At 40.6% G+C, this 72,089-nt stretch overlaps 2 protein-coding genes across 4 annotated transcripts in view; both read left to right on the top strand.

Annotated features, from left to right (window-relative positions):
- LOC100565004 (cytochrome P450 2J6) overlaps positions 1-22,823 on the top strand; it is a 27,734-nt gene extending 4,911 nt beyond the window's left edge. The window contains exons 3-9 of the mRNA XM_003225487.4: positions 2,163-2,312; positions 6,513-6,673; positions 7,800-7,976; positions 11,658-11,799; positions 12,977-13,164; positions 13,551-13,692; positions 16,102-22,823. Of these exons, the coding sequence (XP_003225535.2) occupies positions 2,163-2,312; positions 6,513-6,673; positions 7,800-7,976; positions 11,658-11,799; positions 12,977-13,164; positions 13,551-13,692; positions 16,102-16,280 (1,139 nt within the window). The 3' untranslated portion in view covers positions 16,281-22,823. The remainder of the gene's footprint in view (positions 1-2,162; positions 2,313-6,512; positions 6,674-7,799; positions 7,977-11,657; positions 11,800-12,976; positions 13,165-13,550; positions 13,693-16,101) is intronic.
- Positions 22,824-28,523: 5,700 nt separating this feature from the next.
- LOC100563292 (cytochrome P450 2J2) lies at positions 28,524-71,548 on the top strand. 3 transcript variants are annotated; one of them, XM_003225478.4, is made up of 11 exons: positions 28,524-28,650; positions 28,841-28,998; positions 53,295-53,396; positions 55,580-55,742; positions 59,895-60,050; positions 61,999-62,159; positions 63,458-63,631; positions 65,197-65,338; positions 68,617-68,804; positions 71,055-71,196; positions 71,328-71,548. In XM_003225478.4, exons 2-11 carry the CDS (start codon positions 28,945-28,947, stop codon positions 71,516-71,518), a joined length of 1,473 nt encoding a protein of 490 aa, XP_003225526.3. In that variant the 5' UTR covers positions 28,524-28,650; positions 28,841-28,944; the 3' UTR covers positions 71,519-71,548. The 3 variants fall into 3 exon arrangements, with proteins under 3 accessions (XP_003225526.3, XP_062832954.1, XP_016851793.2); XM_062976884.1 differs by lacking the exon at positions 28,524-28,650 and having other exon boundaries at positions 28,708-28,998; XM_016996304.2 differs by lacking the exons at positions 28,524-28,650; positions 28,841-28,998 and having other exon boundaries at positions 50,059-53,396.
- The last annotated feature ends 541 nt before the right edge of the window (positions 71,549-72,089 follow it).

Genomic DNA, 72,089 nt, shown 5'->3' with positions numbered 1-72,089 from the left:
TAGAAAGTCCATGTAACCCCAACACTTTGTTCCAAGCAGCAAGCCTTCCACGAATTTTGCAAGTCTGTGGCTCCAGTTTAAGAAATTCCAGAGGAAAAGATGTGTTCCTTTAACCATTATGCAACAAAATAGCATATGTACCAAGTTAGGAGGGAGCCCTCGGTGGCGCAGTGGCTTGAACTGCTGAGCTGCTGAACTTGCAGATCGAAAAGTCAGCAGTTCGAATTCAGGGAGTGGGGTGAGCTCCTGCTCTTAGCCCCAGCTTCTGCCAACTTAGCAGTTCAAAAACATGCAAATGTGAGTAGATCAATAGGTACCGCTCCGGCAGGAAGGTAACAGCGCTCCATGCAGTCATACCGGCCACATTACCTTGGAGGTGTCTATAGACAACGCCAGCTCTTCGTCTTAGAAATTGGGATGAGCACCAACCCCCAGAGTCAGACACGACTAGACTTAATACCAGGGGAAAATCTTTACCTTTTACTACCGAGTTAGGTCGGGTTTCCGAATCCACACAGACATAGCCCTGGGGTATATTCATACTACAAAGTTATTTGATACTTTAATTTACATGGCATCATTCTATGGGATTTGTAGCTTTGTGAATGGCCTGGAATCAGAGGCGGTCCAACCATAAGGCGAAATAGGCATTTGCCTGTGGCGCCATCGTCCCGGGGGCACCATCGTCCTGGGAGGAGGGCACCACTCTCCACCTCCTTCTCTTTCGGCCCTTCCGGCCAGCGCAGACCCACCTTCGCACCACGCAAGCCCACCTTTGGGGCCTTCAGAGATTGTGAGGTCTGTAGGAACTTGGAAGCTAGGTATGTGGGGTTTATATATCTGTAGAAGGTCCAGGGTGGGAGAAAGAACTTTTTTTTGAAGCAGGTGTGAATGTTGTAATTAATCACCTTGATTAGCATTTAATGGCCCTGTGGCTTCAAGGCCTGGCTTCTTCTTGCCTGGGAGAATCTTTTTTTGGGAGGAGTTAGCTGTCCCTGATTGTTTACTGTCTGGATTTCTTCTGTTTTCAGAGTGTTGTTCTTTATTTATTGTCCTGATTTTAGAGTTTTTTTTTAAATACTGAGGGCTATCTGGGTTATCTAAGTCCACACTGCCCTATATCCCTGTTCAATGTTTAGTGCTAAATTTGCAAATATAGTAATTCCTACATAACATTACCATGTATTGAACTGCTTTTTCTATTGATTTGTTGTAAAGCATGATGTTTTGGTGCTTAATTTTTAAAATAATAATGTAATTTGATGTTTTATAGGCTTTTCCTTTATACTTCCTTATTATCCAACATTTTCGCTTATCCAACGCTTTTATTTTTCAGTGATTGGTTTGGGGGGGCGCCAAAATTCTGTTCGCCTACACTTTAAAAATACCTAGGGCCGGCTCTGCCTGGAATGCTCCACCAGAGAGTCTTAATGCTTCATAATCGATAGCCTCAGTACTTGGTTTTCAGCCATGTTAGGCTTAGCAATTGCTGATGTAAATGGGACCAGCCTTAAAACTTCACCAGTTCTACATTTCTTGGCATTTGGATTAATATCAAACCACAGGAATTACCAGTTGGTTTACTGGTGATTACATTTTCTTTTTTTCCCCTTTCTCTACACCTCTACCTTTCATGTAACATAAAGTAAGATTGCAAGCGAGATAACAGGGAGAATGTCGAAACAGAAGCAAAGAGAGTGAGGAAAGCTGGTTGACTTTCACACAAACAAAAGTAAAGAAAGGTCACAGTCACATGTTGATGCATGTTCTACTTTTACCAAAGGTGTACTGTAAACTGAATCAGCAAAATACTCTGTTTACAAAGCCTATAAGTAGCTCCGTTTTGCAAAGTCTTTTGACAACTGTGCAGCTTCACTGTTCACTTCATTTTCCATCTCACTGGAAGTGTTGTGTTTTTCTAAAGTCTTTAGCCTTCTTAGACCAAGTGCTGGTGCATCCCCAAACTACAAATCCCAGGATTCTGTAGTATTATGTCCTTTGTTACCTGACTGTATGTCTTATGAAAAAAGGAGGGTCCCAGAAAGGAGGAAAAAGATATTTCTTGCTCACTCAATTAGTCTCTAAGTGCTACAAGATCCTTTTGCAGGGTGTAAATTGAACAAAACACCTAAATAAAATGGATTATTGTTCCACAACAACAGGAATTCTGTTTGCAACTGGCCACATCTGGAAGCAGCAGAGACGCTTTAGCTTGATGGTTCTGCGGAACTTAGGCATGGGAAGGAAAGGCCTGGAGTACCGAATACAGCAGGAGGCCTGGCATCTCATTGACTTCTTCAGCAATGAAAAAGGTCAGAGACATTATATTTCTACTACAGACGCCATTGTAGTGGTCAGATTATAAACCGATTAGTGGCAGAGTTTGGAAAAGCAGTTTTAACCATCAATACACCAGATCCCCAAAGCAAGAGTCAGATTGACTACAGGTTGAGTATCCCTTACCTGAAACTTCAAAATCCAAAATATTCCAGATTCCAAAATTATCCACATGGGTGGCTGAGATAGTGACACCTTTGCTTTTTGATAGTTCTATCTATATATATAAAAGAGTGATGGCATCAGGGCAGCATACAAAACAACAAAACTACAGGCCCCCCAACCTCAAAATTTCACAACACAACCCATCATCCATGGCTCTAGGTTGATACAACAAAAAGAAAAGAAAAATAAAATCCTAATTAGAGGGAGAGCAATAATTGTTTTTATCCAATTGCTGCCAGTTAGAAGGCTAACCTCTGCCCACTTGGTCTCCTAGCAGCCAAATCAGCCCATGGGACAGGCAGAGTTAGGCTTCACTTAGGCCTCTTCCAAAGATTATCTAATTTGCACTGGATTATAGACTCTACTTCCCTCCAACAGACAAAAAAAACCAATCAGAAATATTGTATATTCACAAGCTTTACAAAATAATATCCCCTGAAGGTATACGGGAAGGTAACAGCGCTCCATGCAGTCATGCCGGCCACATGACCTTGGAGGAGTCTATGGACAACGCTGGCTCTTTGGCATAGAAATGGAGATGAGCACCAACCCCCAGAGTCAGACATGACTGGACTTAATGTCAGGGGAAAACCTTTACCCTTGACCTTAATTACCACCAATTCCTCAATACTTTATTTCCCATACCACTAAACTTCGCCACAGCAACGCGTGGCCGGGCACAGCTAGTGTATCTATATTTGTTTCATGCACATAATTAACATCATTGTGTAAACCTTCAGTGTATAAGGTGTACAGACAGTCACCAGATTACAGACAAGATAGATTTTGTTTTTAAGTTGAATTTGTATATGTAAGTTGAAACAGTTCTCTTTTGTTTTGGTCTTGGATAGCATTGGGAAAGATTATCATCCTTGTGGTGTTTAATGTATTGTTGAAGGCTTTCCTGGCTGGAATCACTGGAGTGTTGGATGGTTTCCAGGCTATATGACCATGTTCTAGCAGCATTTTCTCCTGATGTCTCATCTGTAGTTGGCATCTTCAAAGAAACCACACAACACTCCATGTGGTCTTTATTTTGCTGTCTGTGTCCCTGTTCAGAAGATTTCACCTCACATTCTGTCCCTGTGACAATTGGATTTTGAAAATTTTGGCTTGTTATGGACACAAGGATTGGTGAGAAGGCTTCATTGTAGACATGTTTCCCCATGATAATAACTTTTTCATGGATGGATTTCTCTTCCAAGGGCTAGATTTCTCTCACTTCTACAGTCCATTCCTCATTTGTAACTATGAGTTGTTTGTAAGTCAGATATTTGTGATTTGGGACTGCCAGTACTTGGATGGGAAACCACCAACTAGTACTAGCCACCTCATCACACAAAGGGTTTTTGGCCCCTTACTACTCTTTGGCCACGGATCCTGCTGATCGCCATCACATGATGTGGCCCTGCAAGATGCTTCCTCACCAACTATGTTAGGCAAATCAAGATTTTGGCAGCTCCAATTGAGCTATTTGGGCCCTTTCCACCACTTGATGGCAACGCAAAGGCATGTATTGCCACAGTTGCCCCTGTCTGATGGTGCCAACACATCTTGCCCCAATGTCGCCATGTAATGGAGCTGTTGCACCTCAGCGAGGGTCCATCTTGCTCTCAACACACACCACTGATATAAACAGACTTGATATAAACAGTTTATTGATAAAAAGGTAGCAAAACATATGGCAAAAAACAATAAGGAAATGCAAAAATCTCAAGAGAATTCAGTGTCTCAAAGCAGCAAGCAAATCCTTAAATGGCAAGGCTTAAAACAGAAACATGATCTTCAAAGCAGGGTCCAAAGTACATGATTCAAACAGGAACATGAATGCAGGAAGATTTTCCCCAAAATACGTAGGCAATACTGGAACTAAGACTGCATAGGCAAAACTGGAACAAAGACTCATGGCTTGAAAACAGGAGATCTTGCCCTGAAAGCAAAGTTGCTTGATCTGAAATGTGTTCCCACATTTCACCTTACTTATCCATTCTTACAAGACATGAAGGCATTCCTTTGACCTTGGGTTCCCAGCCTTTTGGCAGCAATCCTCAGCAAACGCCTAGGAGCCTTAGTTCTCAGACTCAACCTTGTTTCTCTGTCTAATTGGACTTGCTCATTATCACTTTCACAACCATCTGACTGTTGTTGACTTTCCCTGCCCTCCTCCTGTTCTGAGAGCTGAGAAAGGTCACTCTGATCTGAAGCTTCTGTTATCTCATCTCGGCCTGCTAGCTCATCTTGGCTGTCTGCATCTTGTCTGCCTGCCTGTGGCCTTCTCTGAATCTCTGGCTGCTCAGACTGTCAAACATTCCCAGTTTCAGACTGTGCAAACCCAAATCCCCCTTCATCATCAGACTGAACCACAACAGGATGAAGCACAGAGGGTGTGCAGGTTGCTGTGAGGCACCACGAGTGCTTTCTGTTTTGCCAGTGAAATTCTGATGAAATAGAACAAAACCGGGCAGGGGGATCAATATGATGAGGTTCTTACTGTTCTAGGCTGTTTCATAAGAAGGAACTGGCAAAGTTATTGCTGAGTATTCTTTCACTAAGATAACCCCATAAAGTCCATGGGAACACCATTTATCAGCAAATGATGTGATGGCCAGATACATCCACAGTGCAAGATGGAAAGTAAGACATGGGGCAGTGGTGTGACAGGATTATCCTTTATAACACTTAACATTGAATTCCAGCGATCCACTGAATGTATTGCAGAAATTATTAGATCAGAGTGTCAGATGTAAGTGCTGATTTCAATCCATAGTTTATCTTTGTCAATACAAAGAAAAAAATCAATAAGGTGTAACCTGCCCAAGCAATTCCTCCACCCTATTAGTAAGATCATCGGGCATTTAATAATACTTGGCAATAATACTTGCCACTATCTGCTTGGAATGAAGCTTCCACAGTTCTTTGATGTTTTAATCCCCATTGTTTGGTTATTGCTTGGGAATGGACAAAGCAGCCAACAGTGCCAATGGGTTGAAGATGAAAACATGATCATGTGCGTTTATCGGCCATCTCCTCTATTTGTAATCAGCTGGCAAGAGAGTCCATGATATATTGAAAACATTGACTACAAAAATACATTGGATAATCCAGAACCTTGGATAAGCGAGTCTTGGATAAGTGAGACTCTACTGTATTAACTTATTTTATTTACCATATTTATATTCCACTTTTCTTACCCCAGGGGGGACTCAAAGCAATTTACAACATAATACAGTAATGGCAAAAATTCAATGCCAAACATACATATAAGACCAAATAATAAAATTAGGCAAGAAACAATTAAATATAAGATAAAACAACATTTAGACATGACATAGAATTAAAACTGCCTAATATAAATATTTTTGATCACATGATCAAAAATTGTGAAATATATATTAATTTTGTGTTCTGATTTGGGTCCCATCTCCAAGATATATCATGCACAGATAAGTAGATATGATTATCCCAAAAATCGGGAGTGGGATGGTGGAAGAATGCATCAGGAATGCTTAGCCTGTATTATGTCCTTCTTAACAGTCCTTGATATCTATTCTCTATTTCTGTGAAATCAAAGTTCTGAAGAAATCTTGCTGAGAAACTTTATGGTAGGTTTATTTTGGAGTCACCATAAGTCAGAAATGACTTGATGACACCACTAGAAACATCATGTTCATATTTAAACTCTGTCCATTGTGATGCTTTCTTTGTAGAAGTGAAGCTTCTCTTGAAGGCAGACATCAACAACATGGGTGGGGAGGGGAATAAAAGTCAAAAGAATAAAAGATAGCCATAAAAGTGTCTCCAGTAATTGCACTATTGTTAGCTTTTCACACATGTTACAACTAGATCACTTTTGTGGTAAGTATCCTTCTCGAAATTGCAAGGTTTTTCCTCTTGCCAATCAAACCTTATTTAAAAATTGGATCAGTCTCTGAATCCATTCTCTAGTTTGATGCTATTAAAATGCATGTGTCTCAGTGTTCGAGATGACAGATTTTAACATTATTTTTCAGGAAAGCCCATGAGCCCATCGTTCCCCATCTTCTACTCAGTCTCCAACGTGATCAGTGCTGTGGTATTTGGACATCGCTTCTCCTATGATGATGAAAAATTCAAGGAGATGATCATGGGAGTTGACTTTATGTTTCATTTTATGCCCAGTCCTTTTCGTATTGTAAGTTATTTTCTTGACAACACACACATGAACACAACCAAATGACCACAAATATCTTGGTTTATTGTGGAGTCAAAGTCAACTCGATGGCAGTTAACAACAACAATCATGTGTATCTGCCTCGGTCAAATTACAATGACACTGTTTTCATCTTGCATGTGCTACAAGCATGCATGGTTGTTTTAGTTGCTGCTGGGTTTTTAAAGGCACTGATTTTATAAAATATTCTGGCATTTTAGCTACAATATTATGGTATGGTCTGGTATGATACGGGAGGAGAGCCATGGGGTGTATGTGTCTGTAAAACTATGATTTATACCACACAAGGTGACACCAATCCTAGCGATGTCAATGGACAAAACCCAAATGAGTCTTTATTTACTTATTATTATTTATTTACAGTATTTATATCCCACCCTTCTTACCCCGGAGGGGACTCAGGGCGGATCACATTGTACACATATAAGGCAAACATTCAATACCATATAAACATAGAACAGAGACAGAGACAGACACAGAGGCAATTTAAACCTTCTCCAGCTTCCTGAGGGTATGCTTGATTCTGGCCACAGGGGGAGCAGCTGCTTCATCATCCACTGCAACGGCACTTCCTCATTCCAACAGCGGCTGGGTGATTTTTTATGGTGTCATAAATTAGCCTCCCCACATATAAGTGGTACCTAAATTTCCTACTTGATAGATGCAACTATCTTTCGGGTTGCTTATGTCAGCAACGAGCAGGGGCTATATTTTATTTTTAATTGTCGGGTGCTCACTCCAACATGGGCTGGCCTCAGACTCATGACCTCTTGGTCAGAGTGATTTATTGCAACTGGCTGCTAACCAGCCTGCACCACAGCTTGGTGGACCTCTTTAAAAAGGCTGGACAGCTACCTGATGGGAACACTTTAGCTGCAGATCTTCTATTGAGAAGAAGTTGGACTCAATGGCCCACAAAACTCCTCCAAACCCTATGATTTTATCACTACATGACTCATTTGGTCCTCAGGAAAAACAGCATTTGTTCACTGTACCAGACACTGTAGCTATAGTTTTATACTCTCCAATTAATTGCAGTTATCATGACAATGACCAATAAATGCATATAATCATTGTTTCTTTCCAGGCCTATGATCTTTTCCCAAGCCTGATGCGCCTCCTTCCAGGATCCCACAAGAAGGCTATCTTTTGCGTGGAAGTGGGGCACAAGTTCATAAGAGAAGAGATAAGGAGCCACGAGAAGACTAGAGATCCCATTGACCCACAGGATTTCATTGACTACTATTTGGAACAGATAGAAAAAGTAGGTGACAGCTTTAAGTGGAGTTGCAGATGGGTTAGAAGGAGCCAGTAAATTGGAAGAAACCACTTAATTCTGACAGATGTATGACCATGTATCTACAGCAGTGGTTCTCAACCTGTGGGTCTCCAGGTGTTTTGGCCTACAACTCCCAGATATCCCAGTCAGTCTACCAGCTGTTAGGCTTTCTGGGAGATGAAGACCAAAACATCTAGGGACCCATAGATTGAGAACTACTGATCTACAGGGTTGGATGGATCCATAAGAACCATGAGTAGGAGAGCAGGAGAGAAGTGTGGTTTAGTGGCTTGAGCATTGGACTAGGATAATGGGGGATGAAGGTTGAAATCTTAGCTTGGCCTTGGAAATCTGCTGGGTGATCTTGGACAAGTCACACACTATCAACCTCAGAGGAAGGCAAATGCAACCCACCCCCTTGAACAAATCTTGCCAAGAAAACCTTGTGATAAGTTTTCTGAAGGCTTGCCATGAGTCAGAAATGACTTGACGGTACACAACAAATGTTCTGGAAATGCCTGCACAGGACTCATGGAGTGTTACTGTAAACAACATCTATACTCTCCGTTCAAGATCAACTTCAGGCAAATAATGGCCTAACAAATGATAGTACAGGGGCTCTAAAGTTACCCCCTCCCCATTCACAGGGGATAGAGGCCTAGGACCTGCATGAAATCAGATAAAAGAACCACACAAATATGTATCTATATCTCCTATGGGTAACCCTTTTCCCAGTCCATGGGGAACCTAGTAGGCTTGAGCGATCCATGAAAAAATTGATTCTAAACTCGTTTCAAAAGTAGGGGGCGCTAGCGTTTCGTTTCTGATGTCATTTCCGAATTTTGCCCTCAAAATTTTTCGAAATTTAACGAAAATTCGTTAGTTTCAAAAGTAATTCATTAATGGCGGATGCGCATGCGCACTAGCAAAAAAAATAGCACAAGGGGAGATTTTACAGGACTGTCCCGCCCTCATTTTTTGAGAGATCTCCTTCAAACTTGGTACAGTGGTAGAACACATTTAACACTGATAGCTCACCAAAATTCAGAACGTTCCCCTTATCCTCTGATTTTTGGCGAATTTTCATAGCTTTTATAATAAACCATTTTTTAATAATTGCAGAAATCTGTTCCTGGTTTGAAAGTCTTATTTCCTGTTTCATTGGGTTGTCTTTACTGTGAAAGTCATTGTTCTACTTCAGAAACTTTGTTTTTGTGGCTGAAACTTTGTTAAATTGGTGGAACAAACCATAATATGTTCCATCCATGTCACTTGCACAAAGTTCAGGCAGTGTCATAGATTTTGCCATGTTTCTATGACAGAACCAATTAGGAAATGACATTTATCACCCAGGAACAGAAATCATAGTACACCATCAAATCATTCCTGACAGATGGCCATCAGCCTCTGAATAAGGAAATCAGTTCCTGGTTTGAAAGTGCTATTTCCTGAGAGTCATCTCTGGTTGTTTGAGAGTTTGTATTAATGCTATGACAGTCGACTCTCATTTAACCGGCACCCATGGAGAGCGGTCAATGTCGGATAACCGAGAGTCGTCTCTGGTTGCTTGAGAGTATGTATTAATGCTATGACAGTCGACTCTCATTTAACCGGCACCCGAGGGGAGTGGTTGATGCTATGACAGTTGACTCTCATTTAACCGGCACCCGAGGGGAGTGGTTGATGCTGAATAATGCAGAGTCATCTCTGGTTGCTTGAGAGTATGTATTAATGCTATGACAGTCGACTCTCATTTAACCGGCACCCGAGGGGAGTGGTTGATGCTATGACAGTTGACTTTCTTTTAACCGGCACCCGAAGGGAGTGGTTGATGCTGAATAACGCAGAGTAATCTCTGGTTGCTTGAGAGTATGTATTAATGCTATGACAGTCGACTCTCATTTAACCGGCACCCGAGGGGAGTGGTTGATGCTATGACAGTTGACTCTCATTTAACCGGCACCCGAGGGGAGTGGTTGATGCTGAATAACGCAGAGTCATCTCTGGTTGCTTGAGAGTATGTATTAATGCTATGACAGTTGACTCTCATTTAACCGGCACCCGAGGGGAGTGGTTGATGCTATAACAGTTGACTCTCATTTAACCGGCACCCGAGGGGAGTGGTTGATGCTGAATAACGCAGAGTCATCTCTGGTTGCTTGAGAGTATGTATTAATGCTATGACAGTCGACTCTCATTTAACCGGCACCCGAGGGGAGTGGTTGATGCTATGACAGTTGACTCTCATTTAACCGGCACCCGAGGGGAGTGGTTGATGCTGAATAACGCAGAGTCATCTCTGGTTGCTTGAGAGTATGTATTAATGCTATGACAGTCGACTCTCATTTAACCGGCACCCGAGGGGAGTGGTTGATGCTATGACAGTTGACTTTCATTTAACCGGCACCCAAGGGGAGTGGTTGATGCTGAATAACGCAGAGTCATCTCTGGTTGCTTGAGAGTATGTATTAATGCTATGATAGTCGACTCTCATTTAACCGGCACCCGAGGGGAGTGGTCGATGTCGGATAACTGAGAGTCATCTCTGGTTGTTTGAGAGTTTGTATTAATGCTATGACAGTTAATGCTATGACAATGTTTGACCCATCCACTGATTTTTGGGGATTTTTGAAGCAACGTTTTTTAAAAATGTTAGCAGATCGATGGCCACGCCTCCCTGTCCTTCTTCCTTCTACTTTGATTGGCTTGCTAAGGCTTCTGGGAAATGGAGTTTTTGGCTCATAATGGCGACTTGCTTCATTTCCACTTAAAAGAATGGTCAAAATTCAGAGGCTTCGTTCTCCTGCATTTTGAAAGCTATTATGAAAGCAACATTTTTTAAAAATGCTAGCAGATCGATGGCCATGCCTCTCCCTCCCTCTCTCTTCTGCTCTGATTGGCTGAGAGGCATGCCAACATGGCTTCTCCTCTCAGAGGGGCTACAGCTACATCCGAAGACATCAGAAACAAACGAAAAAAGGTACTTTTTTGATTCAAATTCGTAATATTTGTAAGGCAGTGAGCAGATGTTTCAAATGTCAATTCAAAAGTACTTGCGAAACGAATTTTTAACGAATTTAACGAACTAACGAAAAATTTGCTCAAGCCTAGAACCTAGTTCTCAAGACAGTTCATGTAAGGTGTATTTGAACTATAAATGAATTTTTTTCTGACCTGGGTTTCATCTCCAAGTCCTCATTATGTACATAATACAAATATGCATATGCAATCTAAAGAAAAATAACCCTGAACTAGGGAACATTTGGCTTCAACCATTTCATATAACTTGCAGACCGAAAGTTCACAGGTTCAAATCTCGGGAGCGGATTGAGCACCCGCTGTTAGCTCCAGCTTCTGCCAACCTAGCAGTTCGAAAACATGCCAAATGTGAGTAGATTAATAGGTACCGCTCCGGCTGGAAGGTAACGGTGCTCCATGCAGTCATGCCGGCCACATGACCTTGGAGGTGTCTACGGACATCGCCGGCTCTTCGGCTTAGAAATGGAGATGAGCACCAACCCCCAGAGTCAGACATGACTGGACTTAACGTCAGGGGAAACCTTTACCTTTACCTTTTTATTTCATATAAAGGTCAGTTTTATTTTGTGACCATGCAAAAGAGCTGTAATCACTTTAACTCTAATGTCATGCTTTCATTTTCGACAGACCAAAGATGACCCCATCAGTACGTTTGATGATGAAAACCTGGTCCACGTAACGACCGACTTCTTTGCAGCAGGGACAGAAACAACATCTGTAACTCTTCTCTGGGCCTTGCTTTACATGGTAGCTTACCCTGATATCCAAGGTGAGTCAGCCTCGTGATTCAAGGGCCATTCTATGGAGAAGGAAAAGTGCCACCGCTGCTCCAGAAAGAAGGTTGACCCTGGCCAAACTCCAATGTCATCTTCCTGCCTAGGCATTTGAAAAGGCTAGAAACTGCACCATGATGGAGGAAGCAGGGAGAGTCTGTGTTTCTTTTAGGTTCTGGACTAAGTTTTCATCTTTCACTGCTTTTCTCAAAGAAGGAGATGATTTAAAAAAAAAAAGAGTTAATGTACTCTACTTACAATGACCTGTGGATAAGTTGAATCAGTTTTGTTGGCTCAATTTTTATCTATAATTTCTAGACTTCTACATGGGTATATACAGTACATTAAAAAAAATCAAATGTCCAGTTTTAGTATGAAAGCAAATTAGGTTTTATGAAGTACTAGCTGTACCCGGCCACGCGTTGCTTTGGCTTATGGGAATCCTTTGTTGGCCAGGTGGAATAGCAGTGAATAGCATTGCAGTCTCAAAGCCTGGTCGTTTTCTTCTTATGGGAATCCTTGTTTGGTGAGCTGGAATACCGTTCTGACTGGCAGCTGGGGGGAAAAATGGCTCTCCCTCATCCTCTAATTTGGACTATATTTTTCTAGGTTTTTCTTTTTTGTTTGAAAGACATAGATTGGATGACTATGTCTTTTGTGGCCACGTTTGGTGTGATTTGGTTCAGTGATTTTGTTGTTTACTCAGTCCTACAAACGTACAATATAATTTTATATTTGGAGATAATGCAAGATGTTTAGGAAGATATTATTTAATGGCTTTTCAAAAGTGGACTTGATTGTCTTGGAGGGCAGTTGACGCTCCTTCTTCGGAGATCTTTAAACAGAAGTTGGATGTACATCTTTCAAAGGTTGCGCTTTAGTTGCGCATTCCATCATGGCAGAGAATTGGATATTGTACTCCTTGTGGGTCTCTCAGATTCTGAGATCCTGTTATTGTAGATCTCCATTACTATGTGTGCATTGACCAGAACATGAACCAACTGACATCTTATCAAGTTACTTTCTTTGTAGACAGGAAGTCCTATATTTTATTTAAACATGGCTGAAACATTAATTTATCAGCAAAGCCATTTAGGATATTCTGGGCAATATAATGCTTTCTTTTTCTTCTTAAGATCACCACTGAAGTGGTTTTGTGTCTATTTGCTTTAGAGAAAATCCACAAGGAACTTCAGGATGTCTTACCACCTTTTCACAAGATCTGCTATGAGGATCGGAAGAGGTTGCCTTATACTAATGCAGTTATTCATGAGGTCCAGAGAATAGCTAATGTTCTACTGGTTGGATCCTTCAGAGAATGTCAAAAAGATATCACCTTGCAAGGCTTTCACATCAAGAAGGTATACACACAGTCTTCCTTTTACCATATATTGAATCCATCCATCAAATTTATGATCCCAATTCTCTTAAGGATGGAATCAAAGCGTTACAAAATACCAAAGATACAATAAATACACATATAGATCAAAACTTTTCAAACTTTAAGGCCCCATCTACACTACCATATAAAATTCGGGTTATCTGCTTTGAACTAGATTATATGCAATGCAGACTCATATAATCCAGTTCATATCAGTTAATAGAGATTATCTGCTTTGATAATTTGGATTATATGGTAGTGTACACCCAGCCTCAGACTTTATGGCTTGAGGGTGGCAAACAGGATAGAAGTAGATCAACTTTGCATGTATGCATATGGATGTGTTTGTATGTATTCTCTTTCCAGGGTTCCATCATCATTCCAGATGTCGCTTCTGTTTTGTATGATCCTGAACATTGGGAGACCCCACGTCAATTTAATCCAAATCACTTCCTGGATAAAGATGGGAATTTCTTTTGCAAAGAAGCCTTCATGCCATTTGGAGTTGGTAAGTGAAATCTGTATTCATACCAAGAACAAGAATGGCACCCAAAGATGTAGCTGAATGGAACATACAAGCCTGGGACATATCAACAATTTAAAAATAGAGACTTCATCACATCAGGCTGCCCAATTGCAACTGTAGCATGAAGATTACAAGTGCTAGAGTGCTCTCCCATAGTGGCTTTGAGTTAATTTCATTATTATAACATGAAATGAACTCAGTGGGGGGAAAGGGTCAATAGTCCAAATAACGCTGCTACAGAACTCATGTTGCTATAGTTCCTCCTGGTGCAACATCCCGGGAAATCAAATGGCTTCCATAGGTGTGATTCCCCTTTCTCCCTCTGCACAGTTGTGCAATTACAACAAAAATTGCTTTTAAAGAACATATGCACTGGACAGAGCCATATGTGGAAAAGAAGCCAGAGTCAGGGATGTTGTGCTGAGGTGGAACATTAGTAAACAAAGAGGCACCACAGTGCTATTTCAAATGGACTGTGAAAGAACATGTCAGGGTGCTGGGGAGAGGGGGATAAATCGATCGTCCACCACCCTGACTGTTTAGATGAGTCAGTTCTCTCTGTCTGCTCATCCAAAGGACCACTTGATGCAACAGCAAAAGTGGCACCAACAAAACGACAGTTCAGTCGTTGTTTTACTGCTGATCCCAGCAGGTCTAATTACTTTATTTACAAGTTATATACAATTACTCAAAGCCATAACTCTCTGGACACATGGCGTCTTCTCCGCTAGCCAAGGTTGTTATCAGTACAAGCAGGCACCTCCTGCATTCCTCAGTTCATGATGAAAGTTCCAGTCAGGCAGTTCAAACGGAAGCCCTGAACCATTGGTCCTGTGGGCAATCAATCAAGCTGGCTTGTGATTAACCCATGTGCTACTGGAATGCTCTGCCGGAAACACACAGTTGCAAAAACCCAACAGCATAACTTGATCTAAAATTTCTCTCTAACAACAGAACACACTAACAGAACATTTCAGTATCAATATGTTTCTGTTTGCTTTAAGAATGTGATGGCTGCAATTAAAAAAATTCATGTGATAAAGTCCTAAATATTGCTGGCCCACTAAAGGGAGTCAGAAGGTACCAAGCCCAAGACCTATTCACAGGCTCTTCTACATCTGAAAGCAAATGTAGAAGAGTTGTGTGAGACATTTCAGTGTCTTCTCTAAATCTCCAGATCCCCCACCCCAACTCCCGTAAAATGCACATAGCATGACCAATTATGTACATTGTAGTTGAAAACATCAACTTGCCCTTTCATTTCCCCTGATTCAGTGGATAATGCAAACCATGGATGACTTCAAAGTGGTATCTAATAGGCGTGTGTACGACTCAAAAACTGCTTCATTTGTCTTAACTGAAATTGCATAACACCTGTTTTGATTCCAAAGTGTTTTGGAAAAAATCATAAGGGTCAGTGTTGAAACTATTATGAAGTTCCAAAAAGGTTGTTAGTTTTTTGTTAAGTTATTCACCCATTTGTGCCAATGGGGACACTAACAGGGCTCCTTCCTCCCTCTGTTTTAGGGTGATGAAATTTGCTACCATTGTAGCACACATTTACCATGCTAAGCACCCAAGTTTCAGAACGTTTCTCTCATCAATTGATTTTTAGGATATTTTTTGAATTTTTTGTGAACAACATTTTTAAAATAAAATTACAAGAGCTATCCCATCCAATTTATCTATAAACCAGGGCATCATTTCCCCCAAGGTTTGGAAAGATTTGAACATCTACTGATTTTTATGGAATTTTTAAAGTTTTATTTTTTTTTCTCTCTCCTAACTCCACAAAACACAGGCGGGAAAATCAAAATAATATAGGACTTCAATTGAGGGATTTTCCTTCCAATTTTCTATCCAGCACAGATTTGCTACTCACTAGCAGTCCTCTTTGCAGATTCAATATATTACTTGGAACATTTTCTCCTACTAAGTCGCATACTTCTGATACAAACAGAAAACATCAGACATACAAAGAGCATTCAAAGCACATATGACTCTCTGCACAGCCCTAATATCTAATGTTAGAAATTTGCTTATGTGCAGATTGTTCCAATTGCATATTCTTTGTATGCATTTCTACCAAAAATCTGCAGGAGGAGTGTAGAGATTGGTGAACAAGTGTATTCCAGACATTATGGACTTTGCATATAGAAATAGCATGGACATCTTTTCAAATGACCTCTCAGTTTGCCTGCTTGTGCACAGAGGAACATTGGTGTGAATTTAATTCTCCATTAACCTTAATGGTGTTATATTTTGCATTCAACATGGAGGGCAATGTGCCCTGTTTATGTGCAACCCAGGAATAGGTAAACAGGTAAAGGACTAATCATGCAAACATATAAAGAACCTCAGAGCTCAACTTTGCTTTTCCTCTCCTCGCAGGCCATCGTATTTGTTTGGGGGAGCGTTTGGCAAAGACTGAACTCTTCATTTTCTTCACCAGCCTCATGCAGACATTTAAATTCCAATTTCCAGAAGGAGCAAAAGTTAACATAGAACCTAAGGTTGGAGGCCTAGCCATGGTTCCACAACCCTACAACATTTGTGCAATTCCTTATTAGATGTACATGAAAAAAACTTGCTGAAGACGGCATGAAGATGAACGTACTGCAGAAGTTGGCTATAATGTAGATTTTGTTAACCTGATTTCAAATTTTCTGCTTTCATTCAACCCGGGTCTGTTCCTTTTTTAGATTATATTGTAGTGTTTTTGCTGTTAAAAAAGACAAAGAAAAGATGCAACACCCTCGTCTTTCTTATTTTAATAGCATTCCAATAGTGAGGGTATGTGTTAAACCCAGCAAGGTCAAAATTCTTAGTGCTTAACAGTGGCATGGTGAGCACTGGTAGAATACCAGGGGAAATTGCAGTTGAGGCTTTCTTGGCAATCTTCATTTGTTCTTATATTTCTTACTAGCTGTGCCCGGCCACGCGTTGCTGTGGCGAAGTATGGTGGTATGGTTTTCTTTTTGTTGTATCAACCTAGAGGCATGGATGATGGGTTGTGTTGTCAAATTTCGAGGTTGGGGGGCCTGTAGTTTTGTTGTTTTGTGAGTCGCCGTGATGCCATCACTCATTTATATATATAGATTGTCAGAAAGTTCTACCTAATGTTTAGGTGGAATCTCTTTTCCTGCAATTTGAATCCATTGTGTCCTAGGACTTCATCACATGCAATAAAATCAGAGTTTCAACACATTTCAGAAACAGCTACCAACAGAGCCCATCTCATGAAGCAAGCCTGTACAGTGGGTTCCAGGTATTTAACTGTTTCTAAAGTCTGTTTTTTCCTACGCTTCCTAAGTCAATTGGCAATCAACGTGTAAAAACGCCCAGTTTACCATATGATGGGAATTCCCCCTTGCCTGCCTGTCAACATAACGAAGATATGATCATGGAGGGAGGAGCCGAGATGGGCAGAATTGATTCTTCCCCCCATTACCATTTTGAACCAAGGAAGAAGGAATGGTGATTTACAATCTCTTTTTAAATGTAAAATAAATAGAATTACCTTTTGAATTGAGAGCTATCTGTACTGAGAAATTGTAACATCCAAATTGTCTCTGAAAGACAATCAGACTTGGTCATGAGGGATCACCAATAGGCAAATAGTTACTGATATGAAGGAAAAGGCTAAGGAACAGTGTATTATTTAAAGGGAGAGTATATAACTTGTTCAGGGTCACACAGAAGATTTCATGGACAAGAAGGGATTTAAACTCTGGTCTCCCTCAGTGCAATAAAACTCTCAAAGCAGTATCCTGTGCTAATTCTCAGTTTCCTGGTGCTCACAGACCTGCCAGGGTATCCCAGCACAGACTCAGATTACCCGTGACACGCTTGGTGTTGTCCATACCTACGCAGAAGCCAATTAACACAACACAATTAAAATATTGTGGTTCCACTTTAACTACAATGGCAACATCTTATGGAATCTTAGGACTGACCATTTAGGGAGGGGCATTTCAACTTTCGGCTGGGAGTCTTAGTGCTTCACTAGCCTGTAAACCTTGGGCAAGTTACAGTCTTTAATTCCCATTTATACTGCCATTGTAGATGCATATAAGGCAGTTAAAGTGCATTTTATGAATCTACACTGATCATATAATGCAGGCCCAAACTGCATTATATGGCAATGTAGATGGAGGTCTCAGACTTAGAAGAAGACAATGGCGAAACAGACACATTCCCCAACAAATTTTGCTAAGAAAACCCTTTTAAATTGAAACAAGTTGAAGGCAAACAGCAACAAGTAGGTCCTCACTGTTGTTAACCAATACTGTCCTCCTTTTCCATTGATGAAAATGAAACATGTACATCTTCAGGGAGAAATGTTAGAGAAATTAGTTCTTTACTCCATGCAACTCCATAGCATGTGAATCCTTGCCTCCTGTCCTCTAGAAAATGCCTTTAGAAATAGTAAAAAGCAACTGTAGAATCTTCTAAACAGCTCAAGTCACAGACCATCATGAGAAAAGAAGACTTGGATCCAACAAGTCCTCTTCTTCCTTGCCACAGAAAATCAGAGTGACATGTTGGTGCTGAGTGGGATACTACTCACCTGTTTGACTCACCCAGTCGTTCCACAGGGCAAGTGTTTATTGAATCATTGATAATATCAATAACATTTGCACAATGGCATTTCTTCAGATGTGTGCCAATTCATGCACAAAACAGAAGAGTTTGCACAACCGCTTTTCTTCAGATGTGTGCCAATACATGGGCAAAACAAAAGAGTTTTGATAGCACATATCGATCTGGCACCAGCTATTGCTTCAGTACCTTAATCATATATTACACATATCACATAGAATCTGAAGCTAAACTTAGCTGTTCTGGATATTATGATCTTCTTGGTGAGAAATAAGAAAAACAAATGCATGTCTTTTCTTTATAGGTATGAACACTCCTCCACTACCACATTTCAAATGAATTTATTTTATTTCTATCAGGTTTTATTCATTCTCCATCTTTCAGAACCATTGAATAAAACTCAAAATACAGAGGGGTGGATTTTAGTATTTATTGATATATCTTTATACTTCAGGAAATTGTCTATTTCCTTCATAACTGCCCTTTCAAGCCCACATCTTCTGCTTTCTTGATTGCAATTTGCATCCTGATTTGGACACTGATTTGGATTATTTGACTAAATGATTGCCTCCCCACTCTGTACTCATTCTATGGTGAATGTTCTATATATCATACAGCCTGTTGCATTCCCAAGGTAAAATAGCAAAGCAGTTTAAAGATAGATAGATAGATAGATAAATAGATAGATAGATATTCAGCAAAACAGTATAAAAATCAAAAGTCCAAAGATCAGGAATAGTCCTCAGAATACAAAGTACATTCTATGCATAAAACAGGAATGCAAAAGCAGGATAAATCCAAAACATGGAATACCAGAACAGTTTTTAGAAACTTGAAACATAAAACATGAACACAAGGAAACCTGGAACTAGAAATCCCTTAGAAGACTTGACTTGACAGAAGTTCTATACTCTAGCATCAACGTTGCCTAGACTGACAAAATAACCTGCTGGTTTCTCTAATATAGACAGAAAATCATGCTGTTTCTCCTGAAAAACTGATAAGGACTTTTTGGCTAATAAGCGACTTGACCTTTGCACTCTCTCTTGAGAAGCTCTATGTTAATGGAACATAAATTTCCTATCTATCTGCTGCTCATTAGTCTGTCCACCCAGGCTTTCATTTTCATCCCCTGAGCTCAATTCTGTCTCTGACCTTGCATCTCTAGGGAACTGTTTTCCTGGAATGTGGCCTCCCTCAGACAGAGAGATCTCATTCTCAGGGCTTAAAATCTCTTGATTCTCCTGCTGGTCTGTAGGCCCAGAATCCCCAATGTCGTCATCAGACTGCCTAACAGGCCCAAAGAGATCAGGCACAGCCTACATATTAAGTATAATAATCAGTCTCAAATATTCTTCAAATTTGGTGAATATGGAGGGCTACAGTCAGCTTTATGGATTTCCTTATTTGTGGACTTGTCTAACATGTTCTACCTAGGAATCTGTAGTCCTCCACCTTGACTTTATGGTCATCTTCAGCTAGACGTTACCCATAGAGTTGCACTAGAGGATCTAGAAATTCTTAGAGAGCCTACTTCTCTAGGCAATTGTAGATCTTCTAACACAATCCTATGGTCAATTTCTGGCAGACGTTGACCACATAATTTTACAGGAGGACCAAGAGATTCCTAGAGAGATATTCTCTAAGGTTGAAAGATTGGGTTTTTTATTTGTGCTTTTCCAACCTTCATGGAGTTCCTGTACCCCTAAGCCCAGCTAATGTGGGAGTCCCATTTATTATCACATTCCATACTACCAAATGGATAGAAACTTGTGTCTGCACAGATACACAACCACACATAACATTTAGCAATTGTTATACAACATCTCACTGCCTCACTGACATCCCCAGGATGCAATGTTGGGCGTAGTTTTATGATTCATTGCTCTGACTTCCAATTAGATTGAATTTATCAGGGCTCCCCAATCATGACGCTTTGGGTGAGGATTGGATGGTGAAACAATATGTTTCAATAGTCTTCTGGTATTTGATACTGTTTGAGATTGAATTGTTCAAGATCACCTGAATGATCTTGAATCTTTGGATTCAAATTTTGGCCTTTTAGCATCAAAGTCCAATGCTGAAAACAACTATCATAGTGCCTCTCTTTTAAGTTCTATATGTCTGTACATTAAACAAACAACAAAGAATGTGATGAAGTGTTAGTTCCCCATAATTTTTTATTTTCACAATTTCAAGTTCATTCCATCCTATATTTGTGGATTTTAACCTGGCCATTCAATCACTGCTGCTAGAAAGTGATCTGCGTGAGTTATTGTTATCTTTCATAACAGCCTTATTAGGTAGGCTAGGTTGCAACCATTTCCCATGTATCACATGTTGAATTTCCCATCCTGAATTGAGTACTTATTCATTCCACATTTTGTAGTTATCCAAGTTCGTGTTTAAATATGCAATTAGGCCTGCCCAGATGTTGGTAAAGCATGTAAATCAGAATGCAGAGACATACAAAGGGATTCATCTCCTCCATCCTGGTTTGACTGAAAGAACCCTAATTAATCCTCTTTGTCACACTTTTCACCTGATTTTGAAATGTCTCAATTTCCCAATTTCTCCTGAGCCTATTTCATTTGATACAAACCCAGAATGGATCCGTGTTGTAGAATTAATGCAGTCTGACACCACTTTAAGTGCCATGGCTCAATGCTATGGAATCCTGGGGTCTGTAATTGGGTGAGGCATCAGCACTCTTTGAAATAGAAGGCTAAAGACTTTGTAAGAGAAACAGATACAAGTTTCAAACAGGGCAATGACAGTTTATTAAATTTCCTACCAGACCTGGGAACCAATCAGCTACAGAAGGGGACAGCCTACCTCCACCAACCACCGATCATAACGTGCACCTTCCAACCAGAGCAGCAAAAACCTATTGTTTGAAAGCTGTCAAGTCTGTATAAATATCTCTGTAAATATCCATTGCTTTTATGTCTGATTTGAGAGAGCAGGCTCTCCAATATCCACTTTTGGCTAAAGCAAATCAAGCCTCTGATCCTTGACTTCAACCCTTTCATACCCTGTTTCCCCTAAAATAAGACATCCCCAGAAAATAAGACCTAGTAGAGGTTTTGGTGAATTGCTAAATATAAGGCCTCCCCTGAAAGTAAAGACCTAGCAAAGTTCTTATTTGGAAGCATGCCCACCAAACAGAACACCTGAGCATGTAGGATCGGTAAATGTACGTACCATAAAGTGTTGTACATGGAAATATTGATAGTAACAAGAAATTCTTGATAGGATTCACAGTTTGTCTGGTTATGCTGGTTTATGATGACAACTACTGTACAGTATATAATAAATGTCCATTTTTTTGTTCAACAATAAATGTGAATTCTTCTTCATGGAAAAATAAGGCATCCCCTGAAAATAAGACCTAGAGCATCTTTGGGAGCAAAAATTAATATAAGACACTGTCTTATTTTCGGGGAAACACGGTATCTTATTTGATCCTTCAGAACCAGGACCCCGAACCTGAAGTTCTTGTGGAGCTGAAAACACATATCACTATCACTAGAGTTGATGTAACCCAAGGTGGTAATGCATAGGGTCACCAGATTGCACAACATCCAAATTTTACAAAATGTTTTCTGTTACGCAATGTTATTACATAAATCATTGCTTGTAAATTTGATAAAATTAGTGACTACAAAAACTAATGAATACAATAGCACATACTGCCTCTCTTTTAAGTTCTATAAGTCTGTGCATTGTAGCATGTACAGAGAAAACCACATGATTCAAAATGCCATTGTAGTTACTGGGTAGCACAGTGGGAATTGCCTAGATCACTCATACAATCCTTTGCATGTCTCTCTGTAGGGGTTTGTCCATGCCCTTAGTAATAATTTTATTTCTGTATTTGCCATATTTATATCCTACCCTTCTCACCCCAGAGGGGACTCAGAGCGGTGCACATAAAGGCACAATTTGATGCCATACACATGTATCCAGCAAATAAAACATATATATTAAAACATCTACTAAAACATTTCAACAATTAATCTTATGTTTATGTGGCTGAGAACCTCAAACCATCCTGCAAGGAAAAAGAAATAGTAAGAAGCGTTGATATGATCCCTGATGATTTCCCACTAAACCCAAACATTTTTAGCAGGCAAGTGACATATCCATCATGTTGAATGACATTTGTGAGAGGAAATTGAGTTATATGGCACATTTGTTGTAGTAGTATAACTACAGCATAGCTAGCCTACATATCAGTTGCCTTATGTGTATACGTGTGTGTATGTGTTTGATTGTTGAATTTAACTATACATGCATTTTAAATTTTATAATTCATGGTTTAATAGAGTCTAATTAGAGTTTTAATTGATGTGGTACTGTTTTATTGTTTATTGATATGTTGTTGTTTTATTAAATGTATTTTGGGCAATGTAATTTGCTGACTGTTGTAAGCCGCCCTGAGTCTCTCTGGGTGAGAAGGGCGGGGTAAAAATGATGCAAATAAATAAATAAATAAAAATCCATCAAAATCATGTAATCCAGTATCAGTCCAGGCCATTCCAGTCATCATTCCACATTATCTTAATCTCCGAGATGGTTCACGGAGGGAAATACGTTCAGATAGGTAAACTAGGCTGGAACCGTTTAGGGCTTTATAGGCTAAAACCAGCATTGTGCTGGTTAGCAGACAGACAGACAGTGGAGCTGACACAAAAGGGGGGTTGTATGCTCCTTGTACCCCACTCAGGTGAGAAATTTGGCTGCTGCCCGTTGGACTACTTAAATCCTCCGAACAGTCTTCAAAGGCAACCTCACATAGACTGCATTGCAGTAATCTATTTGAGATGTAACAAGAGCGTGGACCACTGTGGCCAACATAAATTAGTAGTAATGACAACTCTGGACTGAGTACATGTTCACTAGAAGGTTCAAAAAATAAATCAAAATAGTTTTAACCTTGAAGATGTAATGATACAGTAGGGGTAAGCTAATGTTTTTCTGGTTGAAGCTAACTTCATTGTGAACTTCCTTATGGTGAGCCCATAAGTGAGATACTTCCAAATCATGCTATAACAAATTAAAGGGGCATTTGTTAAATAAATGATAAATTTCTACTGTAATAAAATTGCAGCAACATTGTATGGTCAGTCATCACCCCTCTGATGGTATCACCTGGCATGGTTTGCACTCCCCACACACTAGCAGCCATTCTGAATGATGATTTTTAGGAAAGTAAAGTTATCAGTTTGAAAACATGCCAATGTGAGTAGATCAATAGGTACCGCTCTGGCGGGAAGGTAACGGCGCTCCATGCATTCATGCCGGTCACATGACCTTGGAGGTGTCTACGGACAACGCTGGCTCTTCGGCTTAGAAATGGAGATGAGCACCAACCCTCAGAGTCAGATATGACTGGACTTAATGTCAGGGGAAACCTTTACCTTTACCTTTTAAAGTGAGCATACAGGGTTTCTTATTCAATGTAGTTTGGAAAGACATGGGATGATAGTTAGCTTAAGAAGCTCAGAATTTGACGAGGGAGCATATTTTTACCTATGTGTTTCTCTACATTTTAGTATTCTCTTCTCCTGATTAGTAAAGGATCTGGCAGCATCTTTCTTTGAGCCAAAAACTGTAGGTTGCAGCCTGGATTGAGAAAGAACGATGTTTTGAAAGAGAGACTGAAGATATGATTGAAACTATATTGCACCGCTATTATTTAGATAAGGTCTAAATAAACAAAGCTGTTGTCATGATCAGGTACGGTAGCCATAGCATCAGATGGCCCTGGGCACATGTTATCGCAGTTACAACATTTCTAACATAGGAGAAATGGCAGAGCTCAGCAAAACAATATAGGCCAGTGGTTCCCAACCTTTGGACTTCCAGGTGTTTTGGACTTCAGCTCCCACACTTTCTAACAGCTGGTAAGATGACTGGGATTTTTGGGAGTTGAAGTCCAAAACACCTGGAGGAACAAAGGTTGCAAACCACTGATAATAGGCCATGGGGGAGATATCAGTCATGGATAGACAGAGTTAATCAAGCCAATTATAACAGACGAGCTGAATCTTTTCACTTTGATTTATGCCAACAGATGCTTTTTTGCATTATCTTACAAACTCTAGTAGTTCATCCTTATGGAAGAATTGTATAGGAGGTCATTTTTGTTATTTAATATGTTGTGTGTGTGTGTTTAATAAATGTATATTTTAATGCCTTGGAATGAAGCTTATAAAGATAGCAGACCAGCAAAACAACAAGCATAACATGTGTAGGTATGTACTGGTTGGGCTTTCTTTTTTTGGTCCTGCTCTAGAGACTAGAACATGGAGCAATGGATTCGAACTGCAGGAAAAGAGATTCCATCTAAATGTTAGCCATGTTGACCATAAAACAAAGTTCATGTTTTAGTTGTTGTTGAAACCCTGGGACCCCAAGAGACCTCAAAGGCAATGAAGATGCCATGAAGGATCTCACTAGCTAAGTCTAAGGGTGACCTTTCCACCCTGAAGCATGATCTGGCTAACATTCAGAGGCAGCCTTTGGTCCAGTTCCTAGCTACACAAGTACACACCCCAGGATGAGAATGCAGAGCTAATTCCATTACTCCTTCCAGCAACTGGAATAATCTCCCCGTGACCATCCTTTCAGCAAATAATGCAATAATTCCTGGGCAGCCAAAAAAGTCACAGTGTTACTTAATGTGCTGCCTTTGTCTTTCATTGAGATTCCCCCTAAGTGTGTTATCCCCATGCTGGACCCATTGCCAGGATTTGTTGATGTTCTTGTTATGTTTATTTATACCCCGCTTTTTCTCTTCACAAGGAGACTCAAAGCAGCTTACAATAAAACATTTTAATGCAATTAAAAATCTACAAATATACAATCACTAAAACAGAATTAAATATCAGTGGTATATTCAAAAGCAATAACCATCCATTAGCCCAAACATTGTCCACTTTCCTCTCCCCATGCACCCACCAAAGGCAAACTCGGAAAACAGTTGCAAACTTCAAACTGAGGGTTCTTCTACACAGACCCTAAAGTGCGGAAGAAACTAGGACAAAGGGTAGTGGAGGCTAGATGTCATTTGCACACAAAAGTATGCGCTGGATTGCATTAACAGCTGAAAAACACGTGTTAAAAAGGTGCACTTGAAATTTGATATAGGCTGAAAAGTGCATACTCACATGATTGTATATCCCTGCATTCAAGAAATCATATGGCTTCATTGCAATATGCTGGTGTGGACTACTCCAGCACATATACACACTGTAAAATCCCAAAACAGCTGATAAGGGTTGTTAATAAATGGAGCCACAAACACACAGGTGGCTAAATGGAAGCATAATTGGAAAGCAATTCCCATTAGAACTCTCTGCAACCATTACTTTGTTCTCTTGTTTATGAAATTAAACAGAGCTTGAATTTACACAGTGGGCTTCAGCATGGCAGACAAGTGACCCCAAAGGGAAATGGGGTTCAAGAGGGAAAAACTAAAGGCAGCAGTAGGGTGAGGGGGTCCAGCACATCGTAGAGAGGCAATTAAAAACAATTATAAAAATTAAAAGAAAACTTCCGGCTGATGTCTTGCGTCCATCTTGTGAATTTATACAACTACTACAAACGAAGGTGTCAGGATACAAGGGGAACATTTACTGGGACTGACAGCATGTTTGGTCTTTCCATAAGGTCCCGCAATTTCTGCCTCACTTTTTTGTCCTGCATTATGACACTGCCTGGAAGAGCCCAGAGCCATGACAGTTTATTAAAGTTCTCACCAGACCAGGAAACCAATGACTACAGCACACAGATTGTAACTTCCACCAACCAGTGTCCTGAGTGGCAAATGTCCATTGTTTGAAAAGCTGCCAAGTCTCTATAAATGTCTCTGTATAAATCCATTGATTTATGTCTAATTTGAGAAGGCATATTCTCTGACACTCACTTTTAGCCAAAGTGAATAAAGCCTCTGTTTCTTGCTTTCAACTTCTTCATGACTTGTTTGATCCTTTGGAGCCTAGGCACGTTGGGACCCCAAACCCATGAAATTGCAGAGCTGAAATCACATACCATAATGAAACAAACCAAAAAGTGCAAAATTTAATGAATCCATTAGATGGCAGCAGATCCTTACAATTCAGGAGACTGCTCACCGTCTTCAATGGATAAAAGCCCACACTATTGTTTTGCTATTCTGTCTTAAGTTGTCCAATCCCTTCATTTCATTTACATAGTTACCTGAATTATTATCATGCAAGGGCAGCCCAGACATGGGGAAAAACCACAGTGACAGAAGACTTCATAAAATTATAGAAAGCCTGCCTAATATGTAACGCATCATGGTCTGCAACAAAGAGTAAATATTCACTTCCTTTATTCCTGCACACAAGATGAAAGGAATATAAAAATTCCCTTCCTTTTGAAAAATTACAAGTCTTTTTGGATGGTTTTTTTTTTAAGGGATATTTTCTATAAAAATCATTTGCATTACATCATTGTGCAAAATATCTGCAGGGATTGCAGAATAGATACAGAAGGCAGTTTTATACCAGTTTAGCTATGAATCAAAGCTATGGAATCCTGGGATTTTTAGTTTGTGAAGGCACATAATTATTTGACTGGAACAGCTAAAACTACAACTCCCATGATGTGTACAGGCAAAAATTATATACTTGGCTACTTCCCTAAACCTGCTTTGAACGCCAGTCCCAAAGTTAATGTGCCTCTGTGAACTAATGTGCCAGTTTTCACACAAACAAATCACAAGCAGCTCCACAGGGTTTCAAGGAAGAGTTTTTGCCTAGCTCTAGCTAGTGATTCTGGGAATTTCCTGGTGGTTTTCCATCTAAACACCAAATGAAACCCAACCCTGTTCAGCTTTTACAATCAAATGAGATGGATGCATTCTAGATTGAGTCAACAGATAGTTTTCAAAATTCAACACAATGCCACAGGGCAACTCAGATGCCAGTAGAATCCTTGGTATTTCCCAGTGGTTTTCCTCCTAAGGACTACTGAAAACTCCACTCCTTTGAAGTGACGTGGGAGAAGGGAGTGGGGGAAATGAGGAACTGACCCCCTTTTTCCCCTTGAATTGTCCTCCCCCATCAAGACCAGTGCTGACAGTAAGGATGAGGAAGACAGATTGCACAGAGGGACGGGCTGTGGCGCAGGCTGGTTAGTAACCAGCTGCAATAAATCACTATGACCAAGAGGTCAAGAGTTCGAGGCCAGCCCGTGTCGGAGTGACCACCCGACCATTAAAATAAAAAATAGCCCTGCTTGTTGTTGACCTAAGCAACCCGAAAGATAGTTGCATCCATCAAGTAAGAAATTTAGGGAGGCTAATTTAACTAATTTAGGTAAAGGTTTTCCCCTGACATTAAGTCCAGTTGTGACTGACTCTGCAGATTGGTGCTCATCTCCATTTCTAAGCTGAAGAGCCGCCGTTGTCCATAGACACCTCTAAGGTCATGTGGCCATAGGCATGACTGCATGGAGCGCTGTTACCTTCCCGCCGGAGCGGTACCTATTGATCTACTCACATTTGTATGTTTTCGAACTGCAAGGTTGGCAGGAGCTGTAGCTAACAGTGGGTGTTCATTTCGCTCCCCAGATTTGAACCTGGGACCTTTTGGTCTGCAAGCTCAGCAGCTCAGCGCGTTAACACACTGTGCCACCAGGGGCCCCATATTTACGACACCATAAAAATCGTCCAGCAGCATTTGGAATGAGGAAGTATCCAAGGACTCGGCGTCACAGTGGATGATGAAGCAGCTGCTCCCCCTGTGGCCAGAATCAAGCATACCCTCAGGAAGCTGGAAGCTGGAGAAGATTAAATTACCTCTCTGTCTTTGTCTCTGTCTCTATGTTCATATGACATTGAATGTTTGCCTTGTATGCGTACATTGTGATCCGCCCTGAGTCCCCTTCGGGGTGAGAAAGAAGGGTGGAATATAAATACTGAAAATAAATAAATTGCTTCTCACAGTATCCAGGCTGGAATAAAAAACAGAGCCACAGCATTGTCAGCCAAAACAGTGCAGAACCCATCACTTTTCAGGCTATAGATTAAGAGCAACAGCACCCTCAATTGGAGAGGCCCAGGCTTCAGGTCAGGAGCATGATCCCTGAGCTGGAAGACAAAAAGTTAAGCATTCCAGCCAGCTGCAGCTAAGGAGAGAATGAATTCAAGTTTGCAGGTCCAGTCATTTGGCAGAGAAGAGGGCTGGCAATTGGGAGCAACCGCAAGATCAGCATAAAAGATTGGGAGTTGAGGAAGTCAGTTGCTGGCAGCAAAGTGTTTGTTGGAGCTGTAGCCTTGAGTCCTCATGTGTTTCCTTGAACTTTGTGAGTTGGACTGAATCTCAGATTTTGGCTGTGCATTGTGAATTATACCTTGGACTGTCTTTGCTACGAATTTCCTGCCTATGGAACTTTGCAATGGCGTCATGGTTTGCTTTACTGTTTATCCCTTGTATGCTTATTGACTGGTGCCTTGACCTTGGACTGACTCAGGCTTATTCTTGTGTGTTTGCAGGTTGCTACATTGCCAAGCTTGGGGGAAAACCTGACATCCCCTCCTTTGCCCTGCTTCTGGTCATAAGGATGGCCATAAACAGTTGTGGCCAGTTCTGAATAAGAATGGACCCAACTGTTTGCACATGTCCACAGTGGGAGCAAGTTCCAAAGCTTTGGGTAAGTTCCAGAGCATCTCCTGACTTTGTTTAAATGGGGGCATGTTTAACAGTCTTGCCAAACATTAGGGCAAATCAGCCTCATGTGTCATGTGGGCACCATGGAGTCCATTCACCTCTGCCCCACCTCATTTGGCCCATGTAGATGAGCCCTTAGCTATGCCTACTTTATTTAATCACAAGCTGGCAAATTGGTACATCAGCTGGAAAGAATAATAGAAGATACAATTCTGCTCCACATGTGGCATTTTTACACAAGTAACAACATATTCTGCTCTAAGAAGCCCATGTGTGAATTTCGTGCAGACTGTCCCAAACTGCAAAGATTCTGATGAGACCAGATTACTCTTCATCAAGGACTCCTGACATTCAAGAAACATGGGCTTGGCCATTTTTCAAATGACAGGGTGTTTGAAAAAGAACTCCCTAGTTTCCATTTACTTTAAATGGAAACTAGGGAGTTCTTTTTCAAACACCCTGTATTTTGGAACATTCTTTCCATCTTCAAACTACAAACTCCAGGACTGTATAGGATTCAGTCATGGCAGTCAAAGTGTATTGCAGTGGTTTTACTATGAGCTGCTTCAAGTCTCTTTTGTAGAGAGAAAAAGCAGAGTATAAATAAACATCATCATCATCATATCATCCAACAACCCATAGGCAGCCAAGCTTCTCTGCTGTCTAGTGGAGTGAGATAATGCACAACTGCCATTCTGATTACCCTTGTCAATGTTACATATCTGTCTTCACTGTACTTGCTCATCCACTCCCATTGCTACCTGTTAGCATGATCATTACAGGCCAATATCTGGGTCTTGAAGCATCACCAACCTGCTCTGTGGGGAAGTTGGAAATGTATATCTTCTAGCTGGCCAGGAGCAAATGACTGGACCAGAAGGGCCCTTTCTCAGAACTAGATATTAAGGGTCAACATTGACACTGAAATACAACACCGCCTGAGCTCTGAGAGCGCAGCATTTTTCCGTATGAAGCAGAGAGTGTTTGATGATACCAAGCTGCTTGTTTATAAAGCCATTGTCCTCCCAACCCTGCTCTACGCCTGCGAAACATGGATGGTCTACAGACATCACACCCAACTCCTGGAGCATTTCCATCAGCGTTGCCTCAGAAAAATCCTGCAAATCTCTTGGGAAGAGAGGCAGACAAATGTCAGCGTGCTGGAAGAAGCAAAGACCACCAGCATTGAAGCGATGCTCCTACGCCATCAACTCCGCTGGACTGGCCACATTGTCCGAATGCCCGATCACCGTCTCCCAAAGCAGCTACTCTACTCCGAACTCAAGAATGGGAAACGTAATGTTGGTGGACAGGAAAAGAGATTGAAAGATGGGCTTAAAGCCAACCTTAAAAACTGTGGCATAGACACTGAGAACTGGGAAGCCCTGGCCCTTGAGCGCTCTAATTTGAGGTCAGCTGTGACCAGCAGTGCTGCAGAGTTCGAAGAGGCACGAACGGAGGGCTTAAGGGAGAAACGGGCCAAGAGGAAGGAGCATCAAGCCAACCCTGACCGGGACTGCCTTCCATCTGGAAACCGATGTCCTCACTGCGGGAGAACATGCAGATCAAGACTAGGTCTCTTCAGCCATCTATGGACACACATCCAAGACAACAGAAATGGAAGACCATCATCCTCAAACTACGAGGGATCGCCTAAGTAAGTAAGGAGCATTAACTCAGGGAAATAACCTGGAGAAGCAGCAGCAGAGTGTCTCCTGCAGGGGGTGCTGTGGCACATTTTGTTGCTCTCACTGGTCTAGAATCATAGAGTTGGAAGAGACCTCATGGGCCATCCAGTTCAACCCCCTGTCAAGAAGCAGGAAATCGCCCCTGACAGATGGCCATCCAGTCTCTGCTTAAAAGCCTCCAAAGAAGTGTTAGCTGACACTTATGGGTGCATCTATACCAGTGGTTCTCAGCTTTTTTTTTTGACCAGGGACCACTTTGACTAGGGTCAGTCTCCAACATTAGTACCAAAAGGGTTACGAGTCAGTTTTTGGTCAACTTTAGATTTGGTTTGGTTATTTGGGGTGCTGATTCAGAAAATTGCATTGGATAGACCACATTAGCCATCCAGTAGTGGCCATCTGCTCACCCACATAAAACCATATTTAATAATCTAGAGTTGACTTCCCCCCACATGTTTTGTGGACCTTGTTTTAGGTCTTGCAGCCCACAGGTTGAGTACTACTGATCTATACTGTAAAATTAATGCAGTTTGACATCACTCGAACTATAACAGCTTAATGCTATGAAATCCTGGGAGTTGCAGTTTGGTGAGGCACCAGCATTCTTTGTCAGCGAAGGCTAAAGACCTTGTAAAACTGTAACTCCCATGATTCTTGCTGGCACCAGCATCATATTCAAAGTCCAACCAGTATTACCAATGATTTCTACATTCTGCTTCTTCTTAATGGGGACAATATAAACAAATCTTCGGTTTACTCATTTCTCACCTTAGGTGCTAATGGCAGATCTGTGATAAGCAATGAGAGCGCTTTTGTAATGACATTTCTATACAATGTTAATGACCCTTTGCTACACCTGGCATGGCGTGCCATATAGGGCACACAAAGTGCTACGTGCCCAGCAGGTTATGCAAAGGACTTTCAGTGGCTGAGTGTGTAAGTGAAGCTTGTATAATAAACGGAGCATGAGTCAATAGCATGATGTGACAGCTTAAAAAGTCAATGCAACTCTAGACTAGCTGGTGTACAAGCAAGTAAAGATATGAGGGAGGCAGCTCCTGTGATCCACATCCGGACAACAAGAGTTTAAGCTTATGTCTTTGTAGGAGAGAGAAGCCAAACCACACTCAGGTGGAGGCACCTACAAACAAAGCCGGTCCAAGGTAATTTTCAAGTGTAGGCGAACAGAAATTTTGGTGCCCCCCCCAAAAAAAACCTATCACTGAAAAATAAAAGTGTTGGATAAGCAAAAATGTTTGATAATAAGGAGGGATTAGGGAAAAGCCTAAATAAACAACACTCTGAAAATGGGAAATCCAGACAGGAAGCAATCAGGGCCAACTAACACCCCCCCAACCAAGGATGCCCCCAGGGAGGAAGCCCCACTTGCCTTGCTTCCTAGACTTCCTACAGAGGAGGAGGCTGAGTTGGATGACCCAGTACTCTGAATCAGTACAACTATTTCTGACAATGTATGTCAGATTTTCTCAAACTGACATTTTCCAGAAGTGCTGGACATTCATTACTGCCATCTCTGCCTTGCACATCCATTAGAAAGTGTAGATTCTATACCTGCATACAGGTGTTAAAACTTTAATCCTTGGGAAAATTACTTATAAATGAAGGTACTAGGACTTATTTAACAATTTCCCTCCTTTCTCATAAATGGGGCCAAAAGTGGCTCACCTATGAATTAAAACAAGCTCCATAAATTAAAAAGTAACAGTAGAAAATGAACATTCAATTAAATAAGTGTGTGTGCATTAAATTAATTCACCCAAGTTAGGTAAGATAAGCAATACTTACTTCACAGGCTTCCCAAAAACCATATTGTCTTCTTAGGCTCCTTTCTGCCGCAGGAGATAGGAGTTGCCTCGATGGCACCCCCAACAACATGGCGCCACAGACAAATGCCTAGTTTGCCTGGTGGTAGAACCGCCTCTGCCTACAAAGCACTGTTGTTGAGGTGGAAGGAGGTGCACCTGTTACACAGGAAGAGATGGCAGGCCCTGCAGAAAGTAAGATGTACAGATAGACATCATCCTTGGCATACTTTTCCCAAGCATTTATGTCAATATGATGTAGCATAACACTTTATGTCAATATGATGTAGCATAACATCATAACGCCTTGAGTCCCCTACGAGGTGAGAAAGGCACGGTATAAATAGGGTAAATAAATAAAAAACATCTGAGCTGCTGCTCCCATAACTGTAAAATTTGCAGATGACACCAATCTAGGAAGGGTAACTCTTCATGAGGAGAGGATCATGATTCAAAATAGCCTTATGAGATTTCAACAGGCAGAATTATAAGGTACTAAACTCAGCTGAAGAAGAGCAACACCTGGCTTGACAGCAGTGAATTTGAAGCAATGGATTCAAATTATAGGAAGAGAGATTCTGCTTGAATATTAGGACAAACTTTCTCACAGTAGGAGCTGTTCGACAGTGGGATATTCTGCTGCCGCAGAGTGTAGTCAAGTCTTCTTTTCTGAAGGCTTTGAAACAGAGGTTGGATGGCCTTGGATTGTGTGTTCCTTCCTGACATAAAGGGACTGGATTTTATGCCCCCCCCTCCAGGGTCTCTTCCAACTCTAGGATTCTGAGTCTATGATTCTACGAGGGTTATCCAGAAAGTAGATTACGTTTTGGAATTTAAAATGAACAAAGTATAGGAAAAAACATTTACCATATGCAGTTGAAATCCACACACAAATACCACTTCTCAACATAGTTGCCATTCAAATCTAGGCACTTATAGTGATGAATGAGATTGGCAACTTCTTTCCCACAAAACTTTGCCACTTGCGTCCTCAACACAGCGTTTTGGTGATGATGCGCAGCTGCGGGAGGGTTGACCGGCAGGTTGAGGACGCAAGCGGCAGAGTTTTGTGGGGAAGGAGTTGCCAAGCTCATTCATCGCTATGATAAGTGCCTAGAATTGAATGGCGACTATGTTTAGAAGTGGTATTTGGGTGTGGCTTTCAACTGCATAGGGTAAATGTTTTCTCCTATACTTTGTTCATTTTTAATTCCAAAACGTAATCTGCTTTCTGGATAACCCTCATATAATCTTTATTTATAAAGAGGAGTTTTGTTTGTGGTTCAGGGAAATCTGTGCAAATGACATCCATGGACCGGGATTTGTGCCGCATTGATAAAGGTGACTTCAGTTCCTCCCCACACACATATACAATATTTAAAGGAGTGGGAGGGTAGAAGAGGACTGAGGGGATGGGATATAGGGCAAGACCCTTGCACTCTTCTAGAAAGCTTCACTGCCAGAAAGGGGCAGTTGAAGAAACAAGGAATCGGTGTTTCCCTAATTGATATACCATACTAAATTTAATATTTTTCACCCCTGAAAGGCACTCTTACAATTTCAGATGGCTAATTTGGAGAGATAGGAATATACAATCAAAATATTCCCAACATACATCTCTGTTATATTATACAACTAAACACATTGTCTGTCAATATCAATCAGTTCCCAAGCAATATAAAAAGGATATATATTTATCCGACAATTATGTCATTTTTTAAAAATGAGATTTGATACTTTGCAACACATGCATAGGACCAAAAACAGTGCATTGTCTTCCCAATATGGTATACATGCTGGAGAAGAGATCTGTGATGGAGAATTACATGGTTGAAAGCTGTGTTCCCAGAATTAAGTTGAGGAATCCAACCTGATCCCCCTCATTTAGCACTGTAACTATAGCACCATTGGTGATGAACTTCGTGTCAAGATCCTAGAGTTAGATAGCTCAACGAAACCTATGTGTCGTCCATGGATGAGGGCTCTGAGAACTTTTGCTTATCTACTGTTGATGTGAATGACATCAAGAGTGTCCTGGACACTAAATCCTCTTGTAGGTGTTTTTTTCCTCCATCTCAGCAAAACCCAAGGATTAAAAACACACACAGTAATAACCTGCACAACTAGCATGCCTGCTACACAAGCCCATGGGATGTTTCTAAAACCATACAGAGGAGCAAAGAAACACCTGTGAGAGGACTCAGCATCCAGGACACTCTTGATTTCATTCTCATCAAAGGTAGATAAGCTGCTCAAAAATGTTCTCCAGAGCCCTCATCCGTGGGTGGTGCATACACCTGTTGCATGCAAAAAACTTTTCCTATCAGAATCCAGTAATCATTGTGGTGCAAGGTATGCATTTAGGGCATATGGTGGCATCTTCATGGAAAATATTGTTCAACTCATCATAGAAGAGCATGGCAACCTTATCGCAAGAGGATTGCTGCAGTACACTTCCATATAGTACTCCTGGAGAGCCTTGCTTTCCATCCTGCATTCTTCAGCAATCCTGTACTGTCTCTTTTTTAGTCTCATAAATACCTCTATTTGCTTCACCCCAAATGACAATCAGGTCACTGGTTTGCTCCCTGTTCCAGGAGACACTCTTCTTTCTTCCTTGGATCAATAATGCCTTTACCATTCCAAAGTGCGGGAGTATGGCAAAGTTAAATGCCGCTTTTAAAAGGCTCACACTACTCCAACTTAAAAAAAAATGTGAGCACATCCTTTTTGGTGGAATAAACAAGACAAGGCAAATGATCAAGTGATCAACTGAACAAGGTAACACACCAAAAGGTGCTGCCATGCCTACCAATGTACCGTTGCAGATTCAAACCTCATTCAGAAAAATTGACACTACCAATTTGTTATCAAAATTCTTAGTAAATAGGGGTTATTTTACATCACATTACAGTCTAAAAGAAGCACATTTGATGTGAACATGAATTAACATTAGGTGGTCAAGGTGCACCTGAAATGAAATAGCTTTGGGTTGGTTTGTCTGTTTGGATTATGTAGAACTGACCACACTTTCTGTTCATTATACTGCTAACATATTTTTCCCCGTTTCCAAAAGCATTTTCCCCTAAACACAATTTTCTCCAAAACAATTTTTATAAAGTGAACGTTTCCCAAAGATATATCATAAACATCAACAACAAGCACATTTTTTTAAAAAACATCAAAACATTTTTATTGTAAATAGTGCTACGTAAAATTATACAAACGTTCAGAACATTTTCCATCAGTAACACATGTTTACATTATTCTTCATTTTTCTCCCTCCCTCCTCTCCCTTCTCTCCACAGGAACAGTTTACAATTTTTCTATATTTATTACAATTGTTCGATCATGAGGATAATCTTATTTACAAGCACAACATTTTTGACATATTTCCATCTTTCCGCTTTATTTGTATTCTGCCTTTATCTCAGCTAGGATTCTTCCAAAAAGAGGGAATGCACTAAAAAAAAAACCCCATTGTTGGAACCACACAAAAACCAAGATGGAAACAATATTAAATATCAACAGCAGTAAAGCTAATTAAATCTTACTTTAAGACAGATATAAAATAGTCGTCTTCTTTCTCCTCCTACCTAGCATTTGTGTCACAAATTCGCAGAGTCCGCTTGTTTGCTTCTTGTTCTCCACATGTTCCTATGGGTCACATCTCTCATTTTGAGTCTTGCTTCAGCCATGTCGCGTTTCAAACAGTCAGGCCAGCACGTTGTAGGTCTGCCATGTGGACTGGCACCTGCAACTTCCATGTTCAGTTTGGTTTTACCATGGAACCCTTGTCACTTCGTTGCACATGCCCAAACTATCTCAGATGGGATTCCTTCATCTTCTCAGTGATTGGAGCAACTCCAAAGATGGGGCACACTGTATTGTTTGGAATCCTGTTCTTCAGGGTAACACCCATTTACCACCTGAGCATCCACATTTCCATAGTGTGCAGAGTTTGGTCGATGGCCATAGTGGTTGGCCAGCACTCAGTGACGTATAGAGTAACTGGTCTCACCACAGTTCTGTAGATTTTTTGATTTTAGGAAGATTGGGATCTTTTTATCACATTACAACCATTGTTGCTCTCCGTTTATACACCCGTGAGCATCTGACAGTACATCACTAGCGGAGGTGATGTTTGAGTTGAAGTATATAAAGCTGGTCACTTTGTTGAGGTCAGTGCCATTGATATTGATGGAGCCATCTTCTACCATTGGTCCACATTCCATGTACTTAGTTTCTGAGATGTTGAGCCATAGTCTGAAACATTGCAGATGATTTTTTCACACTTCTCCTTGAGACTTCAACTCTACCCTGTGACTTAGCAGCTAACATAACGTCATCACCATACAGTAGCATCCAAGGATGTGGTTTCTGTATGTCTCTGGTGATTGCCTCCATACATAGTATGAACAGCAACTGTGACATAGCCGATCCTTGATGGACCACAACTCGAACAAGGAAGGGTTCACTTATTCCTGCCGCACACCATACCCACACTTGTCAGATTCGTGTACAGCATCTTCGTCCATCATTTGTATTCATCCGGTACTCTTTGTGATCTCAACATCATCCATATAAGATCATGTGGAACCCGGTCAAATGCCTTCTCGACATCTAGAAAGGCAGTGTGGATGTTATGGTTCTTCTCCTGATGTTTTTTTTTTTTAAAGCCTGGTGGCATGAATTGTGTTGATGGTCCCACACTCCTTTACGAAGCTGCACTGCTTTATTTATTTATTTATTTATTTATTACATACATTTATACCCCGCCCTTCTCTCCGAGGGGACTCAGAGCGGTTTACATTCTGCCACGAGGGCCAGCAACAAATATACTATAAAAACAAAACAATTAAAACATGATAAAAACATGATAAAAACATGATAAAAAGTATACAAAAATGAAAACGCTGCAAAGCAGCAATATTGCACCATCTTCAGTCATTCACTACTGCTACAATTACAGATTTGCGACCCGATTACAACAGCCAATGAGCTTATTCGCTGAATGCCTGGGCGCAGAGCCAAGTTTTTAGTTTTCTTCTAAATCCCAGGAGGGATGGGGTTTGCCGGATATCGCTGGGGAGGGAGTTCCACAGCCGAGGAACCACCACCGAGAAGGCCCTGTCCCTCGTCCCCACCAGCTGCGCCTGCGAGGCAGGTGGGATCGAGAGCAGGGCCTCCCCGGAAGATCTTAAGGTTTTAACGGGCTCCTAGGAGGAGATAGGACCAGAACCGTTTAGGGCTTTGTAGGTCAAAACCAGCACTTTGAATTGGGCTCGGTAGCATATCGGCAGCCAGTGGAGCTGGCTGAGCAGGGGGGTTGTACGCTCCCTGTAAGCCGCTCCCGTTATTGACCTGGCTGCCACCCGCTGCACCAGCTGGAGCTTCCGGGCCGTCTTCAAAGGCAGCCCCACGTAGAGTGCTTTGCTGTCATCACAACGATATCTCACAACCAATTATCTAGAATGCACTCAAAGATCTTCATAGTATGACATAGCAAGCAGATTGGTCTATACAAGGAGCAGTTAGCAACATCTACTTTCCCTTTCCAGATGGGCACAGTCACACTTGTCTGCTGGCTCCTTGATTTGAAATAGTATGGTGCCATAAAAACCATTTTTGTAAAAAAAAGCTGAGGTTTATTGGACCAAGATTCATAATATGATACAAAAGATGCTACAAATTAACATAAAGATGGAACCTAAATATTATCTATTAGGATTGCTCGATATTAAGGAAGATTAAAAACAAGGAAATTCTTTTCAATGATCTAGTCACAGCCACAAGGATGGTGTATGGCAAGCTTTGGAAAGACAATGAAACCCCGGAGATAAACAGCTGGTACAATAAAATACTTGAGATAATGAATATGGACACACTGACATACTTATTAGCAAATTATAATGGCAGACCAAAAAAGAAAACAATTTGGGAACAAATTAAGAGTTACTTAAAAAATGAGAATGTCAAGATATTGATCTAAATCCCTGGAGAACCATATAAATATTTTAATTGGGGGGGGGGGTGAATAAGGTAACTGGGCTATCAGTACAAGATAATCAAGGAAGCTTCAAAATGTAAAGACGGAATGTTAGATGGAAGTCAGCTTTTATGTTCACATAAGGAATTGGGGTTGGGTTTGTGTTTCTGTTTACAATGTGATATATATATATATACAGTAGAGTCTCACTTATCCAACACTCACTTATCCAACATTCTGGATTATCCAACGCATTTTTGTAGTCGATGTTTTCAATAAATTGTGATATATTGGTGCTAAATTCGTAAATACAGTAATTACTACATAGCATTATTTTGTATTGAACTACTTTTTCTGTCAAATTTGTTGTATAACATGATGTTTTGGTGCTTAATTTGTAAAATTAAAACCTATTTTGATGTTTAATAGGCTTTTCCTTAATCCCTCCTTATTATCCAGTGTATTCGCTTATCCAGCATTCTGCCAGCCCGTTTATGTTGGATAAGTGAGACTCTACTGTATGTATATATGTGTATATATATATACACACACGTATATATATATTAATGTGCTTGTGCAACCATTCATAGGATATCTTATGCAATCTGTTCTTATTTTATGTATTTACTCATATATATATATCTTTTTTCTCTTTTTTGCTTTTTATTTTTTATTTTTATAATAATATTATTCTCCCTCTCCCTTCCCCTCTCCTCTTTTATGTCACTTGGGTCGGCACCAGTTCTGTTTGGTTGTTATATAATATGTAGTCTTGTCTGTCTCATTGCCACTATGTTTGTGTATCACAACTGTAGAAAAGCACTAATAAATACATTTTTTTTTTTTAAAAAAAGCCATTTTTGTTAAAATCAGTTTCCAGAAGCTGGTTGGAAAAGAAAAATGCAAATTTCGTCCCAGTATATTTTGGTTGTGCATCCGTTCCTGTTATGTAATATAGAAAATGAAGGAACCTCATCACGACCTATGGTATTCTTGCAGCAGAGAAGCATCCTCTCCCTGCTTCTCTGCACTGCTGGCATGAAATCCTCCAAAGTCCATCACATGACATACGGTTACTTCCAGCCAAAAAAGGCACTTGAGCTGAAGAGGAAGTAGAGGACAGTGGAGAAAGGCAGATAATCCCGGGTTTCCTGCATTAAACTGGATTATATGAGTCCACACTGCCAGATAATCTGGGATAAACAGAAAACCTGGGATCGGATCATGGGATAGAGGGCCTGTCGGGAAGGGCCCATAGGGAGTGGAGCTGATATGGGAGATATCAGCACATCCTTCATCGTATGTTTCTTTTGGCCCTGCCTACATCTGTGGTTTTAGTAAATGGGCAAGAAATATGCATTTCTTTTGTGACAGGTACTTAGATGTAGTGATGGGAGTGCATGGGAACTGCGGGTATGTCACAAGTGGGAGAGATTTGAAAAAGCTGTGCAAGATTTCATTACATTGATGTCAGCAAGACATCTTCTTGGCAGGGGGTTGGACTAGATGGCCCATGAGGTCTCTTCCAACTCTACTATTCTATGATTCTATACATGATAAAAAAATACCCACAATTTTTCGTATCCTCAGTGATGAGTTTGTCAGCTCTTGTGAGATATTTTTCTTTTGCATAAGGGTGATGTTTTTGAGGCAGGAAAATGCACTGCCTTCCCTTTTCAGAATGGCATCCTTTCAAATATTGAAACATGGCTATCGTTTCCCTTCTCAACCTTCTCTTCTCTAAGTTAAAAATACCCGGTTTCTTAAGCTGCTTCTCATAGGGCTTGCCTTCCAGATCTGTAATAATTTTGCTCACCCTTCTCTCAACATATTTCAACTTATCTGTATCTCCCCTGAACTGTGGTCCCCAGAACTGGACACAATATTCCAGGTGAGGTCTACCAAAAGAGAACAGAGTAGGATTGTTAAGAATGAGGTTGCAATGGTTCTATATGATAATATCTGGTGGAATCGGGGTGTGGAGAGAAATAGTCCTGGGCTGAGATCCTATGTGGTTGAGTGCAGCATATGAGTCCTGCATAAGGGTCTCTGTTTTGTAACCACATCTAAGGCTCACCCTTGTTCTGTGAAAGTCTCTCAACCTGTTGTGAATGAGCCGTCTGGGTCAATGATACTACTGATAGTAGCAGGAAGAGAAGAAAGACTCCTTGAGAGCAAGACTCATTTGAGGAGTTACAGAGAAAGAGGATTAGAGAGATATTTGAGGAATCAACAGATGAGGATTCATTTGAGGGTTTTGAAGGGGATGATGGGCTTGAAATGGACGTTGGGGATGTGGTACGGGCAGAAGAGGATGGCATGGACTGGACACGTGCTCCAGAGGGTTGTGATGGGGAGACTGGGGACGCTGAGGAAACATGGGGTCCTTCAGGATCAGACCCAAGGTGGTCTAATTGGAGGAGTGGGGATAGTTCCACAGCTGCTGGTAGGTTTGGGCGTCGGCAGGGCGATTCCAGCTCAGATGAGGAATGGGAGCAACCTGTGGGAAGCAACCTGTGCGGTGCCCAGCTCGAGTTCTGAAGACGAGTTGTAAATAAATTGAGGGCATTTGGCCATTGGGCTCTTGCTTGTGGCAAGGTGGTTGTTGGGCGCCATTGGGTTTCGTGTTTTGTGTTCCTGAAGACTGGCTTGGGACTGTGCAACCGACGTAAGTTTGTTCTGGGTTACTTCCACAAAGGGGGCTGGAACTATGTGGGTTTTCCTTAGATTGCATTGTGATTACTGTATGCATTAGTTCGCCTCCTTCGTTTTGGCTACTTGTGACAACCCATTGACGAGGACTTCGCTGTGACAACTTCTCATCTTAGACCTTGGACTGGACATCGTTTTGGCATTATTCTTCGCTCCCTATTCCGGCTTGGCTTCATTCTCAACCCTGTAACTACTCTCCGTTACCGACCATTGGCTTCATTCCTGTCCCTGAAATAACGCTCCGCTCCCAATTCCAGTTTGACTCCTGGTTCTGCAGTTACTCTCCATTACTGACCGTTAGCTTCATTCCTGACCCTGAAGTAACGCTCCGCTCCCAATTCCAGGTTGACACCTGGTTCTGCAGTTACTCTCCATTACTGACCGTTGGCTTCATTACTGACCCTGAAGTAACGCTCCACTCCCAATTCCAGGTTGACACCTGGTTCTGCAGTTACTCTCCATTACTGACCGTTGGCTTCGTTACTGACCCTGAAGAAACGCTCCGCTCCCAATTCCAGGTTGACACCTGGTTCTGCAGTTACTTTCCGTTACTGACCACTGACTTCGTTCCTGACCCTGCAGTAACTCCTCGCCCTTCGTTACTTTGTTCCTGGTGCCGGTTTGTTTGTGCTGCCTCCGGCGGCAAAGTTTGGCCCGGTTTGGGACATTGTTTGTTTTGAATCTTAGAGCTCTATTTTGCAACCCAGCTGGGGTTCTGTTTATTTTGGACCCTTGGGGAATTCGGCCAACAGTTTATTTTGCCTTCTTTGAATTATCCTGCAGTTTTGAGCTGAATCTAAGCAGTTTTGTTTTAATCTGGATTATATCTCTGGATAATCCAGATTGTACTCCGGTTTGGTTTTTTGGAGTTTTTTTAGTTTAATTGTCTTTTTCACACTGAAGTTTAAGTGTTGCTAGTTCCTGTGTTTGTTTTATGAGCCTTTTTGAGTTATTTATGCAATAAACTGTATTTCCATCCATTGGCTGGCGTCTGACCTTGACACAACCATTCAATTACTGGTTGACAGTAAAGGGGATCAGAGAAATAACTGGATATGTTCCCATTGTCAAATGACCACTGAGGACATTTTCAACTGAAAAGCAACCTTTTCCCTCAGAGATCTCAACAGATGATGTCATTAGTTTTCATCTGGTTACATCAGCATAGCCAGATGCTTCTCCAATTTCCTCCACTTTTCACCACCTATGGCCATCTTCCACTCCTCAATTGTTCTGGAGAAAGGCTATCACAGATCAATAGCTGAGTCCAGGGGAGCTTTGGTCATTGAGGAAGTCAGCAACTAGTAATCTTCTCAATGATCAAAAGATGATGCACACAAATGTAAAGTGACCAAACCAAGATACACACAAGTGTAGTGTGGACAAATGCTTGCACATGTCACCAATAGGATGTCACCCCAAGACTGTAATTGGGTTACTGATACACCTTCCCATTTTTATTATGATTCTCATGAAGATCAATATGGATGTCACTCTTGCCACATCGTTATTAGTAGGATGGAAACCACTGCCGGTATTCAGTTCTCTTGGGAGTGGACAAAGTTCACTCTACCCCACCCAACAATGATCCTAACAAGATTGCTGCTTCCTTCCAGTCCCTTGATGTTGGTGGGCAGGGCAGGGATGGTTAAGCTTCCTTCCCTCCACATGTTGAGATATGGGTTTGAATACATGAATATACATGGATTTGTCTGTTTTATTGTGTCAGTCAAGGACCTCATCCTATAAAGGGTGGGGGAAAGCAGGGGCAATCATCTCCTTAGCATGGCATTCCATTTGCAAAGGAAATTGAGAATTTAACAACAGTTCCCATCCCACCTTAAAATACCTGGTTTTAGCCATTTCTATGCTCAGGGAGAGCAGTGGAGTTGATTCCTCCCTGTCTTCACGATCCTTCTGTTTCTAAACACTTTAAAGACAGATTTTTTTGGGCAGCCACCAGAAGTATTTCTGCATCGTGAATAGAAACGGGGGGAACCTTGGGTCTGATGAGGTCCCAAAAGAGGGAAATTAGTGGGGGAAATGGCACTATCTAAGTCATTAATAAACATGTTGAACAGAACCGCACAATTCCAAATAGCTCTAAACGTTTCCCCTGACATTAAGTCCAGTCATGTCTGACTCTGGGGGTTGGTGCTCATCTCCATTTCTAAGCCAAAGAGCCAGCGTTGTCCGTAGACACCTCCAAGGTCATGTGGCCGGCATGACTGCATGGAGCGCCCTTACCTTCCCGCCGGAGCGGTACCTATTGATCTACTCACATTGGCATATTTTCGAACTGCTAGGTTGGCAGAAGCTGGAGCTCTAATGAGGAAGTAAAATGAGATAGGTCTCTCATGTCCTTGCAAGCTAGAGCTGACAGACGGGAGCTCACCCCATCTCGCGGATTCAAACCGGCAACCTTCAGGTCAGCAACCCAACCTTCAGATCAGTAATCCAGCTGGCACAAGGGTTTAACCCATTGCGCCACTCTGGCTCTGTTTCAAAAGGTAACTTGAGGATAATGAAGCAGATGATGCGGCAGGGGAAATGCAGCACAGAATAAGGAAAGAGGCAGTACAGAAATATCTAGTTACAGTACTCTAAATGAGTCCCAAGTCTCATGGCCTGGATAAATGATATCCAAAGATATTTTAAAAATTAATAGAAGTAATCTTAGAATTGTTTGACACGTTCTTTACCTGAATCTTCTTCCAAAAGCAAAACAGTGCTCAAATTGATGGAGCAGAAGATTCAGTGGCAGAAATGCAGCACAGAATTGGTAAAGAGGTAATGAAGGAATACAAGGCCACTTCAAAGAAATCCAAGTCTTCAGAGCCTAATGAATTGCATCAGTGAGTTTCAAGAGGCCTGATGCTGTGAACTGATCACAAAAGGAGAGGGCAAATGTTCTATGATATGGAAGTAGCAACTAAATCAGGAACCCCCCAACCAGAAGAACCCCCTCAATTTCCCATTCATCTGAGAAGTTGAATAACATAAATATGACTCCCTGCATAGTTAATAACTTCCTAATTATTGTTTGTGAAAGTAAAAGAGCTCATAATTATGGTATTTAAATAACAGTGATATACAATACAGATGTTTGAGAGATCTGATAGGTGTTTTCCATCCCTAAAACAACACTGTCCAATTGAACATAATAGGTGGAATAATGATACCGGTAGTTATTAATGTCTTGTCCAAATATATATTTTTGGTTGTACATCTAGGGTTACATAAGATATAAATGATGTCTTGTACTAGTATAACACGTACTATGAAACAATCATATATAATTTTGTGGGAAGCATAGGCGAGAGATCATTGAGTCAGGATGGCTTTCGGCTTCATCTGCCACTGGCCCAGCCTATGCCTGATATATATACATTATGTATAATCTATATATATAAAAGAGTGATAAAGTCCAAATTAGAGGGAGAGGAATAATTGTTTTTATCCAATTGCTGCCAGTTAGAAGGCTAAGCTCCGCCCACTTGGTCTCCTAGCAACCCACTCACCCAGGGGACAGGCAGAGTTAGGCCTCACTTAGACCTCTTCCACACTGCCTATAAAATACAGATTATCAGATTTTAACTGGATTAGATGGCAGTGTAGACTCAAGGCCCTTCCACACAGCTATATAACCCATATAATCTTATATTATCTGCTTTAACTGGATTATCTGGACTCCACACCTTTACCCTTTACTTTAACTACCACCAATTCCTCAATACTTTATTTCCCATACCACCATACTTTGCCACAGCAACGCGTGGCCGGGCACAGCTAGTATAATATATAATATTATATACAAACATTTATTAGAACTCCACGAGAAACCTTTGCTTCACGAAAAGCTCTATGGCTGAAAAAGTCTGAGAACTCCTGGTCTAATATGTTGCTCAGTATTGTTTACTCTAGGGCTGGGAATCCTATGTCCCAGGCAGTTCTCTAGTGGATTCTATGTGACTCTTGGGGGGCCACACTGTCATTGCACCAATGTATTTTACCAAAGACCATTCCCCTTTGGCAAAACAACAAAATGAGGGTTAAATTTCTTTGCAGAATTATTATAATTGTGATTCCTTGTTATATAACAGCTAGCCTCCTTCAGCGATATATTGAGCCCAAAAAGTGCCCGTGTAGTGTTAGAGCTAGAGCTAGAAAAACAAAGAATTGCCAGTTAAAGTTTTAAAAAAGTAACAAAAAGACAGAAGGGAGGAGAAATTGGAGGAGTTGATAAAGTGGACAAGGGACACCTAATTTAATTTAATTTAATCCAACTAATAAATAGCAATAATATGATTAAATAAATAGCCTTAGCCTTTAGTGTTAGAAGAAATTTATTTATTTATTTATTTGCAGTATTTATATTCCGCCCTTCTCACCCCAAAGGGGACTCAGGGTGGATCACATCACACATATAAGGCAAACATTCAATGCTTTTAACATAGAACAAAGACAAGACAAACATAGGCTCCGAGCTGGCCTCGAACTCATGACCTCTTGGTCAAAGTGATTTGTTGCTGCTGGCTGCAGCCGGCTGGCTGCTCACCAGCCTGCGCCACAGCCCGGGCCTATCAATTGAAGAAACTGCCATAAGAAAACACAGGGTGACAGGGCAGCAATAAAACCAGCAATAAACAACTCATTGCCTTCTTTAGATATGCAAAAGAGAATCAATTGAATATCAAGCCAGGAAGAAGGCTCACACAGGCAGGGCAATAAAACACCAGATGGATAAGGCAATACATACTCACACAAGGGCACAGAAGGAGAACTTCCTAAACAATTAAAATGGAAGCGTCAAACATTAAAGGGAAGGAAGAAAGTTCAAACAGAACTCAAAGTCCAAACACTGTTTGATAGATTGAATGACTCTCTGTTTGTTGGGTTGAATGATTGTAATTGGGAAGTTGTGGGGAAATTTGCTTTCCTGAACTGTTTTGATAAGCATTTTATCAGGGTGCCCATGTGCAGGATGAAAAGAGACACCCGCAGCTTTGTGTATTTCTATCCCCTCTGCCTCCTAATTCCTCATCGGAAAGAAACGGGCCTTGGAGTTTAAAGGGTTTGCCTTGTTAAAAGAGACCTCTTTGTTGAAAAGAAAGCTGAAACTCTTTGCTAGTCAAAACAAGAGCATAACAGAGGTTTTAGGTAGACAATTGAAGAAATGAAAGTGGGGGAAAGGTTCAGGAAGAGAGCTTGATGACCTGCAAGCGAGAAAAAGAGGGCTGAAGAGAAAGGGACTGAGAGGACCTTGAAGAGCTCAGCACGAAGGGGAGAGCAGGGAATGCAAGCTACTGAGAAGGAATGCAAGCAGGCACAAGAACTGATATTACAGAACAAAAGAAAGGAAAAAGTTCACTGAATGCTCAAAAAGTTCTTACTATAAAACCAAACTACACATCTCAGCCTCATGGCACTTCTTTCCTGGTCACTCTCAGTTTTACTCTCCAGTAATCAAGCTATAGTTTGGATGTCCTGTCTCTAGTGTTTAATTGGGGGGAAAGATGCTAGGCACTTACCAAGCCCCAACAATAGACCTCCCGACCAGGGCTGTAGCCCGGGGGGGGGGGGGGGTTAGGGGTTCAACCCCCCCTGAAATTTTTCAGGTTTTTAAAAAACTTTTTTTAATTAGTGTTCACTGAAGTTTATCTGTCTTGAGTGTCCACTGAAGGTTATCAATGGAGCCTGATTTTTAAATTATTACTGCACTACTCTTCACTTATTCACTAAAAAAAGTTTCACCCCCCCCCCCCCTCAGATTTTTCTGGCTATGGTTCTGCTCCCGACCATGACACCGTTGTAACTCAGCCGTCACGGCCTGTCATTCAGCAGGAGTTGGAATTTGATTCGGAGTCTGACTCGGATTTTGCGGGCATCCAGGACTTGGATCAAAGCCCACTGTCTATGCAGGTGCCTGAAGTTGTGCTGCCTGAGAATCCGCTAATTGGCAAACATTCCGATCCTCAGTCAAGGTTGGTTTTCCCAGATGTTGTTGATGCAGGGGAGGATGCTGTCTTTAATCGGAGGGAATCTTTTGCGAAAGAAAGGAGTCAAAGGGAGGGGGTGCGGCGGAATCAACGTTTGGCTCTCCAGCGCACTAATGACTAACTTTCCCATGTGAAGTTCTGCGCACTCCAACTCTCACTCACTTGTGTCCTTGAAGACTCCTTAAAGGTACCTCGCTCCCTGCTCTGGTTGTGGTGTCAACTTTGCCATCCTTGGAGGAGGACTCCATGTTCCAGTATCTTGCTCCTTGCCTTGTTCCAGTATCTTGCTCCTTACCTTGTTCCAGTATCTTGCTCCTTGCCTTCTTCCAGTATCTTGCTCCTTGCCTTCTTCCAGTATCTTGCTCCTTGCCTTCTTCCAGTATCTTGCTCCTTGCCTTCTTCCAGTATCTTGCTCCTTGCCTTCTTCCAGTATCTTGCTCCTTGCCTTCTTCCAGTATCTTGCTCCTTGCCTTCTTCCAGTATCTTGCTCCTTGCCTTCTTCCAGTATCTTGCTCCTTGCCTTGTTCCAGTATCTTGCTCCTTGCCTTGTTCCATTATCTTGCTCCTTGCCTTCTTCCAGTGCCTTGCTTCTGGGTTTCCAAGCCGAGTTCGTGCTTTGTGACTCTCAAGTATACCTTGCCTTGTTAACCTCAATTCCGGGATTCCTTGGTCTTGCTTTCCATGTGGATTACAGTTTGTGGATTTCCAGCGTCTTGTTCCTGCTCCTTGCAGCTTCAGCCTAATCCTGTTTGGACAACGTTTGCAGACTAATTCTGACTTCTGGGTGGACCTAACGGGTTCCATTTTTGGATTACAATACTGAAAGACTTTATTAGACTCGCTTCTGAACAGTTATGGACATTATCTTATAGACTATTCTCTTTATCGACTTTAAACGCTTTTGCTAACATATATACATATATCTTCTAATAAACTGCTTTGCTTATGATCCTGGCTCCAGTGTGGTTTTCAAGGTGTTCTTGCAGTCTTGGGGTGTAACAGACACATGCCCACCACTTTTCTATATTGACTAGCACCAAGCTATCCAGTCAAGATCGTTTTACCTGACCTATCTGGAGAAACACATGATCAAATCCAAACCCATTGATATACAAAGCAATGTTTTCCTACTAATCCTTCATTTTTACTTTCTTTCTTCTTCCAGTGAGATTCCTCCAAAGATCTTCCACCAGTTGTCCTAGTGCGTTTGCCATTATTCAAGTTTTTGTATTTCATGTAGACTAAATAACCCCTTAAAGTCTGTCTGGTTTTACCAAGAGAAAATCTGTTCCTAAAATAAAGCTTCCTTTTCCATGATCTCCTTTGAAAAAATCTACAAGAAGATGGAAATGCTACCAAATTTCTCTCAGTCTATATTCTGAAAATTACAAAATGCCTCTGGCATGAAGGTTATGAAATTCTGCTTGCAAAAGATAGATAATGATTTGGGTTGTCCAGGCAATATGTGGAGGAGGGAGACACAAATGGCTTCCACATTCCAAAGTCAGAAGGCCATTACAGTTGCACTCTTGCATCCCATGAGCAAATTAAATCACTTAGACATTTCCTGTCTCTTGCACTGTGTGAATGATAAGACAAGCAATGGGCAAACAGACTGTAATGGCCTAATTTTGTAGTGATATGAGACAAGATTTTGAAACCCAAACAAGATCTAGATTTAAAGACCAGAATTTGAGGGCTGGATTAGGGCTCTGAAAAACCAGGGTTCGAATCTCTTCTCTGTCATGGAGACTTTGTGAAAGTCACATGCCCCCCCCCACCAAAAAAACCACACTCAAAGATAGATGTGCCATAAATCTGTGCTGACTTCACAGAATGATAAAATCATGGAATCGTAGAGTTGGAAGAGACTCTCAGGGTCATCCAGTCCAACCCCAAGACACAATCCAAGTGCTTTTGAGAGACGACCAAATAGTCTCTGAGTTGTTATATGTTTTCCGGGCTGTATGGCCATGTTCCAGAAGTATTTTCTCCTGACGTTTCACCCACATCTATGGCAGGCATCCTCAGAGGTGTGAGGTATGGAGAAATTAAGCAAGGAAGGTTTATATATCTGTAGAAGTTCCTGTGTGGGGAAAGAACTCTTGTTTGTTGGAGGCCAGTGTGAATGTTGTAATTAATCACCTTTGTTAGCAATTATATGGCATTCCCAGCCTTTCATCCTGGCCTGGGGAAATCCTTTGTTCAGAGTCATTAGCTGCCCGATTGATTCCTGTCTCAAATTTTTCTATTTTCAGAGTGCTGCTCCTTATTTACTGTTCTGACTTTGGAGTTTTTTTAATACTGGTAGCCAGATTTTATTCATTTTCATGGTTTCCTCCTTTCTGTTGAAGTTGTCCACATGCTTGTGGATTTCAGTGGCTTCTCTGTGTAGTCTGACATGATAGTTGTTGGAGTGGTCGAGCATTTCCGTGTTCTCAAATAATATATTGTGTCTAGGTTGGTTCATCAAGTGCTCTGCTAGAGAAATCACAGAAATCAGCCATATTCTATGGCAGATTCTACATCTGAATGGATCTTATAGTCGGAATGTTCTTCCTAATGTTTAAGTGGAATCTCTTTTGTTACAGTTTGAATACACTGAGTCCACATCTAGAGCAGCAGAAACATCTCCTGAGAGCCTGAGCTAGTCGAGAGTGGAAGATGCACCTGTTGCCTGGGAGTGTGGTGGAGTCTCCTTCTCGGAAGATATTTAAATAGATACTAGATGGCTATCTGTTATGAGTATGTATAGTCCAGCATGGCAGAATGGAGTTGGGCTGGCCCTTGAGGTCTCTTGCAACTCTATGATTCTATAAATTGGGGGGGGGGGAGGGGGGAGAGAGAGGGATCAACTGTATCCTTGGACATCCAGGTCTCCAATGTATCGAAAATGTTTTGAGTCTTGTGTGTCCCACAACCTCAGATAGATATTTTTCTTTTTTGAAAAACCTGCTTGGCAGTGTTATCGTTATCTTTTTTTTCTTCCCTTTGATGACTGCCCATGTTTCCTTGGACAGACAGAACAGCAACATGTACTTATTGAAGATGGTGTCTCATGTGACACGGATGCCACTGATTTATCTCACTCCTCAGTCTTTTATCTCAGTTGTCTTCAGTATTATTTGGATATCCTGTTTTCCTTCACGCCTCTTCTTCCGTACCCATAGCTGAATCAGCATTGTTATCATAATCCTTGAAGGCTTGTTTCCGATTATAATTCACCCTAACAAGCTTGCTTTCCTTCTTTTGCTTTGCCAACTTTGATGAATTTTGCTTCTCCACCTTCACAGTTCACTTTCTCTTCATAGTTTCATTTGCCTTTCTCCTCACATTGCTGACTGCACATCTGTGCTTGAGATGCCACACCATAAGAGATAAAGTATAACTTTATACTCCACGGAATTACGTGGGGATAGAGTAAGGCCACTGCATCAGAAAGCTCCAGTTGTGCAGTTTATAAATTATTAACTTGATTGTTCCCTGCCCTCCAGCATAAAATTTAATAAAACACAAAGAAGAGGAGGTGGTAGTAGCTTGAGGGAATTACGTGGGAAATGGCAACAGGCCTGCATTGATTTCTTCTTATTGTGTAACTTATAGTGACTGGATGATTTAGAACTTTATCACACAAGGCAGACAAAATAGTGTTCCTTCTCTTCTGACTCTGCCACCTCCCAACCACTTTCTCTATTTCCAGCTTCGTATAGAAACGCTTCCACATCCCTGTCACACCTCAGACTAAGTTCACCTTGCTATAGATACCCAGTCAGACACACAGATAGTCTTTTGAAGTTTTTATTAAGCAAAGCAAAATGTAAATCAAGCAAGCAATCAAAAGGTAATTCAAATTTGTAGTGAAAGAGTCAATATGTCCAAGAGATTCACAAAGTTCATAAATGTCTATTAATCCAAAAGGGCTAAGTCCATAGGTTCAAAGAGCATAGTAGGAACAATAATCCATAAGGCAAAGAATTAGTCCATTGAGTCCAAAGCACAAGATCCAAGAATCCAAGATAATCCACAAGGCGAGGAATTAGTCCATAGAGTCCAAGAACAAGGTCCCAGAATCCACGATAAACCACAAGGCAAAGAGTCCAAAGAACAAGGCCCAAAGATCCAAGAACGCTGGTTAGGTAGAACTTCCTCACAGATGAAGTGATGAAATTGCACTGACAAAGAATAGTCTGTGAAAGCATGCTTTAATAACAACTTAGGAATGCATTCCTCTTCCCACAGCTAGATTCACGTTTGCACACCAAACGCTCACTTCTACGGACCTGGGAACCCATCCAAGACAAACGGTCCTCTCTAGATAACTCTTCGTTATCTTGCACCTGATCAGAAGCTAAACCGTCATCCTTATTATTTTCCAAGGCTGAAGTCTCTCCCTCAATATTTCTCATGTCAGCTTGACCGTTATCTGTTTCTCCTGGAATCAGCAGCTCATCCTGCAACTGCATGTCTGAGCTAACCTCTGCCTCAGACTGCTGATCTTGAATCCTAAAACCAGAATCTCCAAAAACTCCTCCATCTTCATCCAGAATCTGGCCAGCCTGTGGCTGGGATACAACAATCCCCTTCCTCCATCCTCTCAAGGCCTTTGTTAACTACTTCCCAGTCTCCTGGCTGTTCTCCGATGTCATCATTGACCTCGTCTTCCCCTCGCTATGTCCACTGCCTCTGTTCCTCAACTCCTCAGCTTATCTCTGTCTCTTGCATACTCTCTGTTCCATCCCAATTCCCTTCCATTCTCTCTGCTCACTTGTTGTGACTCAACCTTTGTGTGACTCTGATGAGGATTCTGGGATGCAAGTGCATGATGATGGGATTCAGTTTCAGGATGAGATTCAAGATGAGTTTCAAGATGACTCTGATGGAAATTATGGGATTCAGGTGCAGAGTGTTCCTCCTGTGGGAGATGAAGAGCAGGGAGGCTTTCCCACAGGAAGAAATGATGTTGTTACTGATGATGGTTTTCAGGTGCAAGAAGCTGAAAGGGAGAGCAGCTGCCAGCCTCAGCCTGATAAAACTAACGAGCCCTGTGGCCTTGACGATGAGGCCGCTTCTTCTCTAGATCGGGCTAGTCGTTTGGAATTTCGGGGGTTGCGCAGAAGTCCCAGAATAGCAAATAAGAGGGAGGTCAAAGGGCAAATAAATGCCTTCATGTCATGCTATTAAAACAGTCTGCTAAGAGGGAAATCTTCGTCAAAGCAATTTCCTCACTTGAATCAAGAACCAAGTCTGCTTTCCTATATTATCTTGTATCCTGATATATTCTCGTTTCTGGGACTTTGGCTTCTTTTGAAAGGACCTTGTTTCATGCCTAATGATTCTATGGACTTGTTTCTTAGAGTCTTGTTTTTGTAACTATCTTTTGGAACTGAACTTTTATTAACTATCTTTTCCCTAATAAACTACAAAAGACTACGTTCTGTGTGCAGCCTGGTGTCTTTAGCAAGGTGAAGTTAACCTGAGGTGCGACATCACTCCTCTCTGCCCCAAGTCTTTCCCCTCCCAACTGTCTTCTTTGTGTCTTTCTCCTCTATCCTTTTGAACCCTTTGGTGCCCCCCATTGCATTGTCTTGGCATTCATCACTTTCCACTATGTTGGGAATTGTGAAATATATGTCCCGGTGTGTGGACAACGCCCCAACATCCTGCTGATGTCAAGGTATGTGCAAACGGCTGCAGGAGGCACCCCAATACCTCTGCCGCATTGTCACAGTTGGCTTCTAACGACAAGATTTTTGATCAGTGAATGCATCTATATCTATATATCTCTGTAAAACACCTCCTTACACTAATTGATATGATGCAAGAAAGCTTGCTGTTTACCTCCTTAATATGAAATATATAAACAGCTGGTAGTGGAAGAACCAGAATGAAGACAGTGGGCAGCATCTCAAAGGAAAGAAAAACATGTTGGAGTATCCTCTTCCACCTATCCAGATGTCCTAGAAAAAGGCAAGGAGAGCAAAAGCAAAGGCAGGAGAAGGATGGGAGAGTTCTGGGAAATTTTGATGACTCTGTTAGTGAGTCTCATATTCCTGCATTATGTGAAACAGCTCTGGTCCAGAAGAAACTACCCACCAGGACCACTCCAACTTCCCATCATTGGAGGAATATGGCTGATAGGAGCTGGAGTTTCTCATGACATTTTCATCAAGGTACTTCTTTTAAAATCATTGTCAGCATTTAAGTCTGAAGCTTACTGAAGGAATTTACAAATTGGGTTCTCTTCTTTTTATTATAGCAAAAATGGGCAATTACTTTCTTTCTAAAAACATTTTGGCAAAGATTTTGGCAAAAGATTCAATTGCTATAAAAATGTATCTGGGAATTGATCAGGACTTGAGCAGTAAGGTTATGTATATTGCATCCAATTCAGTTTTGAGCTTAATTTAGTAATTTCAAACTGGGATCATTTCAAGCCAAATCAATCCAGACCCAATTTAATTTAAACTAGACCCAAAATCCATATAAGAGTTTGGATCACGAGTATTTCCTGGTTAATTTACACTGGGGGAAAAACATGGCTTGAACTTTGTTTTACTATTCCACTTGTCCACATAAAATGCAATAACAGTATAATTCTTAAAGCAAATATTAATCTAGCTGCATTTCAGAGAAAGAACCCCAACTGTTTTTTATGCTTGGTATCTGTAAAATTTGTTTCTTTAAAAAATCATTTTTACAAGTTATTTTTACAAGCTGCTTTTCTTCTCTGAATCAGTTAGCTAAAATATTTTAATTCTTCACTCATTTACTTCTTGAACAAAACTTTAGTAATTTTCTTCCCACTGTGAGAAAGACTGAAAAAAACTTCACAATTTATTATTTACCACATTTTCAGATATTTTACAATATTATGTTCTGCACACACAAACAATGTTTTCTGCACAAAACAACCATATGTAAATTTTGTTTGTTTCTAACTGCAGCATTTTCTGCACAGGATATAGAATTTCTTGAATAGAAAATACATTATTTCTACACAAAATAATAATGTGAATTTTGTGTATAATGTAGGATAATTCTTCCCCAAAAGCTTTTTATATGTATTTTTTTAAACTACTCTTTCCATACTTATTGAAATTAAAGTTTACTGGAGGTGAGATGTTTTTGCATAATCAGTAATGGGCAAGGATTAAACCTAAAGAAGTAGAGAACGATGAAATGATGTTTTGGTGAGATCACCCTGTTCCTTTTACAACATTGCTTCTTAAATTGTGGGTCCGGCCCCAAATGAGGTCCCCACAAATCAATGTTGGGGTAATTCAAAAATTGGCAACAGTAAACGCTTTTCGACTCTCACCTAGGACTTCATTAGACAGAGCTGGGGACAACAAAGGAAAGCGGGGGATACTGTCCTCTTGCGGGTAGAATAGTTTTCTTTGTGTGGGATTCTGCTGTCAAGAATTCAATGACTGTATGTTGCTTAAGTCGCATTAACCGACCACCTACGCAGGGTTCCATACTTCGCACTTTAACTACACAACCGTTCAATGCTAAGGCTTCCTGCCAAATGGAACTGTAGAGGAGGGTCTACTGAATAATCCAGTACCTGCTGCAGACCAGGACTGCCATCTGTTGAGGAGTTACGAAGGTGGAGGCATTATTTTTCATTCAACTCTCGTAATAATAATCATAATAATACATTTAAGGCCTGCCTCTCCTTGCAGTTGAGGGCGGAGTACAACATTGTTAAAACAAGAAATAACACACTATTAAAATGCAAGTTACACATAGTTAAAATTCAGGTTAAAATTCACTGATAAATGTAGATAAAATTCACTAGCTTAAATTGACTAGATAGACCTGCCAGAAAAGATGAGTCATAAGTTATGTTTTAAATTTCAACAGCTCATTTAGCTGTCGGATCTCTTTGGACAGGTTCTTCCACAGTCTTTGGGCAACTGATTAAAAGGTCCTCTGGGCGACGGTCTCCAATTGGGTTTTAGCTGGTTATTGTAGCTGCCTCCCAGAAGAAATAAGTGTCCTAAAGAGTGGATTTTACAGTGGAAGGCAATCCTGTAGGTAACCTAGACCCAAACCCTGTAGGGCTTTAAAGATCAAAGCCAACATTTTGTACCTTGCCTAGTAACTAATTGACAACTAATGGAATGACTTTAATATGGATGTGATGTGCTCAGTCCTAGATGTTCCTGTAACTAATTTGGATGCAGGAATGAGATATAAAAAGGAAGTCTGGTAAAGAGAACGAATTTAGAGGGGAGATGAACCTGCTCAGAATTGGTCAAGGGGAAGAAAGCATGCAATCCATGTATTCACTTGAAATAATTTACCTTGGTTTGAACGTAGCAGTTCTCTTCTTTATTCCTGATGGCAGCTGGCAAAGCGATATGGGAATATTTACACTGTCTGGTTAGGGCAAAAGCCTATCGTAGTTTTGTCTGGATACCAAGCTGTGAAAGAAGCAATGATCGATCGCAAAGATGACTTTACAGACCGACCAGTTGCAGCCGTAATTAAAACAGCACTGGAGAACTTGGGTAAGTTGTTGGAGAAAAGAATTTATATGGGTTTTTCTTTAGCGGGACAATTGCAGAAAATCAAGGTTTTGTGAGGATAAACTCTCAGAATGTGTCAGTTATTAGAATTTTCTCAGTGTAATGGATCTAACCATTACACTCTTTTTGGTTTTGTTGAAATAGCTACATAATCATTTAACACAAAAAGAAGGAAATAATTTTATTCAAAGGTTTTGGTGAGAATAGGATAAGAAAGAGAAAGTATTTGAGAATTTGAAAGCTTTTCTGGTGCTTTTAAGAACTATACAGTGTGTTTGAAGTATCTGATGTCATTTAGAAATGGAAAGAATATTTTAAAATATGCATTAAATGGTCAAAATATATTATTGAGTATTGAAAAACTTCAAACAGAAAAACCCTAGGGTGAGGAGAATTTTTGCACTTTGAGACATAATCTGTGGTAATAATGAAAGTGGTTATTTGTGCACAAAACTGAATTTTCCATCTAGGAAACAGCATTTTCTGAAATCAAAATATTCATTCCTGCACTGAAAATGCATTTCTGCACAGGCAACAGCACATGAACAAAAATTTCTGCATTGAAATGGTATTTTACACAAAGACAATTCTGTTTCTTGTGAAGAAAAGTATGTTTAATGTTCAAAACAACCATGCATGAATTTTTCAAAATATAATTCTGAACAGCCTTTGAAAACTGTGTGGTTTTCAAAGACTTTCTTGCAGTTAGAAACAAATTGCTGAAATTACTCACTGCTATTTTTGAGAATAAATTGAGTGAAGAATTACAACTCTACAAAAGGATGTAATTCATCATTTATTTTATACTTAAAATAAGCAACACATTAACTTTGAAAATTTCACCCACTTTGGGAAAGTAAACAAAACAAAGTGTTATTATAAAGAAAACTATTGAATCTTCAAAATTGATCTGCAATTCAGAACATACTGTGCATAAAACTTGAACATAATTGATTTGCCCTGAAGACAACTTTTTTGTATGCATAGGAAACAACTTTTCTGCACAGAAAAAAATATTCTGCAAACCTCATACTCATTGGGTTGTTGTATGTCTTTCGGGCTGTGTGGCCATGTTCCAGAAGTATTCTCTCCTGACGTTTCGCCCACATCTATGGCAGGCATCCTCAGAGGTTGTGAGGTATGGATAAATTTATCCATACCTCACAACCTCTGAGGATGCCTGCCATAGATGTGGGCGAAACGTCAGGAGAGAATACTTCTGGAACATGGCCACACAGCCCGAAAGACATACAACAACCCTGTGATCCCGGCCATGAAAGCCTTCGACAACACACTCATCCTCATTGTCTGTTGAGTTGACCCTTTATTATTCTGCTTCCTCTAGGTATTATAAAACCACAGTTCTACTTTTAATATCATTCCTCTAATTCATAAACCGAACTGTTGAGATTTGCCCTCATCATTGTTGCGAACAATAATAATGAAGAAATATTATTTTCTGAAAAGAAAAGGCTGTTTCCTGAGCAGAAAATGCTGCATTTGGAGACAATGAACACAAAGTATGTGCACTATTGATTTGTACTAAATAGTAATGTTTTTACACAGGAAATAGCTTTTTCTATACAGAAAATAATATTTCTGTGAAAGAATATATTATGTAGTATGTGTATAGAGTATGTACATGTTCCCTAGCTGAATCGCTGAAGGAAAAAATAATAATAATCTCGCTTGTTAATGCAAAAAAGCAATGGGTTGACATAAGATCTTACTAGTATATATACCCGGTGTTGCCCAGTATTGGAGGGGCCACTGCCCCATTGATTTCCCTTTTTTTGTAGAGGGCCACTTCACCGAGACACAGCCAATCTAGTAACATCACAAAGGGCCACTTCACCTTGCAACAACCTTTGTGGTATAGACACACCAACAGACAGACAAGCAAACCAACAGGCATATTTGACTTTTGTATTGATGGATTACATGTATCTGTTAGGATATGTTCCAAGACTATCTGTGGATACCTGAAACTGTAGATAACTATGGATCCTAAATTTGACTATATTTGGCCCAGAAACATACCATAGAATGGAAAGACTTAAAGAGGCCCACAAACTCTTTGGGAGGAAATATATTTGGAGCACAAGTACCGTATATACTCGAGTATAAGCCGACCCGAATATAAGCCGAGGCAACTAATTTTACCACAAAAAAACTGGGAAAACATTGACTCCAGTATAAGCCGAGGGTGGTAAATTTCAGAAATAAAAATAGATACCAATAAAATTACATTAATTGAGGCATCAGTAGGTTAAATGTTTTTGAATATTTACATAAAGCTCAAATTTAAGATAAGATTGTCCAACTCTGATCAAATCATTATTCTCATCTTCTTCAATGTAAATGTGCTTAAGTATCCTTTTAATAATAATAGAGTAAAATAATACATGTAATAATAATAATAATAAATACAGGAAAATAATACAAGTAATAATAGAGTAAAATAATAAATGCAATAATAATAGTAATAAGTAGGCTTGCTCAAAAAATTCGATTTCCCCGTTTATCGTTAATAATTCGTTTGTTTTGTCGCTTTTGAAGCGATATTCGAATCGCATTATCCCGTCGTGTGGATCCCGCGGTTTCGAACCACGATAGGCAATTTTTCTGATGTCATCGTTTTTTTTCGTTAGGTAAGCAAGCATTTGCAAATCACCCAAACTTGTTTCAGTGCACTGGGGCAACCTAGCATGTTGTTTCCACCTTGTGGCCAATCGGAGAGCACGTTTAACTCAGGGGAGAGGCTTGTACATCCTGAATGAAAACTGCAGGGAGCCTCGTGGCTCATTCAGCCCGGGGATCTGGAGAGAGAGGGTTTCTTTCTCACTAGCTCATCCCTCAGTACCAGCAGAACTACTTGTAATGAGTACAGAGCAAGTAACATGAATACAACACTGGAGATAATTTCAAGAGCCACAGGTAAAAAATCACTTCTGTAGCCCTTTTATTTTCTTGCACTGCACAAATGGCTGGCTCTCTTAAGCTTATCAACGCTTGCAAAGTCTGGCAAATGGTGCAATTCCCATAATCCACACAAATAGAACTTGGGCAAAAGGGAGGCTGTATTTTTCCCTTTTATTCTCTTGCACATTAGTGCAGTAAGTGCACATTGGCTGGGTATCTTACTCCTATCAATGCTTGCAAAGTCTGGCAAACGGTGCAATTCCCATAATCCACACAAATAGAACTTGGGCAAAAGGGAGGCTGTATTTTTTCCTTTTATTTTCTTGCACATTAATGCAGTAAGTGCACATTGGCTGGGTATCTTACTCCTATCAATGCTTGCAAAGTCTGGCAAACGGTGCAATTCCCATAATCCACACAAATAGAACTTGGGCAAAAGGGAGGCTGTATTTTTCCCTTTTATTTTCTTGCACATTAGTGCAGTAAGTGCACATTGGCTGGGTATCTTACTCCCCCCCCCCCCCGGGCTGTTTTGGGCCACAGCGCATGCGCGTCCGCCATTAACGAATTACTTTTGAAACTAACGAATTTTCGTTAAATTTCGAAAATTTTTGAGGGCAAAATTCAGAAATGACATCAGAAACGAAATGCTAGCGCCCCCTACTTTTGAAGCAAATTTAGAATCAATTTTTACGTGGATCGCTCAAGCCTAGTAATAAGATCAGAGTGAAATAATAAATTAATAATAATAATAATAATAATAATAGAGTAAAATAAATGTAATAGTAGCAACAATAGAGAAAAATAATAAATGTAGTAATACCAATAATAATAGAGAAAAATTATAAATGTACCATATATTCTCGAGTATAAGCTGACCCAAATATAAGCCAACCAGGACCCTCACCTGAGTATAAGCCGAGGGGGGCTTTTTCAGTCTTAAAAAAAGGGCTGAAAAACTAGGCTTATATTCAAGTATATACAGTAAGTGAAATCCATGCTCCAAGCCATGGCTTTCACTGAAGCAGTGGACAAGGGGACCATGCTTTATCGTGTGAATTCTTAAATCTGATCAACTTTCCACTTTTCCTGTTTTAAATGAATGTCTTAAATGTATAAATACATAGCCAGTGTCAACACTAATCGTGGTATTATGGAAATGGTTTAACAAAGCCTAAACACTCATTTTGGATTGCTATTGATTCTTCGTAGGTCTGGGTATTATATTTTCAAGTGGTGATGTCTGGAAGCAGCACAGACAGTTTGCTCTAGTGACTCTGCGTAAGATGGGGATGGGAAGGCAACACCTGGAGATTCTGGTGGAAGCAGAGGCTGGCTACCTTGTGGAATATTTTGCTTCTACAAAAGGTATGTGATTCTAGGCAATAATCATAGAAGCACAGATTTGGAAGGAATATATCAACTTAACAGTAGCACTGTCTAGCCCACACTTTACTATTTCTTTACAAGAATATTATCCAGACCTTGTTAGAAGCCTTCCTGAAATTAAGATATACTACATTCACAGCATTCCCTTCATCTACCAAGCTTGGAACCCTATAAAAGAGAGATAAGGTTAGCCTTGCATGGTTTGTTCCTGAGAAACCCATGTTGACTTTTAGTTAGCATGGGGACAACATTTGTCTTCCTCCTGTCTGCTGCAACTTCTCTTGCTCCCCAGGACTTCTCAGAGAGTATTGTCCACTGTTATTAGATTACCTCTGCCAATTGTATTAATACTCTTAGAAGTAATGTTTCTGGTCCAGAAGACTTGATTTCATTTAGCTTCGCCAGACATTCCTGCCTTGCTTCTGCTTCGAAATGGGTTATATGAGTTTACACTGCCAGATAATTCAGTTCAAAGCAGATAATCTGGATTTTATATGGCCGTATAGAAGGGGTTTTAGGGCCCTTCCAGACAGCCATATAACCAAGAATATCAGGGCAGAACAACCCACAATATTTGCTTTGAACTGGGTTATCTGAGGCCCCTTCCACACAGCTGAATAAAATCTCACATTATCTGCTGTGAACTGGAATATAGGGCAATGTGGACTCTGATAACCCAGTTCAAAGCAGATAATGTGGGATTTTCTGCCTTGATATTCTGGGTTATATGGCTGTCTGGAAGGGCCCTGAGTCTACACTGCCCTATATCCCAGTTCAAAGCAGATAATATGGGATTTTATTCAGTTGGGTGGAAGAGGCCCAAGACATCAATTTTATTTTTCCCTCCTTATTGGAATGATGTGAAATTTTGCCTCCAAACTCCCATCGAACATTTATTTATTTATTTATTTATTTATTTATTTATTTATTTATTTACAGTATTTATATTCCGCCCTTCTCACCCCGAAGGGGACTCAGGGCAGATCACATTGTACACATATAAGGCAAACATTCAATGCCATATAACATAGAACAGAGACAGAGACAGACACAGAGGCAATTTAAACTTCTCCAGCTTCCAGCTTCCTGAGGGTATGCTTGATTCTGGCCACAGGGGGAGCAGCTGCTTCATCATCCACTGCAGTGGCAACTTCCTCATTCCAATGGTGGCTGGGTGATTTTTATGTTGTCGTAAATTAGCCTCCCCACATATAAGTGGTACCTAAATTTCCTACTTGATAGATGCAACTATCTTTCAGGTTGCTTAGGTCAACAACGAGCAGGGGCTTCTTTTATTTTAATTGTCAGGTGCTCACCCCGACACAGGCTGGCCTCGAACCCATGACCTCTTGGTCAGAGTGATTTATTGCAGCTGGCTGCTAACCAGCCTGCACCACAGCCCGGCCCCAATGAACGCTTTCTTCTTTTATTAATCTTGATCAAAGGATCACCCTCAGTTTTACCCGGAATTTATTGAAACCACTAATACTCTTTTTAAAAATTCAATCTGCAAATACTATATATTGATATACAGTCTTTGAAGCAAAGAAGTTGAGGGGAACTGGATGTCTGATTTTCTACTATTTCACATAATTCGCAGCATATTGTAATGATTTGAATGTTGAACAAGGGATTTTAAGAAACCAGGGTTTGAATCCCCATTCAGTCATAGAAACCCAGTCACATTCTCCCTGGCTTTGAAGAAGACAATGACGAAACCTCCTCGGACTATAGCTTGCCAAGAAAACACTAGGAGAGAGCCGCCATAAGACACCCTTGACTTGAAGGCTCATAACACCACTCAGCTTTCAAGCTCATAACAACACCACTCAGCTTTCAAGCTCCATAATGAAATCACACTGATAGCATTGTCATATCTGCTACAATAATATTAATGTGAGTGCACTGTAAATAACTTCTCTTGCAGGGCAGCCTTTTGAACCTTTTCTACCCATCACTAATGCCGTGTCCAATGTGATAAATGGTATAGCTTTTGGATCCCGATATTCCATTGACGATGAAGTGTTCCAGCAAAGGCTAGAAAACATAGATTTCATTACAAAATACGGAACTTCTATAACTGCAATTGTAAGTTACATTTTTCCTCTTTCTTATTGGGTCATTCCATTTTTGTAGGTCTCTTGACAGCATTTTGGAAAACTTTATCCTAGTGGCTCAAATAATAGATTTAGAAAAATAGGAGCAGGGCTTTAAACCTATTCTCAGAGTAGTCTTAGTTTTTTCCTCATGATCTAACCAATTTCTCCCAATTATTTGGAAGATAAAAGCATGTTTGCCAAGGTGAAGCTTTTGGAGGAAAGATGGGTATTTTTTTTGGAGATAAGAATAGCATGTTTGCCAAGGTGGAGCTTTTGGAGAAAAGATGGGTTTGCAGTGCCTTCAACAACTGAATCTTCAGACACTCAGCACTTCATATCCTGATTTTGTAAAACCTATCCAAAGCAAACAAAAAAAAATCCCACATGTCAAAATGAATAAACTCAGAATTGCAATACTTAAAAAAAAAACTAAAATGTCACACCGTACGAGGATTGAATGAAAAGTAATGCCTCCACCTTCGTAACTCCTCAGCAGATGGCAGTCCTGGTCTGCAGCAGGTCCTGGCTTGTTCAGTAGACTCTCCTCTACAGTTCCATTTGGTGGGAAGCCTTAGCATTGAGTGGTTGTGTTGTTAAAGTGCAAAGTATGGAACCCTGCGCAGTCGGTCAATGCGACTTAAGCAATGTGCAGTCACTGAATTCTTGACAGCTGAAGGGGTCACCCCAAAGGAGAGTCATCAGGGAATGCAAGCTGTTTATGGGGATTGTGTGGATGTGAGTCCTGTGCATCATTAGGTGAGTAAGTTTAAAGATGTTGAGGTGGGAACATCTGACTTGCATGACAAATGAAGAGTTGGACGTCTTGTGTCAGCAACCACCGAGTTTCACAAGCAAAAGGTTGACAGGATGATCGTCGTATCACTCAGAGAGAATTTTCAAGCATAATCAGCATTTCACAAGAACATGTGGGTCACACGATTGCTTTGCTTGGCCATCGGAAGATCTGTGCACGATGGGGACTGTGAGACGCTGGTTGTGGAAACAGAGTGTCGACTTCTTCAATGATGGCTTCAGAAAACTTGTTCATCATTGGCAGAAATGTATCCAATTGTCTGGTGATGATGTGGAAAAGTGAATAGTGGTAGTTAAAGAGCACATTCTAAGGATTATTTCTGCGTTTGATTTATTAAAATATTCCCATCCAAACCCAAGTAGCGAAGGTGGAGGCATTACTTTTCATTCAACCCTCGTAGTATCAGAAAAGCTCCATTAATCCACATGCATGATAATAATATTTTGTGGTTATTGTTTTCCTCTTTTCTGTAGTTTTATGAAACCTTGCCATGGTTGATGAACTACCTTCCTGGGCGTCACCAGAAAGCATTTGATATTATCAGGAAAGAGCTTTCTTTTGCAATGGGAGAGATAGAGAAACACAAGGATGAACAAAAATCTGAACCACAGGATATTGTGGACTATTACCAACTTCAGATGGAAAAAGTAAGTGTCCACTTTTGTATGCAAATATTGCTCATCTTTCAAACTTTCTTAGCATTGAACTGTGAGCCCATCTACAGGGGTCATATCCAGTGTCTTAATCCATTAGCCAAAACCACATTTATCCTGGAAAAATGAGTTTCATTTCACCTAATATCAGCTCTGGGCCCTTCCACATAGCCCTATATCTCAGAATATCAAGGCAGAAAATCCCACATTATCTGAGTGTGGACTCAGATAACCCAGTTCAAAGCAGATATTGTGGGATATTTTGCTTTGATATTCTGGGATATAGAGCTGTGTGGAAGGGCCCTAAGTTGGCTCTTGTGTTAGAGTTACACTGTAAGTCTTCAACTGTGTTCTCTATGAATACATAAATCTATTTGATGGGAACTGATTGGCAGCTATGTTGGACACCTGACCATGTAGGGATGCAGCAAAATGAATTAGCAGGCATTACTTGTAAAATCTGCTTTGCAACACCAGACTGTAGATATAATTCAGCCTTTGACTTTGAGTAAATTGAAATGTTACATCCAATGAGAGGTATATGGAGAATGGCAAAGACCAAGGAAACTGGTGCTTCCTTTCAGTTGTCTTTTGAGACACCCTGAATTTGTGAAGATTCACACATCTGTCAATGAAAGGGAGGTCTGCATTTCTCACGCTCTCCTGGGACCTTGTGCAGCACATAGCAATTTGCTTGTTATCCAAGAGAAAGAAGTGGACCTTTGTGATTTACCGTATTTACAGAGTCCAATGCAGGGATGGGCAAACTACGGCCTGGGGCCGGATGTGGTCCCTTGGGTGCTTACCTCAGCCTCTCCTCGTTTTCCCTGTCCTCTTGGCATAAGGACACACTGGCCTACCATGTCCTTATGCCAAAAAGATGGAGAAGAAGGCACGCAGCAGCTGAGAGTCCCCTGGATGACTCTCAGCTACCCCGTGTCTCACCCTCCTCCTGGGATAAGGATAGTGCAAGCAGCCCCATCCTAATGCCAGTGTCGCACTCCAAGGCAGCGTGAGCACTGGAAACCAAACAGAGACCAATAATCATATAATATCTTTATTAAAACAATAATAAATTCAGGAAAGAATAAGTGAGAAGGATGAGAAGGGTGTAACAAGTTTATTTTCAAATAGCTATGAGAAGGCGAACAGCCGTACATACCCCAAAAGGCTGTATCATGAAAATGGCCGTCTCAACATGTGCGTAGCAAACAAAGAATTTTATATCTCAGCTTATCTACAATTGACCAATGGCTGAGGGTCTTCCTCACCTCCCACACCTACTTGGCATAAGTGATACCAATGACCTAACTTGTTTACTATGAGCTTTCTTCTCTCCTGTATACCTGTTACTCTCTCTGATTCTGTACAGTCTGATTGCTCCTTGAAGTTGTCTAAAATTTATATGTTGAATAATAATAGTTTTTAAAATGTAAAAAAGAAAAAAAAGGAAATATTTGGTGCCTTGTTAGAAAGTCCCTGTAAAGTTCATTTGAGTTTGATGTGTGAGCTGTTATTTGTTCTAAACAATATTTCACCATTTCTACTCCCATCCACAGAGCAAGGGCAATCCTAGTTCTACCTATAATAAAAATAACTTGGCTCACTGTATTATTGACTTATTTGCTGCGGGATTGGAGACCACTGCCACTAGCTTGCAATGGGCACTACTCTTACTGGTGGCTTATCCAGATGTCCAAGGTGAGAGGAAATGAAGAAAACATGGTTTGGCTGGGTTTGTGAATTGGGTTCCTCTGTTCTTTGCCATCAGGTTGTTTGTAGTGGTGTTACTCCTGGATGAAGCAGTCAAGTCAATACAACAGCCAAGACTCTCAAGGAGTAGGATAAATCTCTGTGTGTGGAATAATACTGTATTTACATGAATCTAATGTTTTCCTTTTTTGGTTAAATTCTGTTGCCAAAATTATGCTGCGCATAAGATTAGCATAATATGGTAATCTTAGTGCTGAGCCAAGACAATAGAGGAAGCTGCTTTAGGAGCATCTGGAGCTTCTATTTGAGGGGTGACATCTGTAATTTAATTTTCATAGCGCAATGCTATGTAATCCTGGGATTTGTAGTTTGTTGGGGCATCCAAACTCTTGGGCAGAGAATGCTCAAAGTCTTGTAAAACTAAAGCCCCCATGATTCCAGAGCATGGAATCAAGGCAGTTAAAGTGAATTGATTCTGCAGGTATCTTTATTTATTTATTTATTTATTTATTTATTTATTTACAGTATTTATATTCCGCCCTTCTCACCCCGAAGGGGACTCAGGGCGGATTAGAATGAACACATATATGGCAAACATTCAATGCCAACAGACAAACAACATACAGTATAGACAGACACAGAGGCATTTAACATTTTTCCAGCTTCACGATTCCGGCCACAGGGGGAGCTGTTGCTTCACCATCCACTAGTGGCTGTACTTCCTCATTCCTTTCCTCGTGTTTTGCTGCTAGTTTTATGGTGTTGTAAATTAGTTAAATTAGCCTCCTGCATAAAGCGTACCTAAATTTCCCTACTTGACAGATGCAACTGTCTTTCGGGGCTGCATAGGTCAACAGCAAGCCGGGCTATTTAATGGTCGGGGGCTTAACCCGACCCGGGCTTTGAACTCATGACCTCACGGTCAGTAGTGATTTATTGCAGCTGGTTACTAGCCAGCTGCGCCACAGCCCGGCCCATCTTTTCCACTGCTGAAAGCTTTGGTGTTCCAACACGATTGTTTTTAAAGAAGGAAGTGTAAGAAGGCAACAACTGTAATGGCCATATTACAAAGAATGAACCTTTTGTTGATGCACATTACACTCATCAGCAAATCCTTTTTTGGTTTCAGGGTTTTGAAAATCGAGGTGCACATTAAATTTGATGGCACATTATTTGAGTAAATATGGTATGTTGATAGTAGTAGTAACCCCAGTGTTGAATGTGATAGTAGTAGTAACCCCAGTGTTGAACTCTGCACAACTGAATGTTGGATTTAATGCAAAATTCAGCCCAAAATTCAGCCTGTCTGCAATAGAACCACAGTCAGAATTCCACTTCCATGACCTTGAAAAAGAACATGGATGTTTCACATCAGATCCCATTCCCTTCTAAAATGCATGTTCAACCACTTCCATTGGGGAACTTACACATGTATAAGGCATCCAGGTATCAATGTGTTCCTTTTTCATGGCTCATATGCATTCTTCCCTGTACGGATGGCAATATCTGTTACTGAAATCCCACAGTGAGGAGATGGAGCATCACTTTACACTGATGGAGTTCCATGACAGTTGAGAGAGGCCACCTCATTATGAAACTGCAATATTGTACTACTGAATGTGGAACCCAATGTGCATCAATACCTCATGTGCAATGTATTATGTACATCCCTCCACATTCAACCATGCATAAGGTCTATCCATGCATTATTGTATCATAGGTGTAAACAACCCCATGTCTATAACCTTGAATGAAATATAATCATCAGACAAACATGCCCAACTTTCATAGCAGAACCTACAGAAGAACAAGTCACCAACAAGGTTTTCTTCAGTATGCTGACTTTGCATGGCTAACACCCTTGAAGTGATACCGTATATACTCGAGTATAAGCCGACCCAAATATAAGCCGAGGCACCTAATTTTACCACAAAAAACTGGGAAAACATTGACTCCAGTATAAGCCGAGGGTGGTAAATTTCAGAAATAAAAATAGATACCAATAAAATTACATTAATTGAGGTATCAGTAGCTTAAATGTTTTTGAATATTTACATAAAGCTCTAATTTAAAATAAGACTGTCCAGCTCTGATCAAATCATTATTCTCATCTTCTGCAATGTAAATGTGCTTATGCATCCTTTTAATAATAATAGAGTAAAATAATACATGTAATAGGAGCCCCGGTGGCGAAGTGCATTAAAGCACTGAGCTGGAGACCGAAACCCCGGGAGCGGCGTGAGCAGCCGCTGCTAGCCCCAGCTCCTGCCAAACTAGCAGTTTGAAAACATGCCAATGTGAGTAGATCAATAGGTACTGCTCCAGCAGGAAGGTAAGGGCGCTCCATGAAGTCATGCCGGCCACATGATCTTGGAGGTGTCTATGGACAACGCCGGCTCTTCGGCTTAGAAATGGAGATGAGAACCAACCCCCAGAGTCAGACATGACTGGACTTAACGTCAGGGGAAACCTTTACCTACCTAATACATGTAATAATAATAATAATAAATACAGGAAAATAATACCAGTAATAATAAATAGAGTAAAATAATAAATGCAATAATAATAATAATATCAGAATAAAATAATAAATGTATTATTAATAATAATAAAATAGTGTAAAATAAATGTAATACAGTAGTCTCACTTATCCGAGCCTCGCTTATCCAAGCCTCTTGATAATCCAAGCCATTTTTGTAGTCAATGTTTTCAATATATCGTGATATTTTGGTGCTAAATTCATAAATACAGTAATTACAACATAACATTACTGCCTATTGAACTACTTTTTCTGTCAAATTTGTTGTATAACATGAAGTTTTGGTGCTTAATTTGTGAAATCATAACTTAATTTGAAGTTTAATAGGCTTTTCCTTAATCCCTCCTTATTATCCAAGATATTCGCTTATCCAAGCTTCTGCCGGCCCGTTTAGCTTGGATAAGTGAGACTCTACTGTAGTAGCAACAATAATAGAGAAAAATAATAAATGTAATAATACCAATAATAATAGAGAAAAATAATAAATGTACCATATATCCTCGAGTATAAGCTGACCCAAATATAAGCCAACCAGGACCCTCACCCGAGTATAAGCCGGGGGGGGGGGCTTTTTCAGTCTTAAAAAGAGGGCTGAAAAACTAGGCTTATACTCGAGTATATACAGTATACGGCTATGGGACATACTCTGAGTCTTCCATAACCTGAATGATAGAGTAAGTTTCATGAGATAAAAGCTTTGTGGAAAAATGTTCTTATTTATTTTCAGATAAGGTCTACAAGGAGATAGAAGACGTTTTTGGGTCTTCCCAAACAATCCGCTACCAGGATCAGAAGAAATTGCCCTACACAAATGCAGTGATTCATGAGATCCTTCGTGCCCAATATGTGTTTCTCTTTGGGCTTCCAAGAGAATGTGTGAAGGATGTGAAGATTCGTGGTTATCTCATACCAAAGGTAGAAAGCCATGTCTCCTATATATAGATTTGTTCTCCCTCAGCCATGACGAATTCCGAGATGGAGAACAAGCATAAGTATAGATGGATATATAAATATACATGAGGAGCCTATATCTACACTGTAGAATTAATGCATTTTGACACTTTTATTGCCATGGCTCAATACTATGGAATCCAAAGAAGTTAAGACCTTGTGAAACTACAACTCCCAATTTTCTGTAATAATGTGTTATGGCAGTTACTGTTAGTGTCAAACTTCACTAATTCTGCAATGTAGATACACCCAGAGGAAAAAGAGAGAGTAAATAGATGAGAGAGTAGCAATTTCACACTTGTTAGCTTGGAAACTAATATAAACAAAATCATATCGATATAAGAAGGAAATACCTTTAAATAGACCTGATGATGATGATGATGATGATGATAATAATAACAATACCTAAATGAGATCCTGGGCAGAAAATATTTCAGGTTTAGTGAAAATTAATTATGTGGATTTTGTGTAAAATTGGTCTTGAATTCTGAATTGGCTTCCAAAACCGTGTGGATTTCCCAACTCTTTCTCACAATAGAAGGAAAACTGTTGAAATCTCTATCACTTTAAGAAGAAAATTAGTGACAATTAACATCTCTAGTAAAAAAAAAGTTCAATGGTGATATCATAAATATGGTGAAAAATTCAAGAAGTTTAAGGTGTTTTCGTCCCCAATATTTTCCACTCAATTGTTTTCAAAATCCAGAACATGTCATAGGAGATGAGTGGATGATGACATTCAGAATATAGAGAATTAAAAGGTATGAGAAGCAGCATTTTTCAAGAAACTTCTCAAGGTCTGTGAACCTAAATAACAACAACAACAAAAATCATAATATCATCCTGCTGCTGTGATAGGAAACCAGCAAAAAGGAGGAAACGGTGAGATAATTTGACATCAATGTCTCTACCATAAAAATCTGATTGGCGGCGTACACAGGAGCAAAAACCAATCAGAATGTCAGTTACGTAACAGTCTTTGGGTGCATCTGTAATGTAGAATTAATGTAGTTTGTCACCACTTTAACTTTCATAGCTCAATTTTATGAAATCCAGGAGTTGTAGTTTGGTGAGTCTCCAGTACTCATTGGTGGACAAGACTAAAGACCTTGTAAAACTGCAGCTCCCATTATTTCATAGCATTGAGCCATAGCAGTTGGTGTCAAACTGCATTTATCCTATAGTGTAGGTAAAGGTAAAGGTTTTCCCCTGACATTAAGTCCAGTCGTGTCCAACTCTGGGGGTTAGTGCTCATCTCCATTTGTAAGCTGAAGAGCCAGCATTGTCCATAGACACCTCCAAGGTCATGTGGCTGGCATGATTGTATGGCGCACAATTTCCTTCCCGCCGGAGCGGTACCTATTGATCTACTCACATTTGCATGTTTTCGAACTACTAGGTTGGCAGAAGCTGGGGCTAACAGCGAGAGCTCACCCCGCTCCCCAGATTCAAACTTTCAGTCAGCAAGTTCAGCAGCTCAGCAATTTAACCTACAGTGTAGATAAACCTTTCCTTGCCATCCTGGTGTTTTGTTTTTTTTTTCGTGTCAGGAGCAACCAGAGTTGCTTCTGGAGTGAGAGAATTGGCCGTCTGCAAGGACGTTGCCCAGGGGACGCCCGGATGTTTTGATGTTTTACCATCCTTGTGGGAGGCTTCTCTCATGTCCCCGCATGGAGCTGGAGCTGATAGAGGGAGCTCATCCACACTCTCCCTGGGTGGGATTCGAACCTGGGCAGCCTTCAGGCCAGCAACCCAACCTTCAAGTCACAAGGCTTTTATCCCCTAGGCCACCAGAGGCTTAGGGGATACCGGAGGTGTAATCTTTATATACGCCAGCTGGGATTAAATGTTTCAGCTATATTTGTCTCCATCTAAATGGAAATGATGAATTAATGTTCAACCGAGTATGAATGTTGCTTTGATTCAGCTCGAAAAAGCCTCTTTTGTCAAGTCAAGTCAACTTTATTTGTACTCCTTCCCATCTCTCCTTGAGGACTCAGGGCAGTTTTGGGATTAGGCCAAATTGTTCTAATCCCATATTACATCCAAGATTTATCCCCACCCAAAGCCATCTCATCTTTCTCTAAACGTGAACATATATACATTCAGACAGGTAAATATAGAGAAGGTCTCTATGTGTCACGTGGTGTATAGCAAATTGGAAGTATGCCTATTTGGGTGAATTCTGAATCTTGGCTCCTTGCTTCCTTTCAGGGGACTTTTATCATTCCAGATCTACGCTCCGTTCTTCTTGATTCCGAGCGATGGGAGACACCTGAACAATTCAACCCACATCATTTTCTAGACAAGGAGGGACGTTTTAGAAATAGAGAAGAATTTCTGCCATTTGGAATAGGTAAATACAGAATTGCAGTAATTCCTATTGATGTTTCTTTTGTTTGAAAGAATATGGGTGCCATAGTAGAGTAAATGATATTCAGGAACAGACTAGATTCATCCTCACTTCTTGCCTTGCTTTCTCCACAGGTGCTCGGGTGTGCCTGGGAGAGCACATGGCCAAGATGGAGCTCTTTGTTTTCTGTACTCACCTGTTGAGGATGTTCAGATTTCAGCTTCCAGAAGGAGTGAAGGAACTCAATCAAGAGCCTCTGATAGGTTTCACAATGCACCCTAAACCATATAAAATTTGTGCCATTCCCCGCTGTAGTTCATCATAAGACAAATTTACAATGCCTTTACTAATTAATGGCTGCTCTTTTCTTTTTTGTCTGTCCTGGCCAAGATTTTTTGTTTTCACATCTTGCCAAAATAGCAGAAAAACGTGCCACATGTATAGTATTTATTATGCTCTTTTGGTGATGTTTGGCAGAGGGAAGCAGCTTATTTTTTTTTAGTTTGGGATAAAATAGTTCATCTTCATTTGTGAAAAAGAATGCCTTCCTTGTTTTTTTCTATTACATCTAAAGATGGCCACATCTTCATGCTTACCATGATGAATGATAGGTCCAACCACCTTCCTTCCTTCCTTCATCGAAAACTAGAACCCAAAATTAAGAATTATATGTCGGCGTGGAGGTCAGGGTGCGCTGGGTGGGTTTCTTCAAACTCCATTGATCATCTGCACACCAGCACCCTGATGAATTGGTTAATCGGCTGCTACACCAATTCCTGTTCAATGTCAGACTCAAATACATCTGTAGTCTGAAGTCCAAACATTTATTCAGTATCTATGATACATATTTACAAAGCACAGCAAAAGCCATCGCTCTGAGCTGGCATTTCTCTTCA

The sequence above is a fragment of the Anolis carolinensis genome, chromosome 3 (assembly GCF_035594765.1).
Source record: "Anolis carolinensis isolate JA03-04 chromosome 3, rAnoCar3.1.pri, whole genome shotgun sequence".
NCBI lineage: Eukaryota > Metazoa > Chordata > Lepidosauria > Squamata > Dactyloidae > Anolis > Anolis carolinensis.
The sequence above is the reverse complement of the archived record's forward strand: the minus strand, read 5'-3'. Positions and strand labels throughout refer to the sequence as shown.

Bases quoted from the DNA above. Each gene is read 5' to 3' on its own strand.
- LOC100563292 (XM_016996304.2), top strand. From the start codon at position 53,226: ATGGGAGAGTTCTGGGAAATTTTGATGACTCTGTTAGTGAGTCTCATA. The intron at 60,051-61,998 runs GTATGTGATTCT...CTTCTCTTGCAG, and splicing joins ATATTTTGCTTCTACAAAAG to GGCAGCCTTTTGAACCTTTT. The intron at 62,160-63,457 runs GTAAGTTACATT...TCTTTTCTGTAG, and splicing joins GAACTTCTATAACTGCAATT to TTTTATGAAACCTTGCCATG.